General features: G+C 38.5%; 1 protein-coding gene across 4 annotated transcripts; it reads left to right on the top strand.

The window, feature by feature from the left end:
- Positions 1-52,251: 52,251 nt before the first annotated feature.
- Plaat1 (phospholipase A and acyltransferase 1) lies at positions 52,252-71,685 on the top strand. 4 transcript variants are annotated; one of them, XM_004834766.3, is made up of 4 exons: positions 52,252-52,587; positions 63,145-63,283; positions 65,362-65,627; positions 71,434-71,685. In XM_004834766.3, exons 2-4 carry the CDS (start codon positions 63,145-63,147, stop codon positions 71,533-71,535), a joined length of 507 nt encoding a protein of 168 aa, XP_004834823.1. In that variant the 5' UTR covers positions 52,252-52,587; the 3' UTR covers positions 71,536-71,685. The 4 variants fall into 4 exon arrangements, with proteins under 4 accessions (XP_004834823.1, XP_004834824.1, XP_021111238.1 ...); XM_004834767.4 differs by lacking the exon at positions 52,252-52,587 and adding an exon at positions 52,800-52,921; XM_021255579.2 differs by lacking the exon at positions 52,252-52,587 and adding an exon at positions 53,177-53,588.
- Positions 71,686-72,089: the final 404 nt, after the last annotated feature.

Here is a 72,089-nt window from a genome sequence, read left to right as displayed (position 1 = left end):
TATATGACAGTAAGAATAAGCAATATGGAAGAGAATGAGAAAACTGATATACTTTTTACTGGATTTACAGAAGAGCAGCAAAACACCAGGAGAGGGTCAATATGTAAGGGATTAATGTCCAAAAATGTTTCAAAAGTACTAAAAACAATTATTCTCATTTCAGAAACCCAAACAAATTCTGAATAATATAATAAGGAAATTCACAAGTAGACACAGTATAGAATACAAAGACAAAAAGAGAAGACAAATGTCCTATGTGAAAAAAGTTAGCCTTTCTACAAAGAATGAACATTACAATTGTGGTTAGTTTCTTAAGAAAAAATAAAAATAAAAGGCAGAAGAAATTAGAATACAATCTTTAATTTACTGAGAGAATAATAAATATCAGTTCAGAATAGTATAATTGGTAATAAATATATTCTAATAATAATGGTAAAATAAAACACTTTCAGAAAAAACTGAAAGAATGGGACAATGATCAGTCTCTCTAAAAGATTTTGTAAAACATGCAGTTTGTGACACAAGAGGGAAATAGAAAAGGATAAGAAAAAAGAAATAGATAAAAAGTATAAGAAAATCTAAATAAGGCTCCATACAACAAATTTACATAAAACATAAAAACAAATTTAATACTAATAATGTCTAATTTGTGGCAAATGTTTATTGTTTGGATCAAAAATGTTACTATCGATGGATTCATCCATTGGTGAGTTCATAGCTGAAACTGCTGTTGTGAGGTGGGTCCTGGTCAGAGGAGGCAAGACATTTGGGATATAACTTGGCAGGGTGCATTCTAGTACTTGAACCCTCCTTCCTTTTCTCCCTCCTGGCTGCCATGGTGTGAGCAGCTTTTCTCTATCATGCTCTTTCACCATGCTGTTTCTGCCTTGAAGCCAGCTGACCATGGACTGAACCCACTGAAACTCTCCTCCTTTAAGTTGCAGGTGTTAAGTATGTATATCAAAAACAAAGACAGATTTTGGTACTAGGAGTGAAGTCTTGAGGGTAACTAGACCTGACCATGTGGTGTAGAAGACTTTAGAGCTTGTTTTGGGGAGTAATTTAGAAAAGTTTGAAGAGGCAGACCAGAGAAGCCCTAGACTGCCATAAACAGAGATTAATGACAGATTTTGCTTAGAGCACAGAAGACCAAAATGCTGACAGGAATATAGCTGGTAAAGGGCAGGCTCAGAAGGTTTCAGTTGGGAACAAAGATTCCAAAGAGCACTTGTGTTACACTCTGGCAGAAAATTTGTCTTCATTGTGCCCATGTCTTGAGATTTTGCAGGAGACCAAGATTAAGGGCTGCTGAAAAGTTCTATATATTTTGTTTATGTTCTAATACTTTACTGGGGACTGAGATTAAGGACAACAGAAGAATTCATGTGGCTGAGGAAATTTCAAGGCACCCCAGTGTTCAGGCCATGGAATGAGTACTGCTGCCTGCTTTCAGCTGGATCTATGGTAAGAATCAGAGGAAAACTTTAGAGCAGAATGATTTGCAAAGTTTGCAATTCACCAGAAAGGATGACCTGCCATGTTGGGGCAAAGGAAAGCATGGTTGCTGAAAAGCTTACTATTAAAAAAAAAGGAAAGTACTTTGTAAAGGAATGAAAAGAAAGATGCCTTGAGGATATCTCAGCAAGAACCCACCCATCAAAAGCTCAAGCATGCAAAATTCTAAACCTTTTATTTGAGAAGTGAGTCCTGGAGCACCTGCTCTCTCAGGGCCACCTAGAGAAGCATACCCTGAGTTTAGCCATCAAGGCACACAAAGATGGTTGTATCCGTGTCCCAGGGGGCTGGGTAGTATCCTCCTCAAGCTGGTAGCACACTTGGTGTCATCCACGTCCTGTTGGTTTGTCAGACACGCAGAGTGTAAGAGTTCTGGAGGCTGCCACCCAGATTTCAGAAGAAGGTCTGGAAGTCCAGGAAAAGGTCAGAAGAACAGGTCACAATACCTGACAAGAGCCTGTGACAGAGCTGTAAGAGTGAAACTGAAGAGATGCCAGGAATGTGGAACGCCTGCTGAGGAAAACTTCAGGCGGTGAGCAGAGCTAGCCTAAGAGAGAGGCCATGTAGACTGGCAGCAAAGCTGTCCAGGTGGAGTTGCCCAAGCCTTTTGGACCACACGCCTTAGCACAACCCGACCTAGGTAGTGGACATGTAGCTATAGGGTTTAGTATGTTTCCTGCCAGGTTTCAGTCTTGCCATGTTTTAGCTTCCGTCTATTCCTCCATCGCCTCCCTTGAGTCTCAGAGGGGACTTTCATCTTGGACTTTTCAGCAATACTGAAACCATGAAGACTTTGCCAACTCTATGCGATGGACTAAATGCATTTTGCATAATGAGCTGGCCACAAGCATTTTGGGGGCCAGAGACAGAATGCATTGGTTTAGATCTAGAATATCTCCAAAAATCTTGTGTGTTTGAAAAGGGATTGGGTCATGAAGGTGGTATACTCACCAGTGGATTAAAACTTGTGCTGAGTGTATTTTTGGGAAGTGGGGCTTGGTAGAGGAGGCAGATCACTGGGGCTCCCTTGGAAAGTAGTTTTTTTTAACCTTTGCTCCTCCCTTCTGACTACACTTGCTGCCTGGCATGACTTGAGTAGATTTTGTCCACCATGCTATATCACTGTGCTGTTTCTGCCTTGGAGCCAGCTCAGCATAGACTGAGTCCACTGTCCTTCATTAAGTTCCAGGTGTCAGGTATTATGTCTCGGCAATAGGAAAGTGACTGAGACACACACACACACACACACACACACACACACACACACAGTAGAACCAAAATTCCATATAAAAATAGTCCATGTAATTGGGGAAGAGACTGATCAGGGTTGAAGTCATTTGCGGTTCTTGCATCGGTTATAAAGAAGGACAAGATAAGGATTAACTTTAGACTTTGAACACTACAAATTTAAGAAAAAACACTAACAGAATAAAAATAGAATGTGATAGAGAATATAAATTCCATTTCTAGAAGGAAAAATGAGATGAGGGGCGAAAAACTGAAGTGCTCTCTAAGCTGCTTAGTGAACTACTCTAAAACCTGTCTCATCAAACAACAATCATTTGTTATTCCTCATTAACTCATGGGTTAACCTGGGAGTTCTGCTAATTTGAGCTAAACTTAGCTGTTCTTGAACGAGTCACTGAAGTGATGCCATCAGTTGCATTAGCCTGGGAGTTAGCTGTATCATCTCCATATAACCTCTCCTCAGCCAACAGGTGAGCTTGCTCTTGATCACATGGCAACTGGACTCAGTCCAATAGAATGAGTACAGGCCCTCTTCAGTTCTAAACTAGCATTTGGCAAACATTTTCTGTAAAAGTCTAAATAGTAAATATTTTAGGCTTTCCAAACCATACAGTTACAACCACTCAACCCTGCTCTTTGGCAAGTACAGCTTTTAAACCCAATAAATAAATGAATGTGTGGCTGTATTCCAATATGTTTTTATTGATAAAACTAGACTATTGTCCAGATTTTTCCTGTAGGCTGTACATTTTTGACCCTTGCCCTAGACTTAGAAGTGGCATAGTTTCCCTTTTGCCTCTTGATAGAGAGAAACTGTCTTTTTATAAAAGAGATTCCTTTACAGGGAGAAAAATAATTGCATTCCCTTTGAAAACCTTTCAAAATTTCAATAAATCAAAAAGAAATCTAATGTAGTGCTTGATGGTGCACACTTGTAATCCCAGGATACTAGAGGCTGAGGCAGGAGGATTGTCATGAGTTTAAGGCCAGCCTGGGCTACATAGTGAGTTCAAGGCCAGCTTGAACCATGTAGCAAGACCTTATCTCAAAATAAAAACCCAAAACCCAAAATAAATAAACAAAAAAGGGAGGAAAGTCCACAGGGAAAATAATAATAGATATACAGTAATATAAATAACGTCAAAACATATTGTTGTTAAATTCACAGAAAATATGAAGGGAATAATCTCTCAATTTAAAATGGTGAAACCAAAATTATTAGAATGGCAAAGAGGAATTCAAAACTCCATCCTCACATGTGGGATTTTAGCTTATTTCTCTCAGTAATTGATTAAGCCAATTACATTACTAAATAGAGCTAAGTTTCTCGCACAACTCTGCAATTCTCATCCTGGATATGTATTCTGAAATTATTCTTATCCATTTGCACCAAGATTCGTGTACAAGATGATTTTCAGAAATATTGTATGTAAAGTAAGACTAGGAACAACTGAAATATCAGTCAAAAGGAGAATGAATAAAGAAAATGTGAACAAGGTCAGTCATATTATCCTATACAAAGAGAGAGAATAAACCCCAGCTATGCAGATGAATCTCAGGAGCAGAGAGCATTGTCTACAAAGCACATTGCAGAAGAACACCTACCATCTGATCTCATTTACCTGAAGTTCAAAACATGCAAACTAAGCAATACATTTTTAGGAACAAGTGTGTGCATGGTAAGACTATTAAGTTGGTGCTTATCTTTGTAGGTTAGGGATGGGAACGGGATGGGAGCAACACAGTGTGGGTTTTGAGACATCTCAAGAAGGGTGCACATTTCATGTCCTTCCTTTCCAGTATGTATCATGGAAAGTAGGCTTCTCTGGGTTTCCTCTCCTCTCATTCATTCATTTACATAATACATACCTGGTGAGGCTGAATTCATCCTAGTGGAGGAGAGGGAAAGAGGTTATGCAGCCTGTGACAGATGAGGCTATGAGGTCTCATATATAAAAATTTCACTTTTGCTTTGCAATTATGTTATACAGAAAGTGGAAATTGTATCTCATTCTACTAAGTAGAAGAAATTTAAATCCCATTTTAAAAATGCTTATTATAAATTATATACATGCTCAGTAGAATATAATCAAGATTTTTATTCTTTACTGACTCAAGTCTTTATACTTGATTTTAATAAATGTGCATTTAGCAATTTTGCAGAAGAGAAGGGGACCAAGAAATGGAGGAAGAGGGGAGGGAAGGAAGGAGAAGGAGATGAAAAAAAATGAAGACGTGGTATGTGCATTCACCACTCCCCAGTAAGGAATATAGTCATCATGTTCTGCAACATGTATTCATAAAACATAAAGCTTGCAAAAAATAACATTTCTGAAGTATCATGTAAACTCAAAGTCTGTAAACTATCTGTGATTACTTAATCTATGAAATGGAATGTGTTATTGCAAACTACACTCTGGTGTTGGTGTTTTCCCTAACTTGATTCCATTCAAACAAACAACTCATCTCTGAAATCTCATAAATTTCTACAAAAGACACTATTAATCCTTCAATTAAATAAAAAGAAGCAAACAAGTCACAGACAACCCTCCTATTACTTATCTGGAAAGCTAACTCAGCGGTTTTGAGTGGGTGGGAGGGAAGAAAAGAGGGAACATTTTCTGATCTCAGCTAAGGCTCCCTCCATAGATGTGATATTCAAGGTCCTTCTTTGAGAATCACAGGAGCAGGGAGCCACAGTGTTTAGAAGACCATGTCTCAGGAGGAATTGGGCCGAAGTGTGAGCTTCGTGCCTGTTCTTGCTCGGTCCTCCAGTCAGACATGTGCCCACATGGCTTTGGACTCTGTGTACTCAATCCTTCCTTATCCTGACTCATCCTTCCTGTGGGACTTGCTTCATGCTCAGCACTTTCTAGGCAGAGCGCACAGATACCCTTAGCTCCTCCCACCACAGGATAATTCAGGCCACCTCTCTGCCTGCCCCAGTCCATCAGCCAGGTAGAGCTGCTGTGATCCTCTGCAGGGAAAGTTTTCATAGGATCAGGGCCAAGTCTTCATTTATTTCTTCACACTTATCAAGTTACCACTGAAGGTTAAGAGTGTCGTCCGGAGAGAAAGTCTCCTTGGACTTCAACCCCAAGTCTGCCACTTACTAGCTAGGACAAGGCTTAATGTTCCTATTCCTTTATTTCTTTGTTGGAAAATGGATATAATTAAATTACTCATTTCATAGGTTTGTTTGAGAGGACTCAGTTGTTTAAAATGTTGGAAGTATCTCAGACATGCTTAGAATGTAGGAAACACTCAGTAAAGGTTAGTAATTCTTTTCACTGCTTTTTAGGAAAAGCAAGAGTATGAAAGGGGACTTTATATCAATAAACCAAATACAATTTTTTTAATTTGAGAGTGTCTTAATAATGCTAGAGCAGCATTCTCAAGCTTGTGACCTCAAGACACTTTACACACTTAAAAATTGTGAAGAACCCAAAGAATCTGTTTTTGTGTGTTATATATATTAACATTTACTTTATTCAAAGTAAATACTGTACTGACCAACTAAAATATGTATTTATTTAAAACAGCACTAAAAACCTTATTGATATAAATGACATATTATAAAAGTAATTCTTTTAGAAAATAAAAATAATAATGATAAGTGTGACATTGCTTTATGTTTTTTCACATCTCTGGCTTCACAGTAGACAGCTGGATTCTCATACTTCTGCACATTCAATCTATTGTAATATTTCATCTTGTAGCCTTTGAAAAACAGTATGCTCATGAGAGAATTCATACGAAATAAGCTTTGACTTTGTGGACAAAACTCAGAGAACTCTTGGGTCCACAGATCAACCATTATTCAGGAGCATGAAAGAGTTGAACAAAGCAGGCTTAAGTGTTGGGGAGAAGGTTGTTCACCTTCATTCTTCCAGTGACAAAACCAATGCCTTATCATACGAGAGATGCTCAGAGTTTGCTCAATAAATGCAAGAATGATCTAAGGAATGAATGATATTGAGAAAAAGGTTTTTAAAAAAATAACATCATTCTGTGTATATGTAGACTGTTATATTAATAAGAGGGGTTGTTCTCTTTTTGTAAACCAGACCTAAAACAGAGACAGTAGTGAATGAACATATCACATGAATGATAGTAGCAGCAACATTTCAAGTAATGGAGACTGAGGTAGAAAAAATATATTAGCTTGAAATTATTTCTGATATCAGTTATACAAGTGACTTGGGTAATCACTGTTAAACTATGGGTAGCATAGTACAATGATTCTTTTAGTTTTTGCTGTTATAAATTCTTACAAATTAAACTCCATCTCAAAATGGTTTGCTCATATATATATGCTCAAATATATATATGTATACATATATTTATATGTATTTATTATATACTTATATATAATAAACATAAATATATTATAAATATTCTATATAATATATTTTAAAATTTATTACATATTATATAATTATAATATATAATATAATGTATATAATTATATTATATATTTTTATATTTGAGCATATATATATATATATTTGAGGATACATATATTTTTTCCCAATTGAACTGACTGTATGACTTTCCTGCTCAAACCTGTGCAAAACTCTTTCAATACCCTAGATAGAAAATTCTGATAGATCTAATTTAATATAGTGTTTTATTGGAAATATATAATACTACTTCCTTACCAGCTGCTTCTGGTCTATCAAACATAAGGCCATTTCAGGAAAACATTTGTCATATTTTCTTTTATTCTTATGAAAGATAATTTTTTGATCATGGAAAACCTACTAACTCAGGAACAAGAGTTCATGTCCTAATTGTACAATTTGCTAGGCACATGAGCTTGATTATATAATCTCTCTGAACTATAATTTCTGCCTGAGAGGTTGTCTGAAACTCACAGAGCATACACAGGGTTTTCTTCATCAAGGCTATTGGATTTTTTTTTTCCTGAGGGCCCTACAGATTCCACCTGTAAGTTGGCATCCATCATTTGGGAAACTGTGTTTGTGCTTGTAGGAGGAGACCTCTGAGGTGCTGTGGTTCACCTGGCACCTAGAAAAGTACTTGGTTCATACAGGTTGTTTTTTAAAGAATTGTGATACAAAATGCGGAGAAACTATGCTCTTTTGCATTTCCATAGAGTATCAATTCCTAGCTTAACATACGGTGATTAAAAACAAATTGATTTATTTTAAATATAAAAAGTGTAATATTCAATGAAAAGTCAAAATAATGAGATTAGAATTGTGAATAATCATTTTTTAAAATACATGATTTTAAATGAATAGATAGTTACAAGAAATTTAACAATCATGGCTTCCACTCTGGTCTTCCCTTTGGAGTCCAGCCATGTGAATCTTGGTTCCTTGCCTTCATAAAAGGATATTTTTGCATGTAGAGGAACAGCACAGAGGAGCACCTAACAGAGCTCAGATTGGAAGATATCAGGAGATGGTTTCCATCACAGAATCAGTGAGGGAGCCATGGGCCACTCATTGCATCAATCAACAAGGAAGCACTCACACCAGCAGCCAAACACAATGACAACACTTATGGTGTGCTATTCTCCTCCCGAAGAGAGGGTTCAGTGGCACTGGTGAGGTCTTCTAGGGCTCAGTCCAAGCACAGCACTTCAGAGCCCTTTAGATAGACACAGCATAGCCTAGCAGTGATGGCAAACCTCTTAGTTTTCAATGATGACAAACAGCTGGCTGCAGCATGTGTGCCATAGGTTCGCCACTACTCTAGGGCATTGTGACCAGACTCACTAGTATGGCTTGGTTTCATGGACAAGCAATTTTCTCTGTGTATCTCAGCTTCTGACTATGACACATAAAAGATCTGTCTGTGTTATGGAAACACAGTTCCCCTAATGATGGCCTGTCAACTTGCAGATATAAATCAGGTGAAATCCCCGGGGACTTCCACACACACAAAAATTAATCTTACCAGAAGGAGAATTCCTTGTGCATGCTCTTGGGGTGGAGAATATCAAATTCATGAAAAAATAGCACATTTTAAAAAATATAAACACTATTTCTGTGTATCCAACTATTGCTTGTCATTGCTGGTCACTCCTCTCCAAGAAAGCTGTGCCAATTTCCCATCTGCAAGTGAAATTTCTGCTCCCTTAGAACAGTATCTGGTTTTCTCTGGTGACCTTGCAGAGTTCTCCCTTCCATTAGTCACTTGAACCTGTGTTTTCATCCTCCCAGTAGGCAGGAGCAGGCAACTGCTGTTTCTATTGCTGTTTCCCCAGCATAACCCACTGCCTGCCAAACAGATGTTTGGCAAGTAATAAGTAGTAAAAAAAAAAAAAAAAAAATTGGTGGAATAAATGAATGAAGAAAGCATCAATCTAATATTTTAGAATCAAGCAACATTTTCTCATTTGAATAAATTCTATTTGACTCAGGTTTAGGAACTGATTTATACAGAAGCCTTATGGCTCAGTAGATAGAGTCAAGTCTGGAAGCTGGGAGATGATTCTTCCTGCTCATTTATGAAAGACCCTTGAGGAAAAATATCTTACTTGTCTCATCTCTCTTGGAATATAAAAACTGAAAGAGTCCGGAAAGTTCACACAGAAGAAGGGGGATCATGCAGATTGGCACTGTAATGAATGGCCAGGATACAGCTGGACTTTGATTCCAGACACTAAATATGAGACAGGAGTCATAACAGTGGTTAGCTGAGTGGAGGAACTGGCTAGGAAGAGGAGCAAGGAAATTGGGTTGCAAGACAGAAATATTCTTTCTTTATCCCAATGGTGATTGCTGGGGTGTACATGCATGTAAAAATCCCTCTAGCTATACATCTAAGAGCTATACATTTTGCTGAATATAACATTATACCTCAGAAAACAACAAAAGCCCTAAATGCAATATTGTAATAAAATTACCTACTTCCTCATTCATTATTTTACTATTTGTATTCTTAGAGTTTGTAAGTTTTCTGACTACAAAATAATACATATTTAGTCTAAATTCCAACATACCAGAATAAAAGCCTAGAAAATGAATACATTTCAAAGTGCTATTCCCCAGAGAGAAAACATTATTGAAATTTATTACAGCCAGGTTGTGCTTTATTTGAAAAAGCATCTCCTTTGAGAGTATGGATGTGTTGCGTGTTGTCACCTGGTACACAATCTCTGATAATCAACACGGAGCCTTGGAAAAGTTGCCAAGTGCTGCCATTTGAGATGACACCATCCCCTGGTTCTTCAGGTCTCCTTTGGGCTCTGGTTAAGTTCTGCTTTTCACCCTCTTTCCCCCACATCCCATTCATCTGGGCTTGTTTATCTTTTAGGTGATTCCACCAGTCTACCTTCCATCCCATACCCACCCCCATGAACTGACTTTAGGAAAATATTGAAATGTTACTAGCTTTTCTGTTGAAGATCTTAAAACATATTCATGTTGCTGCTCTGTTTCACAAATTTGTCGCTAAGCACAATGATGACCTGAATATGAGAAGCCAACTGAGGGAACCAACAAAAGCTCAGGGAGCTGAAAAAACAAGTGTCCTCCCACTTCTTCCTGATAATAAGGTACAGCAAGGTGTTAAATCTCATACCACCGCTCACATGAGCAGAGGGTAAGCACTTTATTTTGCTTCCCTTTATGTCCTATGTATTAGGTAGAGAGGTAAGGAGGACAAATATTAGGGTTTTTTCTCATCTCTTCTACTTCCCTTCTCTTCCCTCCCTGCACCACTTGGTTCTGAAGCCGTAAGTGGAACAAAGCAAGGTAGGTTAGAGTCCCGAGCAGCTTGTTGTGCCAGAAAGCTAAGGAAGTGCTCAAAGATTTACAAAGAGGTATCAAAAGGACACCGAGCACCCCAAAAACAATGACAGCAAAGGATTGTAACCCACTGAGAAAAGGAGGAAACTAAGTTAATTGTTGACTGAACTGGAAGTAGTGGAAGAAACAGATTGTCACCCCACAAAATATCATAAACGAAAAGGGGAAGAAGAGAAACTTTACAATGGATAAGTCTGAGGGACTTTAATCGAGGGATCACAGTGGACATCAAAAGTAAAAGACCAAATTGAAAATCATATGCCACCGGGTTACATGCAAATAAAGAGCACACAGCATCACTTATGTGACGCTCCTGCCAGAGATGAATAACCTAGATCTAATTGTGAGGAAACATCAGAAAACCTAAACTGAGGAACATTCTACAAAATAACTAGCCTGTAATCTTCCAAAGATTCTGGGCCATGAAAGTATTGTAAATAGAAATAATTAAAGTGACACACACTATATGATTGTGAACTGCACTGTTACAAAGGACATTATTTTGACAATTGGTGGAATTTCCATGAAGCTAAAGGATGAGATGGCAGCAATTCATGAATACTAATTTCCTGTTTTTAATAGTTATAGTACAAGGAAGAAGTTTTTGATTTCCGGAAATATGACACATTAAATTATTCTGGGGTTAAAAAGTTACCCTCATTTTAGCAAGTTATTCTCAAATGGTTCTGAGAGTGTATGTTTTTTATAACTTACATGCAACTCATGCAACTCTTCCACAAGTTTGAGATTATTTCAAAATATAAAAACTTCTACTCTAAGGCAATGTTTTAAATAGTCCCTTTAGATAATGCTCTACTTTAAGGCAAAAATACTCTACTTGACTCTCTCTTCCTTCTGCTCCCTTTCCTAAGATTTTTTGAGAATTTGAAATGCTTGGGGATATGGAAGGAAGGCGATTATGTAATGTCATGATTTTGAGGAAGGCAGGAGAATTATCAGATCCATTTTGGTTTCTTGAACCATCTGTTGGTGTTACCCAACCAGACCCAGTTTGCCTGCCACCCCAATAGCCAATCACTGAAACAGCAAGTTTTGTAAAAGAGAAAAAGTTTATTTGCAAGGTAACCAAGCTTGGAGGTGGGACACTCATGTCTCAAATCTGCCTCCGGAGAATAGGGTTAGCGTTATCTATGGGATAAAGAAGCAGAGTGCAAGGTGATTGGAGGTGAAGTAACCAGTGCTCTGCATATGCATAGTTACAACCTTTCTAGCTCTTTATGAGATGAAATTCATGGCTTTAGCAAGATCTGGGATAGAGTTTTTGGCTCTCTGATGTCGAATAGTCACCCACTGGGAACTTACACAGACCCAAGGAAAGGTCAGTGATTTCAACAAAAACAGCCTGCAAGTCTTAGAACAGTAACCTAGGCAATCATTGTCATCATAACCCACATATCACAGATGATGTCATCTACCACGATGCTAGTGGCGGACTAATAAAATGTTGCTCCATTCCAGGACCTCCAGGCCCTGTCCTTCTACCTTCCCATTGCTGCCACACTAAGGCTATACCTATAAAAGAGACACTCCAAGGTTGCTTGCTAGGTCTTTTGTCTTAATACAGAGCTCAGTTTCCTGTCCTGTGGACATAAATTGAAGGTTGACCTAACAGATGGAAAACAGCACCCACACATACCTGTAACTCCAGCTCTCTGGGAAGTTGAGGCAGGAGATTCACAAGTTTAACTCTAGTCTGGGCAGTTTATCAATTTAACAAGACCCTGGCTCAAGATAAAAAAAAAAATAGAAATGGTGCTGGGAATGTAGCTTAATGTGATGGCCCTGGGTTCAGTCCCTAGTATCGCCAAAAAATGGTGGAAGACAAAGGTGAACAGATCTAATTATCTTTTATAATGTTTGTTGTACGACTTTCTTGTTCCTGTGTGCAGTTTTCTTTCAATGGGACTTATAGAAATTGATTGTTCCCTTAAAGTACAGAGACCAGTTTCAAGAAGGAATGAAGTACAAGACCTGTCTACTGTTCCCTGTTCTGACACCAAATCACCTACCTGGTTAATATTGCAAAACTTTGGCTTTCCTATTGGTTAAATGGAAATGTCAAACATAAAAATAGAAACTTGCAGATACTTTTCTGGACTGTTTCTTATTAAAATATATAATTGACAAGTAGAAGTAGAAATGATACAACATACTTCAGCTAAAAGAAAACCAAGTTAGGTAATAAAAGGGTGAGGTCTAATAAACTTTTTGACTCTAGACAATTCAGTATCTGGGCCTTAGCTTCATCATGGGGCAGATGTAAATGATAGTATCTATTTGTATCTGTAATGACACAATAGCAAATGAAATTTGACTTTAAAACTTATTTAGTAGCCATAGAAATTTTATTGCATTAAGATTAGCAGATTTTTCTATAATATTATCTGTAGAGTTTATACATGGGAAAATTTATCTGTGAAGGACAATTAAAAGCAAGTCCATAAATACTTGTTTTTCATAAAAACTAAAGCCCCTGGGATAAACTCCTTCTCTTAATGAAATCTGCTATACAGCAAAGACTGTAAGAACATTGTTGTATTGGTCAGTTTTACCTGATGTGCACCATTTAAAAGAGAAGTGGTATATTTTGGCTCATGGTTTCAGAAGTTTCAGTCCATGGTCAGCTGGCTCTAAGGCAGAAATGGCATGGCTGACAGGCAAGGTGGAGGAAAGCTGCTTACCCCATGGGGGCTGGAAGCAGAGCACCAGGGAATCCCTCTAGAGAGAGATATAAGCTCCAAAGTCACACCCCCAGTGCCACACCTCTAGCTGAGCCCCACCTCCCAGTAGCACAGTCAGCTATCAAGAGCAGTTGGATTAATCCACTCATTAGTACAGTGCCCCATGATCCTATCACCTCTCCAGGAGTCTCTTAATCCAGTCAAGTTAACAATTAAGATTAATCGGCCCAGTTATTCCAACTAAGTGTTTAATGCCTGATTTAATTGCAGATGGCTTATGAGGGCAAGGAGGAAAATTTTCAGTAGCAGTGCACATGGGAAGGGAAGGGAGCAGTTGAAGTACCCCCACCTTGAGAATTTTAAAGCAACATTAAAACCAGCCAGAAGCTTATCTGCTTTTTCACAACTACGTGCTGGTAATTATATAGTAAGTCAGTGATAAAATACATTCCCATTCAGGAGGGCCACAATTCTGACCTTCCCAGGAGTGCTGGGCACTGGAGTAGGTTTGCAACAGACCCAAGAAAATACTCAGTCAGCTTTTGTGAGAGATAAGGTTTTCTAAGGCTAAAAACCAGCCATCACTAGGGAAGCACAGGTTTCATTGCAACTTACTAGCAAGGGAGGGTCCACAAGAAGTGAGTATGGGTCCAACTGTTCTTCCTGATCAGAACTCCATGGGATGTGCATTTAGTCAACAGGACCACTTAGCAAAATCCATGAGATACATACTAGTCAACAGTGTCACCCAGCGGTTTAGTGGCAGCAGGTTTGATGAATCACTCAGCAGCAGCTCTGCCCTAGGTTCCTCCAAGGAGGGGGTTTATAGATGAACCTACATGAAAGTGACATCACTAGCCCTCTTCGTATGGCCAGCATTCCAAGGAATGGCTAACTCAGTATATGGAATGGAAGGCAGCTCCTACTAATACTAATCCCCAGTTCTTGGCATCCTTCAGATAGTGTGTAACTGGACACTTCAGTCCCTGTCCACATGGAGTGCCCCCTTGATGTGGCCAGGCTTGGGAAAAGAAAAGAGATGTTCCAGGGACATGGTGCCAAATGTCCTAGTGTTTTATTGGAGACATACAGTTTGTCACATCACCATGCTCAGAAACAGTCATCAGCAGGCTCCAGGATCAAACTCTGCTTTGCACCCACACACCCCAGTAAACAGTACCTGGCCTAACACCCAGATACTCTTAAAAGATTTCTGGCAGAAGATGTTCTACAAAACTTGTGCTCTGCATTCTAGCTTGCAGCAAAATATGGAAAGATAAATTCAAGGCAGGCAAATGTCTCCCGAAGATATGAAATATGGCTTTGATTGAGTACAAAATTATATGAAGCTCTTTTTCTGTGGGTGACCATATTTATCTATGACTTGACTTTGCTTCACATTTTGATTTTGAAATATTTTCTTTCATTGCTTCTCACTAAGAAACCTATTTTTCTTGACTCCTCACAGTTAAAACAGCTAATGAATCATTTATAACTTGCTATTAACAGCCAAGTTCTAATTTTTATATCTAGATATAATTTCTATGTCTTTTTTAGTCACAGTGTAATAGAAATTTTCAATGCTCTGGGGCTTCTTTTAAATTCTCAGAATCTGAAATATTCAAGTATAGACTCTCCATGAAACTGAAAATTTTATTGTAAGTAGCAATTAATAACTAGATATTTTCAAAGCACTTGTTGAAAGGAATAGCATGCATTGACAAAATTATTTTTTGTTTTTATTTTAAGTATCATAGTTTTAGGTTTGAGAACTTGCTCACTAATGTCCATCGTTTAAATCTGTACATATTCAGATAAAAGCTATATTAAACTCTTATTTTCTAACTCTAGAACATTTGTCACTTTAGGGTTTATTTCTGTTGACTCCTACCACCCACTACTGTCTCCTCAGAGACCCTGTCTTTTAGCTTTTATTTTTTAATGATCAATATCTAGTAATATTTTTATTGTGTTCTGGACCTTCAACAGATTCTTTTTTTTTAAGATTCTGGATATTTTTCTTGCTGGAAGATGTGTTAAATTAGTTATGGTAGGGAGCAATGTAGTGGTTGTAGGCTGGATCCCTTTGGGGGTTGTTTTGAAGAACTGAAAGGTGGGGTCAGGTATAACACTGATTACAGAGTTAGAATCTTTCTAGGCTTCCAATTGAAAGCCTATTCTGTTTAGGAGGTCTCCTTGCTCTGGTCAGATCTTTGTAGCTTCTCACTGATGTGGCTCGAAAAGATTCCCTTGAGGAGTTTGCTTAGCTGGCCTCAGACCAACCCAGTAACTCCTTTCTCCAGGCCTCTCTGTGTCTCCTCTATGGATAAGTAACATTGTATTTAGCCAAAGACAAGAAGACCTCTAGACAGATTTCTGAAGCCCCTTCTCTGTGCAATTCCACCTTTTTGGGACCCAGCCCTCTGAGTTCAGGCTGCCTCAGCACCCCAGACTCAGATCTGTGATCCTCAGCAGAAGGAAGCTGCTCCACTTTCTGCACCCATCAGACAGGTCCTCCAGCTAAAGCCCCTTATCTTGGGGTTCACTGAATGTGCTTGATTCCCCCTGAGGAATCAACCATGGCTGTTTCCCAATGTTGTAGAGTTGGACAACAAATTACTTTATATATCTATTTTTAAAATGTATTTAAAGTAGAATTCTGGCCTTTTCAATACTAGAAACTCAAGACTTCCACTTTTACTCCACTGATTTTAATGTATTGATAAATTGAAAAATACTACTTGTTGATCTTTTAAGAATTGTTTTCAGAAGCATTGTTTTAAAAAATGTGTTCCATGAAAAAGTAAAATGGGTCTGATAAAGTAGCTTGGGAAATATACTTTTCTTGACAGCATGACACCACAGAGTCTGACAGAGCTAACAGGGTTGCCTATTTTCAAGGGACTACATTACCTGCAGTTTGCAAATCTCTACCACAAAATCCATTTTTAACAACTTGTCTTGTGGAATTAGTAGAGCGTGGACCGCTTTTTGGAAATGGTGCTCAGTGCTTACTATGTATAACTTTTATTAAAAATTTATATGCCTAATTAAGAAGCAAGCATGGTTACAACTATCTTTTAAATTAATTTTAGATGGGCAGTAAGCTTAGCATCTCCTTTTTTTCTCTAATACTCTTCCACTCCAAATTATTACAGAAAATTCTTCAGAAGCGTTGGAAGATTTATGTGTACATATGCATAGATTCTCAATTGTAAGTTTGCAGTGGGGTCCATTAAAGATTTTATGTGTAATGAGGAAAAGACAGTTTTAAAAGGAAAAGTGCAATTTTACATTATGAAAACATATATTTCATTTTAACATTGTTTTCCAAAAAAAAAAAAAGCATTTTTAGGCACTATAAAAGCCAGCAGTTTTCATTCTGTGAAGTTATCATCTCATCACACTGCTTGATAAATGACAGGTCACCAAAGACAAGGGAATGGCAGGTCTTTTGCAGCAGTGGGAACAGCTGGATTTCTTTTTCATCATGAATAATTAAGTTCTTTTAAGTGTTTCTTACAGAGCAATCCTCCTCCAATACACTCACACAAAGATCTGGGTAGAACTGAGTGGGGGACGCCGCTTTGCTGTCATGTGTCTAAGAATTATTTATAAACAGCAGGGAGGTAGCAGACAGGAGGATATTTGACCGAGAGTTGGGACCCAGGCACCACTTGGTTTTCCAATTACCCTCCGCCAAACAGCTCTTTTCTCCAAACCTCAGTTTCTTAAGTAGGAAAAGGAGTTCTTTCAATTGGATAATTTTAGAGTTTCCTTCCAGCTAGCTCTTCTGCTCTATAAATCTTGTTGTAAAACACTACCTTGACTACAAAGTGGTAAGACTGTCATTTCTATAAAACATTGCCTTTCTGGCTGGAAGTAGGAAAGAAATGTTCTAAAAAAAAAAAAAAGGAAAATATGGCTGCCGAGAAATTTGTAGTTTTATTTCAGCCTTACACCTGTAAACAGAAAAGAACTCTACTTTTCAAGGTTGGCCTTCAGCTCTTAAATAATTCCCCTAATTACAATTTGTCATCTGTCAAAACCCCCCATTTTAGATCTTGCCAAGTGACAAAGGTGATGGCTTTTCTCTTTTCTCTTGTAACTTTATTTTGACTTAACTTCCTACTGATATTAGAAGATTATAAGGCAAGAGAGAGACTTTTCCCCAGAAAGATACAATGAGATTTTGCAGAGAACCAGAACAAAAGGTTTCTGAATCCCTAAATGAAACCAAGAGGGGAAAAAAACCATTCTGATTTCAGTTGCTAACAAAGGGAGAGAAAAAAAAAACCCAGTTGCTATGTTACTTCTCCATAAGCCAAGCTCAGCACAAAGCAAAAAAGGATTTCCTGATACAGCTCTACATTACCTCCAATTGTGTTATTGGTTTAGATTATACCAGACAGGAAGAATCAAAGATCAAAGCTGTTGTTTTCCCTGGAGCCTCAGATGCACCCCTACTGTATCTATCTGTATGAACATTATATATGGATATACATAGGTCCTGTTTGTGCCCTGCCTGGGGGCCAGGTGAGAGCCTGCAGGCTTCTCAGGTGAACCTGGACTAGTACTCTCCTAGGCAAGGGGTTTTCCAGGATGTAAGGGGGTGCCCTGGGGGGGGGGTGCAGCAGGGCCAGGCCTGAGGGATGAAGAGAATTGAGATCTAAAGCAAGGAAGCTGAAAAACAGATTAAAAAGTGGGACATGGAACAGGTCTGACCAAGCACTTCAGAAAGAAAACCACGAGGAAGGTGCATGGATTTGGTGCCTGATTTTCTATATAACCCTGGCTTACTAGTCATGGGGCTAGGTGGAATCCACCCACCATTCCTTCCAATTCTCACCCACTTAACCCTCACTCTTAAAAGAGGAGACAGGTATGTTTTCTCCTTACTGGAAGTTTGGTTTCAGCTTTCTCATTTTGAAAATTTCAACAGCGTAGTTGCTAAGCACACAGATTTTGGCAAAACTGCCACTTATTATTGATATGGTCTGGGGCAAGATGTTGAATTCCTCCAAACTTCAGTTTTCTCCTCTTCACAGTGAGGAAAATAAATTTAATAAAAATGAAACAGGTGAGGGTAAAACCTTCATCTTAAGGTGGTCATGAGTATTAAATGAATGATGACAAGTAAGCACTTAGTACTTGGTACATCAAAATTAAGTGTTAGGAATACTATGATTACACTCTCCTCTTCTCTAATTCTCCATTTCTCCAGTACAGATCTTAGTAGCTAATGGAATAAAAGCTCCATGAAGGGCTTGATCATATCCTTCAGTTTCACTATTTTATAGCTCCTCCTAGTAGGGAGCCTGATATATGTTAGCTCTTTATAAATATTTGTTGCATGAATAAATGAATACATAGATAAAAGGCAAAGCAGATATAACTCCTGGACAGCCTGCTAAGTATTGATGAGGCAGTGTTATTCAGTCACAAAGCACCAGGACACCCCAAAGTGAAATACTTTGACCCGCCTGGTTTGGCCTAGGCCTCTGACACATATTTGAGCATTCATTTGGTATGGTTCTGTTTATACAGGCAAGTGGATTTTCTTTTCATTACTGTTTCCAGCACTTTTGCCCAAGTCTCTTTTATATGTGTGTGGGAGTGTAGCATGTGTCCCTTTTTAGTATTTTCACACAAACATTTTTAAATTCATGGTGCTGGGCCAATAGAGTAGCAATATCAGTTTGTCCTATCTCATATTTATTCCCCAAAGAGAGCAATTACAGCAGCCGTTTCACTTCCTCTGCTCTTCTACGGAAGATAATACGTGTACACAAACAAATCATTATCCCAACGCAAATTTTCCACGCTGAGTTCAGACTCTCAAAATCTCTCTCTCTCTCTCTCTCTCTCTCTCTCTCTCTCTCTCTCTCTGTGTCTCTCTCTCTCTCATTCAAAATCTTAAGTCTTTCCCATGGAATGCCTGACACATTTTCAGATATCTCAGGGGCTTCATTTTAAATGCAAGGAAAAGAGAAAAAATATGGGAAAGTAGAAGGAGGCACATCAGAGGTGGTGCGAACAGCAGGCTCAGAAATGAACAAGTGTGCTGGTGGAGGAACAGGCAGATGTTGGAGAGGAGTCGTGGAGGTGGAGCAGGTGGGCAAGAGGCAGCTAGTCACTGTCATGCTCCCACAACATGCTGCCCATATTCCTTATTATAGCATGCACCACTTGTTATGAATTTTTTAAAAAGTTGCTCTCTACCATTACATCATAGACTCAATGATGATGAGATCTTGTTTTATCCTAAGGGTCTGACATAACTTTTACTGAACAGAAAATGTTTAAAATTTTTGAATGGAGGATTGGATAAGCTAATGGATGGGTGGATGGGTAGATGAATGGATGATTAAAACACACAAAAAAGGACAGAAGACCAGAAGCTATTAAATACGAGCTGACTAAGTACCTAATTTCCTCAGAATCTTCTAAGACTGAGCCCAGATACAGGGTCTGCTGGGGTTCTTGGGCTGAGGAAGCCTTTCCCTGAGAAGGAAAAGATGGGAGAGGCATACCATTTGGTCAGAAGAGTGAGTTTAGAGTGATAGGTACAGAACACCAAATATATCACCAACTGGGAGTCCAAGTCAATATCTAAATTTAGGGCTGGAGAGAGAAGCTTGAATGAAAGCATACAACAGACAAAAATAAGTCTCTCTATACATATTCATCATGTTGGTCTTCTTTCTAGAGAACCATGGCTAATGCACTGTCCCCAGAATAATTAGGACAGGAGGATAGTGTAGAAGTCTGCAGGATGAGAGCTCCCTCAGGAGGTGGTTGGGTGTGGGCTCTTGATTGGTTGGTTAGCTCTTGAAACACTGTTGACATTCTCTAGGAATTGACCAATCTTGGGAGCTACAGGTCCTCCCGAGTCACCAAGGGCCCAAATGTCAAAATGCAGAAAATCAAACAACATAGTTAATTCAAGTGAAAATGGGGAAATCTGTAGAGACTGACTGGAGCCAAACAAAAATGCTTTGGTATCTGTGACTGAGGATCTTCCAGGATGTGCTCAGACCTACAGAGTCCTTTCTCTTAATGCTCTTACATTAGAATGAAACCCTGGAGATGTGGATCAGGTATTTTCAAGTCTTAAAATGCAGTAAAAAATAATGTGTGTGATGAACCATGTACCAAGGCTGGTAACTGAAGTAGGAGGATGCTTGGCTAGCGGAATATAAGGTCTAAAGAACTCAGAGCAGACCCCTTTAGAACAGATGGAGTCAAGGGCAATCTTGAGTGACTCCCTCAATATCAGGGATATCCAGACTGACCCTGACTTCTAAATGAGCAAGAGGCACTCAGCGCAGAAAGGACTGACCTCTAGTTCTACTACCAGAAGTCTTGCCTGGTTCTAATTCTAAAAGGAATGAACCAAGTGATCTGGAGGCTGCTCCAGCAATTTGAAAAGTGAAACATTTTAAACATCACTACCTCTGAGTTTACTCATCTACAGGTCCTATGATCTTGCTTTCATACTGTTCTCTCTAATTTCTTATGGTAGATAGGTATGACTAACTGTTAACCATATTAATTTTCTGACAATCAATTTTCCTGGGCAGAGTTGGACTATATTTCCCAGCCTCCTTTGTGGTAAATATGGCCAGATAACTGAGTCAGTAGGATGGGAGCACAGGTGAAGGGCACCTTTTCCAGGCTAAGGCTTTTAAGAGAATTCCCTCCTCCCTGCTTTTTCCCCTCCATGGTTACATTGGAAGGCAACCCCCAGCATGATCTTATAAACCACAGGATGAAGACAGCAAAGTATTGTCAGCCTGTGTATCTGGATGACTGGGTGGAGGAGACCTGCAAACTAGGAACATCTACTTTGGACTGTTTTGTGAATAAGAAACAAATTATCATAGTTTGGAACCATTCTTTATGTTGTCTATTCGCTATCATGACCCTAACTAATGTAAGGGTAAATGAAATTGATTTTCTCAACATACAAAAGGCAAAGAAACCATTCCCCCCTTTTTTTTCTTAGAGTATTTCCTTGGAGCCATAACAAATCTGACTTTCACTCTTAATTTTTGGAATACAGATAAATCTTTCTGGAGGTTACTCCAGTCTCCAATTCTTATAATATACAAATACTTCCAAGGTCATAAGTCAAATAATATCCATTTATATAAAATTGGCTCAGAAGTCCCTCAAAATGGAGACTGTTGCAAGCTTTAGGCCCTTTGTCTTTTGAGGAGATAAGGGACATTTTAATTGCTCTTTCTACCACTTTGCTGTATAAATGTGTGTGAGATTCTGTTCAGAGTTTGTTATCACTTTTCTACTATTTTATATACATGTAAATCTATCAATACTTACCCAATAATAGAGTTCTCTCTCTCTCTTTTTATATTGATATGGAATGGTCTTTTTGTTTCCATAATTGCTTTATTTCCCCAACAACGAGTCAGAAACTGAATGCAGTATAAGACTTTAAAGTAACAAAAACTTAAAATATGTGGATCTGGCTTAACAATCAAACATCTGCTGGGGAAGAAACATGCAGAAATGGGAAAGATGACAACCTGTACTATATACAGTAGCAAAACATTTGGTAATATAGTCATCTTCAGTAACTTGAAAGGTAGTACAATGCTTTCTAAATCTGTAGCTATAGAGGGGCCGGGGATTTAGCTCAGTGGTGCCGCCGCCTGCCTCCGAAGCACAAGGTCCTGAGTTCAATCCCCAGTACCAAAAAAAATAAAAAACAATCTGTAGTTATAGAGAATAGGTAAGAAAAAGCCAGTATGTCTGTGTGTGCATTGGGTGTGTTCATGTCTTTAGGAAGATATTATAAAGAAGAAATAAGTACCTGCAAAGATTGATGGTTTGGAAGCAGAAATAAAATGTAATAGGAATCTAGAAACTTATATCTGAAAATCCCACTGCAAGTAGACTCCAAACAGCAAGAAATAGAAAGACTTTGAGCAAAAAAGTTCTGAAAGGACTTATTAATTTAATGAAGAAACTCTCTTGCAGCATAAATCAAAGTCAAGGTGCTTCCTTCCTGTCCAACCTGATTGTTTTAGGTACGCTTCAGTGTGCTAAGCCGAGAGTTCAGCATAAGGGTGTGAGAGCAAAGAACGATAACATTCTTGAACACTAAGCTTGGAAAAGAATTTTGAGTATGTTAGTTGCCACACGGAATTCACCAGAAGCAAATAGATCAAAAGTCCACTCTGTCTTTTGAGAGAAATGCATTGCTAAGAAGAAACAATAAGCATAGCCTTAAAAAGTCATGACTGTAGGGGCTGGGGATTTAGCTCAGTGGTTTCGCCGCCTGCTGCACAAGCGCAAGGACTTGAGTTCGATCCCTGGTACCAAAAAAAAAAAAAAAAAGTCATGACTGTAATCAGTAAACTAAAAGGTTCAATTCCTACCAAATAGTTTCTAATGTGGAAGAAAAACTTGGCACAAAATTTCTTCAGTTTATTATATCTGTAAATTAATTGTACAGTTTGCTTTTTGAAAGTTTTAATATCATCTTCCTTTTTAATAACTTATTTTATATATATTGTGCAAATGTACATTTTATAATCAATGGTCAAAATGTACAGAAAGGGATTGATAGTCTAAAGTTGCACCAAAAAAAAGTTATAGAACTGTTTTGTCTATGTTTTATTGGACCAAAGTTGTAGTTTGTATGGTGTATAGCAGGCGTGTGTTCAGGTAACAACACTTCTCTAAGGCATGCGAGAGTCTGCCTTTGTGTGTTTTTTCCATCACCATCCCTGTAAAGCATGTAACTGAGTTGTACTGCTTGCTGCCTGTGATCTAACTCTGTCCATAGTTGGTGCCTGGAGCAGTGTGAGGGCTTCCATACCAGTCTCCTATGATGGGTCCGGTGGCTTCCTGTGTGGGCACCTTGCTTAGAATTAATCATGCAAAGAAGCAGCTCTTTCTCATGGCAGAATAAAAAGCCTATTTCCCCTGGAACAAAAACAAACAAAAAATGCCTTTGAATGAAAATTCTGAAATTGAAAATGTCTATTTTAATACTCAACTATGAAAGAATTTGTGAATATATGTAAATATGTTTAATAAATTTTATTGGTCATGGTAAATCATTGTAAAACTTTTTTACATTCCTTAAATTTAATGTTTTAAGCTTAATAGCCTTTGGACTTTTAATATAAAAACTGAGTACTTAAAAAAGATATTTGGGGGCGTGAAGGGAGGGCTAGGAATGGGGAAAAAATAAGAACCAAGATGCATTATGTAAAGGTACAATTCCCAATGAGAAATGTAATTGTGTTGTATACCTACAATGTACCAATAAAAGAATTTAATTAAAAAAAAAGATATTTGGTAGTCAAAATAGGTAAAAAAAACTTATGAATATTCCAATCAGTCTCTGAAATGTTTATGAAAAAATGATTAATATGTTGCATTTTTTCCTTGTATCAAGATGCAAATCATATAATTTGCAAAATTTTATAATTAAAATAAGATTTGGCATTGTTTTATAATGAAATAATTAGCAATAAAAAAATCATGAGTGTAAAACCTGATCTTGAGCCTCCAATTTCCCAGATGGCAAGAGTAGGGGCTATAGAAAATAATAAAATAGAGAATTCTTCCCAAAAAACCAAGTCCAAGCTTTGCTAAGATTTTCCTCCACTATATAGCCAGTCTTCAAAACACCCACCCACTGGTTTTTCATCCTTGTCATGGACCAGCGACTCCTTACCTTTCCATACCTATCCTGAATGAGGTATCCTATCTTGGTTGGGGCTGGGGTAGGAGCCAGGGTGATAAAAAGTGTCTTTTCTATGCAGTTGAGTCTCCGTATCCACATACTCCACACCTTCAGATTCAACCAATCGTGGAGCAAAAATACTTTTAAAAAATTTGCATCTGTACAAAATATAGACATCCTTTTTGTCATCATTATCCCTAAACAATACAATATAAAAAGTATTTACTTAGCATTTGCAGTGTAATAAATAATCTAGAGATAACCTAATGTCTAGTAGAGGATATGCACAGGTTATATGTAAATCCTGAACCACACTGTATATGGGACTTGTGCATCCAAGGCGGCTGGTATCCTTGGGAGCAAGGATGGATACTAGAACCAGTCTCTCGTTAATACCAAGGAACAACTCTATTGGCAAACTCCAAGTTGCCCCAGACAGACTAGATGGAAGTGACCACAGACATCAAGAGACTCTGGTGTTGGAGATGTTGCTGAAAACCAAATAAAATTTTGAGTTGTCTCTTGTTCAGAGGAATGTGACTAAAACTTTGGAGAAGAGATGAGTAAAGATGTTAGGATCTTTGGTTTTAGATCGTATTGAACTATATTCAGTTCTTCTTTTTGTCATCCTCAGAAAACACTCAGAACATTTTTCAGGAATTTCAGTCATTGATTTTTTTTCCAGGCAGAGGTATATACTTTAAGGCAGGAGCAAAAGATTGAGATCTAGCTGGGCTAAACACATCTCTCATTTATTTGGCTAGATAAGCTTAGCATGAGGAAGACACCGCTAGTAAAGTCTTTTCAAATGACCGGTATGCTTTCATGTCTTACAGTTAAGACTCTGAATCCAGACAGTAATTTATTATTTATTTATTTATTTATTTATTTCCTCCACGATCCTTCCGTGAAGGAGTCCAATTCACTCAGTATATATTTGGTTGTAATAGTTCCTTATTTTTAAACTCTAGGGCATTTATGTCATAAGCTGTGAGGCTGAAGAAAGCTACAGTGTCCTCATGGAAAACGTACGCTTTGCTTCTCGCATTGTGGGGATGGGGTGGCTCGCAGTGGCACTGGCTTGCTCACAACTTGCACCTTGGCAATTGATCATCACTCTTCTCGAGGCTGCATCCCATTAGGCATCAGCGCAGAAACGACTCCTGCCAAGTAGAAACAGGGGCAGAAAATGCAATTTTGGTCCCTGACAGTGATTGCACATAGATGATGCCAAACCTTTGCCTGCTGTCCCTGGATGTGAAACATACTCAGAAAAAGTCACAGGATGAGTGGCTTGAGCTTCCTTCAGAACAAAGCAACCACTCTTTTATTTTCATTACATAATTTATCCATAGCATCCACAAAAGCTAAAGCTCTGTGTTCTCTGGATAAAGTGTAATGCAATATGAGAGGTACACTCCAAAGTTCAGTGATAAAGGACCGGAACATGGGGCTGGAGGTGAACCCTGGATGGAACCCTGTCATGCTTGAAGGCCTGGGTTCAATCTTCAGCACTGAAAACAAAACCTCTGGTTCATGAATTCCCACAGATCATGTATGAGACTTTTGTAAAGGGAGAACACTCAGCATATTTAACCATCTCCCCTGGACCTTACTCCCTCACCTGCACATCTTTTTGTGCTCCTTCCCCAAGTGTACGTTAAAATCCAGGTCTAGTTTAAATCAATCCTTTCTGGAATCACCAAAATCACAGAATATTGGTACAAGAAACCCTATGAGCACTTTTGTCTTCTGTCTTGTTTTAAGGACTAGAAAATGAAGCTGAAGAATGATGATGTAATTTTCCAAGGTTTCAATAGTAAGCTGTAGATTCAGGATTAGAACTCAAGGTTCCTATCTTCCAGTCTGCAGTTTTTCTCTTATTTATAGTTCCCTTTCCTTTTCCATCCAGATCCCTGGATATTGGCAAGCACTTTATCACCAGAATCCAGTAGGTATTAAACAACCATTGCAAATTTTAATGCTTCTGAAAAGGCACATAACAGGCTGTCTTGATGCCATATTTGAAAAGAAATAAATAATAGCCCTTGGATTTTTTTCTTATGAATTACATCTTTTGTACTCACAGATCTTCTTTAAAGATTTGTTGTTTGATAATCTGCAGTGAGATGTATTGGACTGTCAAAAGGTAATCTTATCCTGGAGACATGTATGTTAGCAATAGTAGAGCTACACCTAAACAACATTGTGAAGACTGTTACTATAAATAATTATTCAATTAATTTGTTAATTGGTTCTTTACTCATTCTATATGTATAATTTTGTGCCTGCAAGATACTCTGCTAAGGTTCATGGGGAGCAAAGCTAAATGTCTGCCCCAAGGAGCTAGCTCTTAGACTCCAAAGACAAACGAAGGGATAGGCATTTAGTAGGATTTTTTGATTCAGTAGGAAAGGGTGCAGAATTCAGATGAATTTGGAGAAAAAAAGTTAAGTGACACATTTTCTCTCTGCATCTGTTTGGTAAAACTGCTTCACCAAGGTGTGGCTAATAGAACAGACCACAGATATTTAAAGGGAAAAATGTGATAAAACATTCTTGTGTGAATTGGGTGGGTGGATACTAGGGCTTGAACCCAGAGCCTTTGGGCTGAGCTATATTCCTAGCCCTTTCTAATTTAAATTTTTTTTTTAAATTTTAAGATGGTCTCACTAAGACACTGAGCTGTCCAGGCTGGGTTCAAATGGAGGATTCTCCCAGAGTGCTGGGATTACAGGTGTGCACCATTGCACTTGGTTTATAAATTTTGACATCCATAGATACCCAGGAAGCCATCACCGCAGTAAAGACAAACATATCCACCAACCCACAAAAGTGGATAGTGCCTTTAGTAATCCCTCCCTCTCATCCATCTCAGAACTAACTCCCCAGTCCCCAGGAAAAAAATGATCTGGGAGTGGTGGCTCCCCAGCACCACCTAGCTTAGGCAATGATACTGGTGTCGGTGGATACAGAGCTCCAGCTCCAAGTGACACCACTGAGGAACTGCTGTGGCTCAGGCCAGTGGAGGGGATAATTTCTTAAACAACCAGAAAGGGAGCCATAGTCATTGGTATTTGACAGAATAGATGAGACTTCATCTATAGCCACTGGCTGCTGAAGGCTGAATCATTCAGGTAACAGACACACATAGCTATGAATCCAGGTATAATTTTAAAAGGCTATAAGAGATGGATATGATAGGAGACATTTGTTGAAAGTTAAAGATGTAGAAAACAGTATTCTAAGTGCTTTGAATGGATGAATTCACTTAGGCCCATAACACAGGGCATTTTATGTCACGAGTTGCAAAGCTCATGTTGAAAAGCTAATGTCCTCATCAAAAATGCGTATTTTTCTTAAACTATGAATCTACAGCAACACAGAGATACATTTTCTTTATTATAGCTGTACCTTGACCTATTGTCAAAATTGTAATTTCCACTTTTCAGGTGAAAAAACAGAATCACTGCTCCTGTGTGTTGTGGCCAAGGTGACACTGCTGAGAAGTGGAAGAGCCACGACCAGAATCAAGGTGGTCTAGCTCCAGAGCTCATGCTCTTAACTGTCCTGGGGTATTAATTCTAGAGAGAAACACAGGATATTTTCAAATTCAGACAGAAGGCACATTATTTTTTATTGAGGGAATGGGAAGAGCTTTGTGCAAGATGTAACATTTTAAGATGTGTCATTGCAGAATCATGAGAGCAGGTTTGCAAGGACTAGGACAGGATAGAGGGTATTTCTAATTGATGTATCAATTATGCTGATGATTTTGTATACATTTTTATTCACTCTAAATTTGACCACAATCACAGTAGGGGCAGTTTATATCTAACATAGCTGGATTGACTTACTAAAGGTTACATATGTGTTCCATTATGACACATATAGTTGAGTGTTACTTCCCTGTCTTCTGTCTGTTTGGAGCCATAATTTCTTTCAATATAGTGTGATGAATGAGACATACATGAACTATGAAATGTAACTACCTGAGCTCATCCAAATCCTGAGTCCAGTATTGTTTAGCTGAATGGCCTTGGGCAACTTGCATATCTTCTTGTCAGAACTGCCAAACTCATAATTTCATGGATGCCGGCAGAAAATATGAGGCTCTGGCCTCAGACAGAGGACTTTATTACTCATGGCAAGAGCAGAAGTCAAAGTGTCAGCCCTTGTGCCAGTTCTGATCTGACTCCTACAGTGTGATGCAGAGAGGGCAGGAAATGTCTGCATGTACAGTGGGCTGTTACAGGAGGGAACCCTCAGTATAGGGACCCTGCGCCTTTTATAATGGGCCATAATCCTGCCTGGCCTTTGCCCCAAAGGGAAACATTCCTTTATTCGATTGGACAATAAGCATACCTGCCTTTTGCACCTAAAAGAAACATTATTTTTATTTTGCAAGTCTATTTGTTATAGAAGCAATACCTTTCCTCATGAGATGAGAACCACTGTCTCTCAGTGCTTCCTTGTGCACAGTTCACTCACCTATGAAGCAGAGATCATGATAACAGGGTTGCTGTGAGAATTCAGTGAGATAAAAGTTGAAAGAAATTAGAAAAGTTTCTGCCACTTTTCAAGTAGTCAATAAATGTTACGTATTCTTGTGTCTTTTGAAAATTGTGGTAAATTATTCAAAATTTTAATATGTGAAACATTTTGAAATGTAAATAACAGTGCCATTAAATACACTCATGCCTCTTTTCTTCATAAATTACCAAATCTTGAGCATTCTGTTATAACTACAAAAAACAGACTAAGATATATACATATGTATGTATAAAAACATATTTTATTTATCCTTTCATTTATTGATGGTTGTTTGTGGATTTTTCCACATTTTGGCTATGATGAATTAAAATACAGTTAAAACATGTGTAAAATTCAATTAAAGTGTGTGTACAATGATCTATTTAAGTCTCTGCTTTCAATCTTTTCAATACCCAGAAGTGAAATTTCTAGATCACATGGCTGTTCCATTTTCCTTTTGAGTTCCTGGCATGACTGTTACTGTAGTTCCTGTTACTCTTCATCATCAGCAGCAGCAGCAACCACTACACCAGCCTTTGCCCCAAAATAAGAATACTTGAGCTCAATCCCATTTAACTTCAGGAAATTTTGCAAAAGATCTGCCTGAGGTTTATCTATGGCTTATTACTCCAAACTCTTGTTCCTAATTAAATTCTCCATTACCTCAGTGTTTCCTTTCAGAATCCAGCCCTCTCTGGACTTCATTTCTTCCCCCCAAAGGCAACTACAGTTCTGTCTTCACCCTTCAAAGAACAACGAATGGAAAATTCTTCTGGGTAATTTCCATTGAAGTTTGGCTAGAGTGGCTCCTGCTAGAATTTGACTATTGGTCATTGTTCTGATGTCTCTCAGCTGTGCCATAGAATAAGAGACCTCTTTTCCCCAGGCCCACTACCACCACTGGGAAAAAAACTTTGCTGACTTTTATTTTGTTATGCAGAGTAATTTACTGCCAAATTTCCAAGACTCACCTGGGGCCTTCCTTCTTTGTAACTAAAGGCCCATTAATGTGTTTTTCATAAATGAAAGAGTAATTTTTCCCCTGAAATAAATTCTGCAATTTGCCCAGAATATAGATGTGGTTGAGGTCAGATTTAGAAAAAAATTACATTATTTTCTTCTAGCTCCAAAATAAACTACTTGGAAGTGTTAGTGATTTTTTAAACAATACGGAGAGATTGTTCAACATTTTATTCTCTGCCTTTTAGAGATAAACCCAGAGTATAGAACATTTCATTGATTTTCAAGAAAAAGTAACAAATCCAAAGTCAAGTCAAAATAAAACAATACCTGGATGGTCTGTAATTTAGCACTTTATTCAGGGTAAGTAAAAGAACATAATTTCTAGTTCCATGTTTAATTAAGCAAGATATCTAAATAAGGTATAATAATATCACGTCTTTGACTTCTTATACCACAGTCAAGGGGAAAAATGCTAACATTTGGAAACAATTTTAAGAAGTAAAAATTACTGCTCATGTGAGGTATTTGTTTGCTGTTGCTCTTCCATTACAACTAATTGTTATTTCTCTTTAGTTCACTCTTTATACTTGTAAAATACAGCATGTGGTGCTCTAACAAAGGAATGCTTCCCTTTTGCTTCTTTTTATAAAAGAAAACAATATTTCTAAGATAGAAGTATTTAGTATGGGACATTATGGTTGGTTGGCTTTTTAAAACATATTGTCATACTATAGTCTCTTGAATATTTGAATGGATAATTTTAATTTTTGTTACTATTTTAAAGCAATCAAAACACTACATATTTTACATCAGCGTTTTAATGATCTTTGCTTTAATGACTGATTTAATGTAAAAATAGTCACCATTTAATTGCATTACAAAAATAGAAAAAAAATTATTCAGGTACAATGTTAGTCAAGTACAGCAAAATCTTGCTTAATCAGACTCATCTAAAGAAAACTTTCAACTATGGTTTCTTCTGCCAGTCTGCTTTGTAGAAACAGAAGGAGGTAGAGGGAAGGAAGCCATATTATCTGGTGAGACAAAGCATAACAATTTCAACCCTTATTCTTTGTTCTGAGAAATTCTGGCCCTTCCTTAGCTGGTAAATTTTTTTAAAAAATCATTTGATATTCAGGTAGGTCACAAACACTGACACAGTTCCCCTACTCCAAAACAGGCAATTCTAACTTACTTATGTTATATATCTGATAGGAAGAAATACACATTTTCCACATTTTTTCTCTTAACAGGGAGCTGCAAATCATTTCAAGGGCTGCCAGGGACACCTAATGCAATTATTGGGGAATAAAAGAAGCACAAAGCCGGACATTCAGAGCTTGGACTCTTGACAGCTATAAAGTGTAAGAGCACTATTGAGCTCCTCAGTAAAGTCATTAGTGAATAAATAATAGTCTTTAATCAGATTATTTAATGACAGTTTAACAACTTCTTTGAAGAATCTGGAAATTTTCCGATCCACACAAAAACATACATGCAAGCACAAATACAGGTGCACATACAGACACTGTGGGACAATTAAAACTAAACTTAAAGGCCCAGAAACCAAGCAGAAGGGGCAGGCAGATGAGATGTTGAGAACCCGTGGTATGTTGGAGGTGGGGACAGTGTTGCTCCAGTGATGATGGCAGCCGCTATTTATCGGTTGTTTACAATGACTAGTCGTGATGCCAGGGACTTGGCCAATGGCTCACTGCATTTGAACATTATGTTCATTTAGCTCTAAGATTCTTCTATCCAGGTCAAAAGGAGGAAATGTAATAAATGAAAGGTGAATACAATTTAGGAATTCGACAGAATTGGGATTTGTGGCAGCAGCAATCTTTTTCAATTTTTATTTTTATCAGCACATGATTGCACTGCACAATGATTCCATTCTTTGTGGGGAGTTGGTACATGTCCATAACACATCTCAGTTCTGTTTGTATCCTCTTCCCCTGCCTCCTTCTCTCTTCCTCCATATCTTGGTCCCTTCATTTTTGCAAAAGATGTATCTCCCTGTTCCCTATTATCATCTTTTCTTCTGCTCTTTTTTTTTTGTTTTGCTTAAATTCTTTTATTGGTACATTTTAGGTATAAAATACATTTACATTTATCATTGGGTGCTTGTACCTGTACATGATGTATCTTGGTTCTTATTTTTTTCCCCAGTCCCTATACACCCTTCACCCCCTCCACCCTTCCTTATTTACATACACTGTTTCCATTTTTTTCTTTTCTCATAATTTTTCCTTTTCCTTCCTTCCTTTGCCCTTCCCCTCCCACTTCTCCTACCCTTTGGACCTTTTCTTCCTATTTCAAATTATCAATTATTCATTTTAATCATTTTAATCCTTATTTACACTTTCAGTTTCTCACACTAAAGAAACTATCCAGTATTTACACATGGGTGTGCTATTTATTTCACTTAAGAGTATGGCCTCAATATGCATCCATTTAGCTATAAATGTCTCTAGTTTCTCACTCTTTATGGCTGAGTAGTACTCCATTTTATAAAAAAAAAAGCCACATCTTCTTTATCCAGTTTCCAGTTGATGGGCACTTGGGCTGTTTCCAAGCTTTAGCTATTACAAACTGTGCCACTATAAACATGGGTGCACATATATTGCTGTGGTAGGATTCTTTTAATTCTTTTGGGAAGATACCCAGTAGGGGAATAGCTGGGTCAAATGGGACCTCTAGTCCTAGTCCTCTGAGGTATCTCCATACTAATTTCCACAGTGGTTGCACCAGTCTGCACTCCCACCAACAATGGAGAAGGGTTCCTTTTCTCCCCACAGCCCTGCCACCATTTATTATTGGTTGATTTCTTAATAGCGGCCATTCTTTCTGGGGGGAGGTGGAATCTCAGTGTTGTTTTCATCTGTATTACTCAAATGACCAGTAATGTTGAACATCTTTTCATATATTTATTTGCTGCTTTTACTTCTTTGTCTAAGAAATGTCTGTTCATTTCAGATGCTCATTTTTGAATTGGGTTTTGAAATGTGGGGGGGTCTGATTTTTTTCAGTTCTTTATATATTCTAGGTAGTAGTCCTTTGTCTGAGGTACAGCTGCTAAAATTTTTTTTCCCAGATTGTGGTTTGTCTCTTAGCTCTGTTGGTGGTTTCTCTTGCAGTGCAGAAGCTTTTTAATAAGATGAGATCCCAGTTGTTGATAGTTTGTGCTAGTTCCCGTGCTACTGAGGTTTTGTTCATAAAGTCTTTTCCTATACCAATGTCTTCAAGAGTTCTACCTAACTTATCTTCCAGCAAGTTTAGTGTTTCTGTTTTAATATTTAGATCTTTAATCCACTTTGATCTTAGTTTAGTGCATGGTGAAAGGTAGGGGTCTAGTTTTAATCTTTGGCAAGTTGAAATCCAGTTTTTCCAACATCATTTATTAAAGAGGCTATCTTTCCTCTAATGAGGGTAGTTGGCTCCTTTGTCAATGATGAGGTAGCTGAGTATGTCTGGAGTTGTTTCTGCATCTTTTACTCTGTTCCACTGATCCTCCCATCTGTTTCTTTGCCAGTACTATGCTGTTTTTATCACAGTAGCTTTGTATTATAGTTTCAAGTTGGGGATGGTGATATCCCCTGCCATGTCTCTGTTGCCTAGAATTGCTTTTGCTATTCTAGGTCTCTTCTGGTTCCAAATGAATTTTTGGATTGTTTTCTCTAGTTCTGTGAAGTATGTTGTTGGAATTTCAATCAGCATTGCATTAAATCTATATAGCAGTTTTGGAAGTATGGCCATTTTCACTACATTGGTTCTTCTTACCCAGGAACAAGGAATGTCTTTCCATTTTCTTATATCATCTTTGATCTCTTTTTTCAGAGTGCTGAAGTTTTAAGTGTAGAGGTCCTTTGCGTCCTTTGCTAGATTGATTCCTAGATATTTCATTTTTTTGGACACTATTATAAAAGGAATTGTTTCACTAATTTCTCTCTCAGTGAGTCTGTTATCTGTGTATAAGAAGGCCATTGTTTTTGAGTATTGTCTTCTGCTCTTTAATTTATTTATGCTTTGGGTTTCTCATATAAGAGAAACAATGAAATATTTAAGCTTATGTGTTCCGATTTCTTTCACTTAGTATTGTGGTTTCAAATATTTTCCAGTGCTAATATTGTATTACACATATATAAGTGATAAATGACTATATTGTTCTTCAAAATCTATCATCTATTCATTTCCCTTGAAGAAAAACAGAAAATAATTAATTGAAAGAAACTTTTAAAAACTTTATTGTAATATAGTTTAGACATACAACTCATTCATTTAAAATTTACCATTCAATGGTTCCTATACATGTGTAGCTATTGTCACAGTCCAGTTTAGAACATTTGATTCTCAAAAAGAAACCTCAAATTTCTCCAAAGCCCTCATTTCTCTCACTCTTTCTGTCCCTAAGCAACCATTAATCTACTTTGCCTATAAATATCTTTATTCTATACTTTCATATGCATAGAATTATAACATTTATGACCTTTTATATGGGGTTTCTTCCATTTAGCATAATATTTTCAAGATTTACATGTGTTATACCAAGTCTCAGTACTTAATTCCTTTTGATACCTAAATAATGTTCCATTTTATGAATATACCATTTTGTTTATCCATTTTTGATTGATAAACACTTGGGTTGTTTCTACATTTCAGCTTAACATTCATGTACAAATGTTGTGTGGATATATATTTTCATTCCTCTTAGATCTGTACCTAGGAATAGAATTTCTGGGTTATAATCATTGAAAGAAGCACTAGATCATTCTCCAAAGGGGCTGTACCATTTTAGACTCCCAACAACAGGGTATGAGAGTTCTGTGTTCACCACATCTTTGCAAAACTTATTTGACTTTTCAATTCCAGCCATCCTAGCAAGTGTGTGGGGTGGGGGGGATGTTGCATTGTGGTTTTATTTGCACATCAATACATCATATCAAAGAAATGTCATTAATTTCCACTCTAGTCCTTTTTTTTTTTTTTTTTTTTTTTTGGTTTAGTTCGGTTTTACTTTTTTTTTGGTACCAGGGATCAAACTGAGGGCCTTGTGCTTGTGAGGCAGGCGCAGTGCCACTGAGCTAAATCCCTGGCCATGGTTTTACTTTTTAGTGTCTGAGGCGGTCAACAATTTGGGATAGTCTTCCTTCTAATGTAGGCACTCACACTTAGGCACTACATTAGCTATAAGCTAGTAAGCTTTGGTGCATCTACTCCTCATTTTCATTCATCTCCAAGTATTCTGATTTCTCTGTTAACTTTGACACACTGCTTACTCCAGCTTTCTTGCATTTGTTGTTGCATGATGCATCTTTCCCTTTCCTTTCACATTCAACAGTTTTGTCTTTGAATAAAAAGTGTGTCATCCTTCAGATGACGTGGGTGGTTCATCTTTTTCCATCCAGTTTGACAATATATGTCTTTTGATTGAGTTGTTCATTCATTCGCGTTTAATCTTCAGCCTGCCACATTCAAGGTAAAAAAAAAATCTGTTTTATGAGAGGTGGTGAATGGAGTAAGAAAGCCCTCACTCCTGATCACATTTAGCGGTGTCACATCTGGCTCCTGGTCAGGAAAAGAAAGATGTCACATCTGGGGGATGAGCACTACCTCTCTGCTGTTCAAACACTCTGCGGGATCCTAAATGCAGGCCCAATAAAAAATTAGAGGGACGACGTTTTAATGAAAGGAAGACACTTTATATGTGAGGAGGAAAAGAAAGATGAAGAAAGGAGAAGGTAGATGGCTACCCTGATAAGAAAGAATCAGGGTAGGGGCTCCGGAAAGATGGAGGACCCCTGGGCCCTTTGTTCCCAGCTGCTTTTATAGGGGGGTCAGGGGCTCTCCCTGCAACACAGAACTGGCCATAGCTGGATTGGCTTCCGGGCACGTCTAACGTCATGTCCTCGGGGGGTCTTCGTGCAGCTCCTTTCTGTCTGTTTACTTGTCCTTGACCTACCTTTCAAGGCCTTATCTTTGGGCCGGGCAGCTGGTCAGCAAGGGGGTTTCTCATTCGTGGTTAGCTTGGAGTTCGTCAGGGGCTGTGTGGGTATCTATTGTACCCTGTAATGGCCCTAGAGTGAGTAATACGGTGACTCTAGAGTGAATACACATGTATATTTACGTATATATTATATATATGTATATGTTAGTGCCTAAGTGTGAGTATACACGGCCTCAAAGCTAGTCACCCCCTCCCTTGCTTTTGTATGCCATTGGAGGTGGGGATAGCTTATTGTTTGTGGACTTGGTTCTCTGTGTCCTGCCTGTCAGCCTTTTTTCTGGTCTCTTGGTGCAACTCCCAAGGTCATTTGGTGCCATTCTTTATCTGGTTTTTCTCTTTCTCCACCCTCATCCTTGACCTATTTCACAGGAGAATTTCTTTAGTAAAATTTGTTTTTAATTCTTTCTAGTCAGAATTAGTTAGAAGTCCTAATGAGGCCCCTATTCTATTTCTTCCCTGTCTACAGACCACTGACCCTACAGTGGCAGCTGGGGGCAGGATGCAAAACTCTAACACTCTGTTCTTTCCAAGGAAACAGCCCGCTTTCTAAGTGAGAGCCAAGGGAAGAAGGGCCCCTATATTCTTGCCTAGAATGCAGTCTCCACCTCGCTTTTCCAGCACAGGAGAGGAATGGAGACCACACAGCACTCACCATTCTTATCAGGTATTCATAGATTGTGTGGAATAGATGTATCTTCATCTGCTATTTGTCCTTATGACCATTTCCAGAGGCTTTCAAGGTGTGTGTGGGGAGGTGGGTGTTTAAATAATTTTACAAGTGGATTCTGGATCTCCTCACACCATCATATCAGAAATCAATCTTTTCAAAGTATTTGTTGGTGGATATGTTTCACAGTGTTCTGCAACATATAAAACTTGGAGATATCTCAGAACTGCACTTGGATTTCATACACTTCGTAACTTATCCTAGACTCATACAAATCCCACTTGAATATTGGGCTGGCATAATTGATTTACATTACTAGATGCAATATGTGTGCTTTGTGTCATTTATTACAAAATAGCACAGAAAATGAATTTGACCCTCAATCTAAGGAGGAAAAAACCTCTTGCCATATGCCTATCTTGAAGATAACAGGAGGCCGTATTTCTCTCTTTGTTGGATTCAAATCCAATTAATTCTCAACTAGTCATTTAAATTAGGGCTAGGAAAATAATTGAAGCTTCAGATTTCATCTTACTCAATAAACTCAGCTTTTTCCAATTTAAATTTATTTTTTAGATTTATTAAAAGCAAACACAATGAATAAAATTAATTATATGATTTCTGTATGTGAGGTGTTGATCCACAATGAAATGTCTATAAAATAAAGGCAAAGCCAGAAAATTTCCAAGTAATTTTCATGTCAATTAAGATTAGTTTTGGTCGCATATAAAAGGAAAACTAAAGTAGCATCTACTTAAATATTCAGAATTTATTTTTTAATATTAAAAGAGAGTCACCAGCTCAGTACTGACATGAATTTAGGCTCCTTGATTTTCTATGCTGATGGCTTCCATCCTCTCGGTCCAACACAATATCAAAGCTTCAGCTATCATGTTTGTATCTCATAACAGAAATGAAGAAGCAGGAGGAAAGAAAGGTATACCTCCCAGCTGTGTCAACTCTGGAAATAATACAAAGCTGTTCTATGGTATCACTTCCATCTTTATCTCTTTGCATATAAAGTAACTTATATAGCCACACATAGCATGGGGGGGCAGGTAAATATAAATTTTAGATGCATGCATTGCCAGGTCCATTAAAAGGGGACCCATGTCTGAGAGGGAAATGGACAAAGCCTTTCAGATAGCCAAGTGGCCACTGCAGGCCAACCTGAAAAATAATCATCCTTAGCCCTGTTTCTTCCCATCTCAATTTACTGAGGCTGACTATCTAGAGAAACAACATAGAATAAAAGTATACATGACACTCTGTAGCTGGATTATTCTCTCAACAGTCCTGAGAGAAATGTTAGCTTCTAGTAGAGGTTGTACAGGGCAGGACTTGACACAAGATTAAGCATCCCAGCTGTGTGTTAGACAGAGTTGGGTCCAAATCCCATTCTGTACACTCAAGCTGTATGACTTCATTTTCCTTAACTACAAAATAGAGCTCTCAAGAGAAACCACTCAAGGATCATTGCTGCTTAAGAGAATATAGAAGAAACCTCTAAGAATGTACGAAGTACCTAGTGACTCCTTGGCAAGAGTTAGCTATTATTATCATGATTCTCTACAGCAGTTTTCCTTGTCAAATGTCAAAAGACTTTTAATGTCTTTAACCAAAATACACTTATCATCATGTTCTAAGCTGAATAGGACTACTAACCTTATTGGCTATCTAATGACACAAAACCGCCTCATTGCTGAAGTGATGTAACCAGGAATGTCCATTCAGTCAACTAGTCAGGTCTCTAATAGGTGCACAGTTGTTTCTAGAATTTGGATTTTATTGAGCTGTATTCAATGCCCAACAAATCCCGAGTGGGTAAACTTGAGTCTGGACACATGGACACATATATATTGGTACTTTGAAAGAGGAATATGTAGGAAAGGTCCCAGGTTCTTAGTAGTAGACTTTAGTCTTTTGCTTGGGTAATAAAATATGTCTCAGACATTGTGCTTAACTTAATCTTCCTAAAGAAGTGCCTGTATATCCGTCATTGTATTTAATTTGACCTTCTTGAAGAAAACAGTCAGGGAAAAACCTCAGACAGCTGGGCCTAAGGTATAAATAAAGCTGTATTACAGCCTTCTATGCCCCTGGTACACTTTCTGTGCTGTAAAGTGATTTCAAATTCTTTATAACCTCTGAATTTCACATGAATCCACTAAGGTCAGCAAGGGAGGGGGAAGGATTGTTTCCCTTATTTTGCACACAAGAAAGCAGAGACTTCTACATGAAGTCATATGGATTTCATGCTGCAGAGCCAAAACCAGAATTCAGGCCTTCTGATTACAGACGGGTACCTTTTCAGCTCTGCCAGAAAGCAAATCAGCAGGGAGGCTGCTGAAAAGCTTTGGAGTTGTCAGAAAGCCGAATTTGCAAGCAGCTTCTGGAAGATCACTGATGACAGCAGGTGAGGCAGGGCAGCTGTTTTATCAGCTTATAATTTTGTGCTTGGAGCTCTCATAGATCATCCTTCATTTACCCTCAGGGAGTCAGGGACCTACACCTTCCTTTCATCATATCTGAGGTCTTTCAGGGATGAGACATCAGACCACCTAGAACTGGCACTTGTGATTAGCAAAATAGCTCCCTGGTGGGAATGACAGTAAAAGGAGGAGGCAGAAAATAAAAGGAAGGCTGGCTTGTTCCTTTTTTCATTCCTTTACTGGGTATTGAACCACCTTCTACTTGAAGTCCTGAGTTACAGATTAGGAGCAAAAACTGTGAAGTGAATCCAGTGTTGGGACTGGGGAGTCCAAAGTCTACTAGAGGAGAATGGAAATACACATGAGAAGCATTGTTTTAGAAAATCTGAAAGCAGTGCAGTGAGAGGGAAGAAGAGAGAAATGCTGCTTCATTTGTGGAGTGGTCTGGACCAGGCTTTGAAATACATGGAGTGACTACCTCTGAAACAGGTGGTGTAAGATCACGATGGACATGGAGCAAAGATGCCATCTGTCATGGTCAGAGAATTGTAAATGGTTCAATGTGGCTAGAACACATGGCATAGGGACTGGGGGTGGTTGGGTCAGAGTGGAAGGTAACAGTGGGAGATGAGTCTGAAAGGTATAGTGCAATCTGATGTCTAGGCCAGTGGAATTTATAGTTGATCTTGCAGGTAGGTGGTAGGAAAGGGTTGAATCAGGAGAGTAACATGATCAGGTCATCTTTGGAGACTGTTGATGACCCACTGGAGGTTGAATTGGTATGGGATGGGTGGTGCAGGGTGGGCAGAAAAAATTAACAGCAAACAAAAAAAGGTATACTTTGCTGGTAGTAGAACATAATGCATGTTTCCTTTCACTTAAACTTGTTTCTGATCTTTTATGTATTTGTTTCAGGCATTTTTCAGGCACTCTGGAGATAGCAGTGCCATTCCGTCTAGAGCAGGTATTATCTCCATGGCCCACCTGCATATGTGTATGAGACACCATGATCAGACTATTAAGAGGTCAGTAGCCAGAAGTCCAAAGAATAGGGGGGCACACACTGCAAAGCCCTTCAAATAAACCCTGGGAGGCTGCTGTGCTGCTGCCAGGCCACAGAGCTGGCCACTGACACGTATGTCTTTGCACTGGGCCCATCACAATTCAGTTTAGCTCAGATGGCTTCGTTGAACAGTATTTTCAGTACAAAGTCCCAGGCTCTCGCCTGTGAGCTGACAATGTTAGCTGGATAAGACCGATGCTGAGAGTCAGTAGCCAAAGGATATTTGACATTTCTTACAGCAATAAGCCAGACAGAATCACTGCTCAAAGTTCACCATTAAGGAGCTGAGCTTCAGGCAGCTCTGGGAAGACTAGGGATTAGTTATCTGCTTAAAAACCAGGGGACAGCCTTGAAGACACCTGTTTAACAGGCTCTCTGGTCCTAATGGCATCAATCAGTTTGGGCAGAGGGAAAAAAAATTGCTTTTTCACTGATTTAGTTCCAGGAGGATGGAATGACTTGTTCCTGGTTAAATTTTCCAGCCAGTTCAGTGAAGAGTCACATTCTACTGTCTAAAGCAGGAGATTTGGGCCACTGTGATCCCATTTTACACAGGGCACTGTCTTTAAAATCTCTTGAAATAAGTATCCTGCTGTACAGTAATTTCTTATGAATGAGTTTAGCATTTTTTACCTAGAAATAAAATATTTTCCCTATGTCTTTTAATCAACTTTGTCATGGATCTATTTCTGTCATGTTCTGCTCATTTACAAACAGCATGTGTACTTGCATAGCAACATTTCCCAGGCATTATTCTAAGTATTTATAATGTATTAATTTACTTAATCTTCACATTAACCCAAACAGGTAGGTCTTCATAGCAGATGGCAACATTGGAAAACAGAGAGGTTAAGTAACCTGCTGCGGTCACACTGCTCTGTGTGACAAAGTTGGAACAACACCCAGCAGAGCAATCGATCCTTCTTAATCTCAGGGCACAGCTGGTCATGAATTCATCCCTGGCAAGTACAATAATTTAGTTGAGAATCACAGTATCTCAAGGGCAATGTGTTCATTTTCATGGCCAATCTCTTCTTATTTTCTCTTTTGATCATTTAACAGAAAGAATGAAAGTCATTTCTAATAGCTTGGCGACCCTGCCAGTTTGATATTAAAATGCAGGGCATGTGAGCTGGTAGCTGCAGGCCTATGTCCTCATCCTAGATGCCACATTTCACAAAAGATTTCACAGTGATTTTAGTTACTTCTTTTTCACCTGTTTCTCATTATGGTTTTGTTTTTGTTTTTGTTTTGTTTTGTTTTTGCAAAGGGTAATTGAATGACTGGGCATTCAGATGCCATTCATTGAAAAATGGCTGCCCAGCTTTTGGTAAATGTGAGAAGCTCCCCTTCCACTCTCAGGGGTTATAAGAGAAAACGTAGGGTTATATGCTGCCTGTGTGCTCACATGATGCAGGGTGTACCTGCCCAGCTGGTAGGCCCGAGACCTGTAACTTGAGGCCCAAGCCTTTGCATCCTGATTCTGGGGCTCTGGGATTATGAACTCATGCTTTTCTTTGTGCTGGAGAATCAGAGGCCTGGGACACAGAGTGCTTAAGATGAACAGGCTGAAGGTGCCAAAGGTGTCTCTTTGCTTCCTCTCTCCCTTCTCTAGAGTGCTACGCAGGTTGCTTTCTTGACTCTTGCCCAATATGTGAGACCCTAATATTTCTCTTCACTCTGGTTTGTATGTTAATCCATTGCTAGCTCATGGAAGATTTAGAGATGGGAGTCTATTCAGAGCACCTAAATCTTAGTGTGTTTTCCAGGGTGCTTTAGAACTTGGAGGACAGAGATGGGCTACAGCATCTACCTGCCAAGACCAAGCTTTTATAAATTTTTCAAAAGGAAAGCTACTATGTTGCCATGTAGCATTCTTACTGTTTGATTTCCAGACATTAATAAAAGCTCAGGTCTGGTTCTTTTGCAACACACATTGTGGATCTGAAATAAGGTAGGAAGGTATCACCTCTGATTCCTGCCCCACCCCAGCACATTAGCGGGTCCAAAGATTCTCTTTCACAGACCTTCTCAGTTTTCTTCTTTCTGCTCTGATGGATGCCTCCTTCGTTTAATCTGTCCCCTTGATATACCCTTCTACCTCCCCTAATTATAGAATTATATAAGCAATTTTTCTATCTAATTATTTGAAACTGTTTTCGTTTTATAAAAAGTTATATAATTGGAAAGATTAGTCATATAAATGACTACATTTTCAAGATATGAAGGGTGAAAAAAATTAGAAGCATTAGAGGACAAAATCACTTTATTGTGTGCTCAGGATCTCACAGTTTACCAAATCTCCAATCAGCCATGTGATAGAGAAAATTAGGATGTTCTAATCTTGGCATTTTATTGGTATTATAGTTTTATCAATCATACTATTTTTCCCTTGCATATCTCCCTCTCCAAATGCTTGAAAAAACAAGTACTGACAGGTCCCCCAAGTCAGACCCCTGCCCAACTAGAAGGAAACCCTCCTCCAAGCAGACCCACTACCCACATCCACAGGAACACAGAGATAACAAGAAGCCAGCAGCCACCCTGCTGCTCCTACCACCGCCCTGTTTATCAGCCAGCCCCAGGCCCATCACCCATGGGATGCTAACATTTTCCACACTCTTGACTAGTGCCCCCTGCCCTACCTAAACTGCCCCATATCAACCATGCACACCTGCCTCTCAGTGCCAACGGCCTTCTCGCCCTTAGCCAGTTTGCACCCAGACAGCAACAAACTTATCACATGTTGCTTGAACTTTGCCTGCCTCGGTGGTCTCAGTTGTGCTGCGTTCTGAATTTACAAGTACTTCTAAACCTTTCTTATAGCTAGGGCTAATCTTTGGCCTGGTTCTGGTCAATAAAATGTAAAGGGAAGTCTGATGGAGAATTCCAGGAGAGGCATTTGTGTCCATTAAGAGAATTATTGGAGATAAAAGGCTTGTCCCCACTGCTTCTTATTTCTAAAAGTGTTTATATGAAGACATGATGGTGGGAGCTCCAACAGCCATCCTGTGTCAAAGAGGAGAAGGCTAAGGGAATTACAGGAAACTAACAAAGGGACTTGCTATCCTTGTGCTACTTAAATATTCATTCAACAACCATTTATTAGCTATGGACCACATATAAGACTCTACCAGTGTATATAAAAAAGAAAACAATGTTTCCGTTTATAGAAGGCTTCATTCTAATAGGGAGCACAGCAGCCAATAGTAAGTATATCTCAGGTAGAGTTTAGAGCTATGGTAAAAAATTAAACAAGTTAAAGGGCGATGTGATGATATTTTATTCAGATTGATAGAAGCAAGTCCCTCTGAAGGAAATGAAGGAGCAAGTTGTGCAGATGTGGGGTGTGAAAGAAGGAGAAGAGGGAGAAAAGGGAACGGCATGTGCAAAGCCTGTGGGAAAACATCCACAGCATATTAGGGAGGAGGAAGCCCAGAGAGGCTCAAGTGAAGGAGCAACAGGTGAAAAGAACAAAATGAGGTAAGAGAGATTCTTGAGGCCCAGATCTTTTAGAGGCTATAATAAGGATTTTTAGATTTCATTGTGAATGACATAAGAAATCATTGGAAGAGTTTGTGGAGGGGAACAACAAGGTACTTCAATTTTAACAGCACCTTCTTGGCAGACATAGAAAACATTAAAGGAGAGCAAAGGAAGAAATAGACAAGTTAGAAAAAATTGCAAGAATATCAGTGGCCAGATGAATGTGGAAGCAATCGGAGCTGGAGATTGGAGTCTAGTTATATTGTGAAAGTCAAATCATCCATATTTGTCAATAGATTTGGTAGATGTAGGACATTATTCCAGTAATGGGTTACATTCAGATTTCTTAAAATATGAGAAAAAACAAACTCTTATTTTTTTATGCCAAGATTAATGTTGCCTTTTCTTCCATGCAGCTGAAAGCATTCAGTTATTATTTCTTCATGTGTTTGTCTTCCCCCAGTCCTCCAAATTCAAACTGAATCACTAGAATCTTGGGCCATTAAAAGCTCTTGGACAAGGGTTTGCTTGTAATATTTATTAAACACCACTAATATATGAATCATAATTAAAATAAAATTGAGATCAAGCAGCTAAAAATATTCAACACGTGTCACAAAGGCCAGCTGAGCATGGTGGTGTGCATTTGTAGTCTCAACTACTTTGGAGGCTAAGGTGGGAGAATCAGTTAAGCCCATGGGTTTGAGGCCAGTTTGGGCAAAACAGCAAAACCTGGCTCAAAAATAAAAAATAAATACAAATTAGAATATTGCACTGACCACTGATAAGTATTCAGACTATGACTCAGGCTGTCACCTGAATTCAGACTACAATGATAATCCAAAGTGATAATAACAAAATAGTCTCAGCTACTTTCTCATGACAGCAGGACATGGCTGAGCCCACTTCCACCCAGGACAGCATTTCCTTCCTAGTGCTTGTCATGCTTTGTCTCACACTCCTGGCAAACTGGGAGTCCTGTGTGGGAAGGGCTTCCTGAGTTTCACAGGGATAGCAGAGGAGAAGAGCATTCATTGTCTTGCTGACTGAGATTTTGCCGTGGGGAACTGCACAAGAGAAAAGAGAAACACGATCCACAAAGAGGATAATTGAAAGCACTTTAGATGAAAGTAATCAATGTGACAAATTTTATTCTGGTGAAAAGTGTGGCAAGTCAAATGCAAGAGTGTATAGACTGGCATATACCAAATGAGAAGGAGAAGGAGAAGACAAAGATGAAGGAGGAGAAGAGGAAGACGAGAAGAGGAAGAAGAAGAGGAAGGAGAGGTGGAGGAAGGGGAGGTGGAGGAAGGGGAAGAGGATGAGGAGGAAGGGGTGGAGGATGAATTCACTAATGAGTACAGCACTTCCATGATCCAATCACCTTCCAAACATGTGAGATTTTGGGGGACATTTTAGATCTAAACCATAGCAAACCCTCTTTGGAAAGCTCTAGAAGGTTTCATCAGAGAAAAGCCATCCAATGCTAGCCCATACATATTTTAAAGTATTTTAGCAACCACATTAGAAATCATTAAACAGATCCAATGAAACCAATATGCTTGAAACTATATCATTGCATGACTTCTGGTTTTTCTCTATCCTACTTGCATCTCCTCTTTAAAGGTTTCTCCTGAGACAAGGTGAGCCAGTCCCAGCACCCAGAAGGAGGCTCCCCCACCGCCATTCCACGCTCCTAGGGCAGAGAAGGTGAGCAGCGTGGGTGCCAGAAGCAACCCCCCCAGCCCACCGTGGAAATGAGAAGACATGTAAACAAGTCTCAAAAACAGATGTCCAGGTCACCTGCAGCAATGCCAAAGGGAAACGAAATGGAGCAATCTGATACTCAACCACCTGGATTCTCTGAACTGGCAACAAAAGAGGATCTGGGAAAAATGAAATAAGAAATAATTACTCAGATAACAGCAAAGATTGTGCTCATGGTGCAAGACATGATTAATAAATCTAGAGAGGACAGAGATAAAAAAATAGAGGATCTAAGGAACATGATGGAATCCCAACATAGGAAACAAATGGAATCCAAAAAACCAATGCAAACAGATTTCCAGGAGATTAAAAACTCACAGCAGAATGAACCAATGTGAGGACAGAATTTCAGATATAGAAGATAAGATGGCAATTAGTGACCAGGAAAAGAAAATTGCTTTAAAATTGTAAAGGAACACGAGAAATCAATACAGCAGCAGCTAGATGATGCAAAGAAGAATAACCTAAGACTGATTGGAGTCAGTGAAGAAACAGGAGAGAGTGGAGATGACATAATAAATCTGTTCACAGAAGTGATGGTGGAAAACTTCCCAAGGAGGGGAAAAGAACTTGACATACAGATAAGGGAGGCATATAGGACTCCAGCTAGCCTTAAACAAAAAAAATCTACACATAGGCATATAATAGTTAGGATTCCAGAAATCCAACAGAACAACAAAATTCTATAAGCAGTGAGAGAAAAGAAACAAATCACATACAAAGGAAAGCCCATCAGAATCACAGCAGACTTCTCAATGCAAACTCTCAAGTCAAGAAGAGCTTGGAGTGATGTATTCCAAGCCCTAAAGGAAAACAGCCTCCAACCCAGATGATGTACCCTGTAAAACTATCTTTCAAAATTGATGGAGAAATAAGACACTTTCATGACAAAGACCACTGCAGGAACTTCATGAATACCAAACTGGCACTCCAAAAAATTTTAGACAATACACTAGGAAAAGACAATGAGGATCACAACCCCAGGAAACCCAGCAGAATGAATCCATTGGGTGTGACAAATTAAACGCAAAGGGGGAGAATCCAACAAAAAGAAAAAGTCATGACAGGGCTTTTAAAACTTTTAACTTCATCTCCCTAATGATTGCATAATTCAATCTTGTTATTGTGCTGATTAGTATTTTTCTGATTCTAGAGTTGCACACCATTCCTTGTGCTATACTGGCTATTTATCATCTTCTTATGTCTACTTTCTAATTGGGTTGTTGATTAATGAGCTGTAAGAGTTCTTTACATATTCTGGTCATAAGGTTATATGCATTGTAAATATGGTCTGTTTAAGGACTACTTTTCATTTTAATGATGTCATTTAAAATTCTAAATTTTGATGGAATCTCATTTATCAATTTTTTTCTTTTATACATCATGTTTTCTGTATCTTAGGTAGCTCTTGCCTACCCTGAATTCATAAACATTTTCTCTTATAATTTCTTCTTAAAGTTTTATACTTTTAGGCTTTCATATTTTGGTTCATAGATCCCTTCAAGTTATTTTCATGTATGGAAACAAAGGGTTGAGGTTAATTTTTTATATACAGATACCAGGTGTTCTAGTGCTGTTCGCTGAAAACACTATCTCTTCCTCGGCTCTTGAATTGAGTTTATATTCTATAAAATGCTAATGTTAAATAATCTTTCAAAACTCAGTGGACCATAAATGTGTGGTTGTAATTCTAGATTCTCTGTTTAATTCAAATGATCTATATGTCTTTCCTTATACCAACACTGCCTTGATTACTGTAGCTTGAGAAGAAGTCTTAAAATTAGGTACTAAACATCTTCCAACACTGTTTTTGTTTTTAACTTTTCTAGGTCCTTTGTACTCCTACATAACTTTTAAATTTCAATATCCAATTCTTCATTTATAGCAAGTATACATAGACCTGAATTTTTATATATACCTTGTGTTTTCTAATCCTGCTAAATTCAAATACAAGTTCTAGGGGCTCCTAGAGATTTCTTAGTATTTTCTCTGTAGATGATCATTTCATCTACATATAAAGATTTTGCTTCTACCTTGCCAGTCCTACCCTAATTGTGTCATTTTATTGCCAGATTATTTTGGTGGGGCCTAGGTTTCAAATTTAATGAACAGATAAAGAGTAAGCATATCTGCCCTTGTTCCCCACCTTAAGGAGAAAGCATTGTATCTTCTCCATTCATATAAGGCATTCTCACTGGAAGTATGGAGTACATGTCTTTAATCTGTTGAGAAGGTTCTGTTCTACTTCTAGTCTCCTGATAGCTTTTACCATGAACAGCTATAGAATTTAGTCCAATACTTTTTCTCCAACTAGTGACAGGATCATATGGCTTTTTCCTTTCCTCTGTTAAAACGATGACTTTTGGGAGTGGATCGTCCAGTGTTGAACCAACACTGCCATCCCTATAACAAAACTACTTTCTACATACTACCAGATCTGACTTCTAATACTTTGTTTTGTTAAACAAATTTCTATCTATATTCATACTATTTTCTTCTATTTTCTTTATCCAGTTTTAGGATTAGCACAATGTTGATTTCTTAAAATGAGGGGAGAAATGTTCCTTCTTTTTTTTGCTTTAATTGTTTGATATAATTTATCAGTTAAAATGTATATGAGCCTGCTGTTGTCATATAGGTAGGTTTTCAAGCTAGGAATATACTTTCTTTAATAGGTGCTATTCCAATTTTATATTTCCTCCAGAGTTAGTTTCATTAATTTGTCTTCCAAGATACTTAGAACTTGTCAAATTTATTTCAAAAAAGATTTTTGTAATATGCTTTCTATATCCTTTTAAATTCTGTAAAATCTGTGGTAATGTCTCCTAGATCTTGATATTGTAATTTTAAAAAATTTATAATTGATATTGTGTAATAGGAAGAAAAGGTCTAAAGGAGCAGGGGAAGTGGGAGGGGTAGGGGAAAGGAAAAAAAGGGAAAAGAAAAAAATATGAGAAAAGAAAAAAAATGGAAACAAAGTCTTTGCAAATAGGGAAGGGTGGAGGGGGTGAAGGGAGGGAAGGAGAAGGGGAAAAAAATAAGAACCAAGATACTCATGTAATGGTACAAGATCCCAATGATGAATGTAACTGTATTTTATATCTAAAATGTACCAATAAACTTAATGGGAAAAAAAATAAAGAAAAATAAAGGTTTCTCCTGAGAGAAGAAAAAAAAAAAAGAAGGAAGCAATATGCTTGATTAAATCCAATATATTCAAATATTATTTCACATGTGGTAGCAGCCATAGTTGTGATCAGTTGCCACATGTGGCAAGTTTCCACCATGCAGATCAGTGCATTGTTAGAAGACAAAACATAAGAAAATTCAATAGAACATTTCTGAGAACAAAACACAGTGTATTTTTAAGGACTTACTAATAAGTTTACGTTTGTTTCCATGTACAGATCATTTGCAAGTTATCACCATCTACAATAATATTGGAGAAAGAATTCAAGACTTGGAAACGGAGGTGAAAGGAGGTTAATAATACTTAACAAGATTGTAAGGACCAAAGGAGATGATACCCAGGTTTTAAGAGAACAGTAGATTGTGTGGCTATGCCTTTACAAATAGCATTACTCCTTATTTTAATTAGAATATTGGTCTTTGGTTATAAACACTTCAGATACATGTAGGTGATTTTTCTGCTGTTTTGAAAGCAATTCTACATTAGGAAAGACTGACCAGGGACACATTTAAATTCCCGGTAGTAATCAGTTAGATAAGACATGTGGCATTTCATCCCAGCATCCATGAAATATATGCATCTTCACACATGAAAAATCTAGAGAGTTTTTGAACATAGTTACAGATGTGTGGGGAGAGGGAAATGGTGATGGCTTATCAAGCATTTTCTGATTAAAAATCTGATTTAAGAATACTGTCTTCAGAAAGACCCAAGTACACATACATAAGCAGGCTTCTTTCCAGTGACGTCTGAGATCTCTGAATTTCCTTGTAATTACATTCACCAGAGGAAATCAGCCTGCTCCAGGCCTGGGCAGTCTCTCTCAGCAATGCCAGCATTTCACGGCATTGCAAACCACTGATCACTGCCACAGCCCTCTGATAAATGCTGTAGGCTGCGAGCATGTGTGCTCACTGAACTTCACACGTTTCCATGGATACATGAATTTCAGGGCTAAAGCACACATTTACTGTCGCTTTTCTTGTCACCAAGAGTCCTGTAAACACTTGTGCTTTAAGATTTTGTGCAGAAATTTAGCATTTTATAGAGAAAAAGTCAGAATTACTTTTTCCCAAATGCACTGTATGATTTTCCCATAGGGCAAAGTGCCTGAAATCATTTATATTTGTGGCCTCCTTTAATAAAAGTGATGCACTTTTATTTATTAGACCAATAAAAGGCCATAAAGCCTTGACTACATTGTGAAGTATCGCTTTTAAGTGACAATATATAGATAGAATATGTAAATGTTATAATTAATAAATAAGAAATTTAAGTGTCACTTTTAAAGATACCCTTGTGTTATATTTAAATTTGTAGTTTAAGATTATTCTTTGTAATATATTAGGATACATACATTGACTATTCACACATCTGTAGAGATGGTATACATTGCATCTCATGCACTATAAGCTGAGGCTCAGAAGTTCATAAAGAATGTGTACCATGGTGTCATGCAGCTAGTAGGTAGTAGACCTGAGATGAAAACCTAAGACTCCCATCTTACCACCCAGGACTTTTTCTTTGTCTTTTTTTCTGCAGCATGCAGGCTACTTCTAAAGAAAACCCACAGATGCCCTTCTTTGCCATATACTGATAGGCTTTTTCTATGCCTCTGGTCTGGATTCCATCAAATTGTTCTCTTCCAGGTCGATCTCCCTGCCTACCTGGAGACTTAGCTCAGCCTAATTCAGCAAGCACAGTCATTCCAAAGGAGTGAGAGCCCCCAGAAGCATTACTGAGCCTCAGTGTGTGCTGTTTACAGCACCTGTAAGGAAGCAGATCTCTAGGTGCAATCCTATTGACTAAGGATGAACAAGAAGCTTCAGTAATTTGTAAAAAAGAAAAAGAAAGGGCCAGGGATTTAGCCCAGTGGTTTTGCTGCCTGCTGCACAAGCACAAGGACCCGAGTTCAATCCCCAGTACCAAAAAAAGAAAAAAAGAAAAAAAAAAAAAAAAAAGGAATCCAATCTAAGTAGACTTGTTTCAAAAAGATTGTACTTTAATACTATGGATTTTGGAGGCCAAAGTTTGAATGCTTTGATTGACTGTCTCCACTCTCACTTGTCATGCTGACGTAGCCAACAGTCCCTGTGACACCTGGACAGACGTCTCCAGGAAAGCCCTGAGATCTTCACAAAGACCCTTTCCACACCAGACTGTCTCCCTGAACTTGGGCAGGTCTTTTATTTTTGTGCAGCTTTTTTATTTGACAATGTTATTCATTTTAACCTTAAAATAATTATTGGGATACTTGAGTTTATATGCACTTCTTGCTCTGTTTGCATTTTTTAGTGCTGTTTTTAATAAACAGAGAATAGTTGTATGTAGTTATGCAGTATGGTGTGAGGCTTTAGTGCACCTAAAATAATACATAATGATCAGTGTATTTAACATAACCACCCCCCATACACTGATTATTTCTCTGTGGTAAAAGCATTCTGAAAATATCCAATAAAAGATTGTTAGTGTGTGTGTGCGTGTGTGTGTGTGTGTGTGTGTGTGTGTTTTAATCTAAAAGGGTTTTAGGGTTGAGGCTGCAACTCAGTGGAAGAGTGTGCACTTAGTATTCAGGAGGCTGTTGGTTCAATCCTCAGTACCATAAAACAATCAAACGAATAAATATAAATGCACGACTTTCTGAGGCCTGACCTCAGTTCTCCCCCAGGAGGCTGTGGGCGCACAACTTCATGTCTGAGGCTTCCCAGCAACTGCCAGGACCTTAGTACACACGAGTTGGCTGTGAGGATCAACTAATACAGAAGACATGAAAGCGCTTTGCTGATTATAAGATATCCACACATGCACAAGGTCTATAGGGGATCATTTTGAGGCTTTGGTCTAATATCACACAGTGTCAACTGGTTGTCATTTCCATGTGTTAAAAAGGCAAATAACAGCTCTTGTTCCCTCATAATGCTTTTGAGAGAATGTGAAATTTAAAAACAAACATGACTGAATACCCTCTACTATGGTTATTTCAATATGTTTCAACCTTTACAACTCAACTAGGCAGCAACCAAGTGTACTACCTGCATGCTGCTTTCACTGGCTGTAAAAGCCAAAATAATGAGGACTGGTTATCTGGCTGTAATCTAACATCTGCTCCAGCCACAAACCATGCACAACCCTGGAGCTCACAGCTGGAGATTATAGATTCAAATAAACCTTACCTATCACTGCCCTGGGCTAATTCCTCATTCTTTCGGAATGTAAATGTTGATTCTGTGCTATTCATCCATAGAGTACCTTGGAGTGCTCAATCATCTCTCCCATCTACAAAAAGGAAGGAAGAATTCAGCTCTCTTGTATTACAAAGCTTTCTGTTTCTTCTATAAATTCCATGTAGGCACTGAATTGGATTTGCTCTTAAATGAATGCATTTTATCTATACCTGGCAGGAATCTAGAACTAAAATTACAAAATTTATTCCATTTTAATTCTATTATGAGGCATTTAACCACAAATACCCCCAAAATGAAAAGATAATTTATCATTTTGTCCTGACTGAGCAACCCTCTTCAATTCAAATTCATGAATCTCTAATGCAGGGAAGAGACTGGATGATTAAGTGTCCGATTAGAGAAAACAGATTAACCTGGCAAACGTAATAAATTTAGCTCATAAGCAGGATGGCTTTATAAATGCTCACAATAACTCTCCTGTATAAAATTATCAACTACTTCCTTCAATGATGACTCAATTGGAATAGTTGAGCCACATAAAGGATATACATGTTTATGGCTTTCTGTCTGAGACGTTAAAGAGGTATTTAAGTGCATAAGTGATTCAGTTCATAACTCTTCACATATACTAAATAGGGAAACTGTGAGAAAAATGGTAACATAAAAAAAAATAAAGCTACAACCTCTCAAATGTTCTGGTTTCCACTTTGCTAATAATTACATCTGGATTCCAAATGCTTTCAGTTTCCTTCTCTGGACTTTGTTTCCACAGGTTCCAAAGTCAGACCTCACATTTCAGATCATGTACCCTCAACTTTCACACAGGACTCGATGATTCCTTTAGAGAAACAGCTCTTATGCCATTGTGACCAGCACATAAAATTATCGAGCTACTAGCTGCGATTCTGTCTGCATCAGAGTAAAAATCTAGGTTATGATTGGTTTGAAGAAAAGTCCTTTGCAGTGCCCCCAAAAGTTCACTTGACAGGTGGCCAGGCTTTCTTAATAGCTGGTTAGCATTCCCTCTCTCTTCTTCTCTCCCCTCTCTCTCCCCTCCTCCTCCCCCTCCCCTCTCTCTCCTCTCTCTCCCTCCCTCCCTCCCCCCCCCCCGAGAAAGAGGATACTCACCTCTCCTCTCCAGGTTTATTTTTAAACCCACAAGGCTGTATTCCTGGTCGAGCCCAACTTTGTCACATGCTGGAGTCATGCTGAATAAGGGACGTAATGGATCCCACTGTCTGGAGACCAACATGGTTTTGGGAACAAGGCAGGGTTTCGGGGAGTCTTGGCTTTAGTGAAAACCCCATCCTATCCTGAGCCAGGTAAATTTCCCACTGGGGGAATCTGGAGGCAGTAGGACCCTTCTTTAACCCTTCTGCGTTTCCTCTGTGTGTGTGTGTGTGTGTGTGTGTGTGTGTGTGTGTGTGTGTAATGAGAGGTTTTTGTTTTTGTCTTTGCTTTTTATAAGGGCACTTTGTCCAAAGACCCAGCCCTCTTCTTGGGGTGCAGTGACCGGGACCTCTTTCTTCCTAAGGGACTTTGTGTAGAGCCAAATCATGACGTAATGCGTATTCCTGATACGTGTGCACCAACTCTTCTGGTTTTAACGACCACAGCGCCTAACACAACGCCTGGTACCCTAAAAGTTTGTCGGAGGCAAGTCCCGGAGGCCGGGCTGGGTGGGCCAGCCTAGGTGGGCGCCGGGTAGCGCGCGTGCGTAGGGCAGAGCCGCGTCAGTGCTGCTGGCGAGGCCGGGGCGGCGTGCGCGGGGACAGGAGTGCGAGGGCACGCGAAGGTGAACGCACGCACAGGCGAGCGGCAGGGGCCGAGGACGGCGCAGGCTGAGCCTGGCGTCCGTGCGCACTCAGGCGGAGCGAGGCCGCGCGCATCCCGGGCTGGCGTTGGCGCCTGAGGCCGCTCTGGCCGGGGCGATCGCTGTGGCTCTGGCCTCTCCGGCGCGACGGAGACGTCCTGTGGCCGCTAGCAGGAGAGTGAGCAGAGCGAGGCCAGGGAGCCCCGGACTCTCTTGGCTGGGCTGTGCCGGGTGCGGGAAGGCGCCCTGGGCCCAGGGAGGGCGGACCTCTACTCCCCTGGGGAACCATGCTTGAACCAACTGTGAAAACAGGAACAGCAGCAGGTCCAATTCAACCTCCTCTTAGTTACAAATTGGAGCACTGAGTCCACGGGGAAGGAGATTTACTTTCCCAAGTCACGAAGCTATGAAGGGGCAGAGCTGACACGAGCAACCCAGCCTGCTTCTGGAGGCTTTGTACACCTGCTGTCCCCTCTGAAGTGAAGACTAAGAATAATACAAGTAATTGAGGTAACCTTAGTTACTGGAAATGCGGGTGCTGGTGCCACTTTGGCATTCAGCACCATGGAAACAAGTCCTACGGTGGAAAAACTCAGCCCCGTGTCCTCCCTGAGCTTAAGTTCCACGTTTCTTCATTCATTAAACATTTGCTCTGCAGTTACCTGTGCCAGGTGCTCGCTCTGCTAGAAGCAGAAAGTCTAGAGATAAACAAGCACCACCCCTCCATAGCGGGGCAGAAACGTTCCCAGGCAGCAGTTATGACGAGGGTGTAGGCAGGGGGATGCCTCCAGGGAGCATGTGCTGTGGACACTCAGCAGCTGTCACCCTGGGTGACTGGGGAGAGGCCTTGGTGAAAACATGACATCTGACCTGGATTGGGTTTGGGGTGTTGGGACTTGAACCCAGGACCTTCACCCTGAGCTACAACCGCCCTCTGCATTTTTTTTTTTTTAAATCTTCTATTACAGGGCCTAACTCTGACCTGAATCTTTAAGAGTGGACCATTTGGAGGTATTTGGAAGCGGGCATTTCAGGTAGAAGAGTCATTGTTAGCAAAAATAACAAAAAGCCCAAAGCAACTGCAGCAGCAATAGCAACAACAGCCTCCAGATGAGTGTGAATCACAGTGACTAGTTTAGTTTGCCTAGAATGTAGGGATGAACAGAGGCCAAGATTATAGAAAGGGCAAGATGAGTAGTAGTTTACTCATTGTCTTGTTGCTGGGACAAAATACCTGACACAATTTAAAGGAGGAGAAGTTTATTTTGGCTTACGGTTTCAGAGATTTCAGTCCATGGTCTGATGGCTTCAAGGCAGAAACAGCATGGTGGAAGGCATGGAGAGGATGGTGGAGAGCAGCTGCTCAACCTGTGGTGACCAGGAAGCAGAGAGAGGAGGCTGGGATAAGAATCCCCCTTCCAGTTTACACCCCCAGTGACCCACCTCTTTCCACCAGGCTCTACCTCCTGACAGCATAATCAGCCATGAAATCAGCAATGGATAAATCCACTGATGAGTACAGCATCCCATGATCCAATCACTATTCAGAAGCCCCACCTCTGAACACGTGAGACTTTGGGGAACATGTAAATCTAAACGATAACAAGCAGTCAGTGGTGGGCCTTGGAAGACTCAAAACAGACCATGACAAGGCTGTGGCTGGGGACAGTTAATTTGGCCCAGAATGTGACTCTGAGCTGTACAATCAGTGTTGGACCCAGGGCCTGTGCAGCCCTGAGAGTCTGGGGCTTGGCCAGTCTTGGAACACAGGGCTTCGTGGAAGCAGTATTGTGGATGAAAGAAGCAGCTGAAATAGGAAAGGGTGTGTATAAAATTGGGAGGCTGTTGGACAAGGAGTAGGATGGGATTGCTCGTTTTGGTATTTCAGACTTCCAGTAGTGATCTTAAGAGTACCTGTACCATGTGCTCCTAGATACTCCGTAACACAGGTGGCCTCTTGGACACGAGCGGCAGTTAGCTTGCTCCTGTTTGTGTAGGGAGCATTTATTTCTTTGGATGCATTCTGAGGGCCCAAGATGGAGCTGCAATCAGAATAATCTGTTCTGGCAATTGAAATGGGAAATTTCTTGTACAAAGATTCAAGCCTTACCTTCATACTACTGTATTGTAAGTGATTCATCCAATACTGTGCAAGTGAACTATAAAAATGAAGTATCTTTACCTCAGAGATGACACACAGAGTTTGTAGTGGAGGACTTTATAAATGTATCTTTAACTGATTCTGTGTTATCTCCTACATTAACTATCTGTGCCTCAACGAACTCGGTCCAGGTAAACCAACTTAGTCAAGTTGATCTGTAACGACCATTTGCCTAAGGTCTCAGTCTGGGCACCTTACAGATGCTTAGCCCCAGCTTGACATGCACTGGGCAGGAGAAAAGCAGGGGTCTCCCAGCAAGGCTCCACTTCCCATTATTCCCTGGTTCTCCATGTGAATGTTTATATGAAATATGTATTTGTGTGCTTTTGGACCTCCTCCACCTAATGGATAATTGAGAGGTGGGAAAAGGTGAAATGTTTAGAAGCAATTCCTTTGATGATTTTTAATCTATGGTATCAAGAAGGGCCATGAATTCTGGAGTAAGAAGATAGACCTGAAATTGACTACCAGGCTTGTCACTGACACCTTTATGACTTTAGGTCTGCGACCAAACTCATCTGAGTAAAACAGCGATCATAATAATCAGCTCTTGACTGTTGACAAAAGTCCCACGTGTTATCCTTTTATAGGCACATCCCTCGCGTCCCTTCCTTATCTCCTGACAATCCCCATTTGTTTTTCAGTTTTATGACTTTGTCATTTCAAGAATGTTACACAGTGGAATCACAGACCATGCAACCTTTTGACTTTGTTTTTCTTCCACTCAGTATATTCCTCTTGAGATTCATTCAGGTTTTGCATTTAATAGTTTGTTCCCCTTTTATTCCATGGTATACCTCAGGCAGTGTTTTAATAAACATGTATTAATTGTTCTTATTAATAGGGTTCGGTGTGATATTTCCAGACATGCATACAATTCACCCTGATCAAATCCAACTGCTAATCACCCCCGCCCCCCCCCCCCTTCACAAGTGCTTCCTTCCTCATCTCTAGCAATCACTAGTTTACTTTCATGTTTACCCTTTGAAATTTACACATAGGGGAGAAAACATGCAGTGCGCTGTACTTGTCTTTCTGTGTCTTGCTAATCTTACTTTTTTGCTATTGTTTTATATGTTCTAGATATCAACCCCTTGTCATATGCATAGGGTGCAAATATTTTCTCACATTCTGTACATTGTCTCTTCACTGTGTTGTTTCCTTTCCTTTGCCAAAGCTTTTGAGTTTGATGCAGTTTTTATTGGCCTAGTTTTACTTTTGTTTCCTGTGCTTTTGGTTCTTATGTGTTAGACATCCCATACAGAAAACCATTGCCTGGAGTAGGGAGATGGACCTCAAATTGAATTCAAAGCTTGTCGCCGACTACCTATATGATAGGTATACCTTTAGTCTGCCACTTACCTCATCAGAGTGTCTCAAGGTGTTTTTCCAATGTTTTATTATACTAGATTCGAAATTTCAGGCCTTACATTTGGGTATTTGATTCACTTGCAGTTGACTTTTCATAGGTGAGAGATCAGGGTCAAGTTTCAGTCATCTGCATGTTTTCCCAGCCATGTTTATTGAAAAGGATGTGCTTTGTTTCTCTTCTGAGGATTGCATTGGCTATTCAGGGGTCCTTTGTGTGTCCATGTAAATATTAGCATTTTTTTTCTGGTTCTGAGAAGAATGTCATGCGTATGTTGATAGTGATTGTATTGTATCTGTAAATCACTTTGGGAAGTATGGACATTTTAATGTAACAGTTCTTCCAATCCACTAATATGGGAAGTCTTTCTGGCATTTTGTTTCTTGTCCAATTTCTCTCATCAGTGTTCTGTAATTTTTAGTATACTGGCCTTTTACTTCCTCGGTAAAAACATCTAGTATTTCTGGATATTTTGTGGGTATTGTGAATGAGATTGCTTTCTCAGTTGGTTTGTTACTGGCATATAGAAAAGCTACTGACTTTTATATACTTACTGAATTTATTGTAAGTCCTAATGGTATTTTGCTGGTCTTTCTATATATACAAACATTATCTGCTAATAGGGATAGTTTGACTTCTTCCCTCACTATTTGCATCCCTTTTATTTCTTTCTGTTGCCTGATTGTTCTCTACTAGTACTACATTGAATGAAAGTGGTAAGACTGGACATGCCTTGTTTCATTCCTGATCTAAGAAAACATGCTTTCAGCTTTTTCTCATTCAGTGCCTATGGGTTTGTCATAAATAGCATTTATTAAGCTGAGGTATGGTCCTTCTATATCTAATTTTTTCAGGGCTTTCATCATGAAGAGATGTTGAAATTTACCACATGAGTTTTTTCTACATCTATTCAGATCATTTATGATGATTACCCCCTATTTTGATGTGGTATATTACATCTGTTGATTTGCGTGTGTTGAACCATCCTTGTATCCCTAAAGCGAAACCAACTTGATCATGGTGTGTTAGTTACTTTTCTTGTTACTGAGACAAAATACCCCACATCCAAAGATAAAGGGGAAAAGGTTCATTTGGTTCACAGTTCCTAGAGCTCTCAATCCTTAATCAGCTGGCTCCAAGGCAGGCTGGCAGAGTGGCAACAGTTCATGGCGGATAGACAGTAGTAAAGCAACAAGAAACCTTAAAAAGGGGTCTTTCTACCCCTTTTGTCTTCTTCAGACTACTTAGGATGGGTAGCACTCACACCCTTACTCCTAGTGCCCTCAGGCCTAGCCCCACCATGAATCAGTCACACACTCTACATTCAGCCACCTCTGAAAAAGCATGAGGCGGGGGGGGGGGGCATCTAAACACAAACCATTACACACAGTGGTTGATATTTTAAATTTTCTGTTGAATTCCACTTGTTAGCATTTTGTTGATAAATTTTGTATCTATGGTTATCAAAGATATCAGTGTATACTTTGTTCTAGTTGTGTCTTTATCTGGTTTTGGTAACGGGGTGATCCTAGCATCATAAAGTGAGATTGTAAAAGTTTTTCTCCCTTCAATTCTGCAGATTAGTTTGAGAATTGATATTCATTTTCTTCAGAAGTTTGGTACTATTTGACAGTGAAGCCATCTGGTCCTGAGCTTTTCAATGATGAGAAATGTTTCACTATGACCAATCTTTTCTTGTTATTAGTCTATTCAGGTTTTTTATATCTTCATGTTTCAATTTTGGTAGGTCTTATGTGTGCTAATATTTCTCCATTTTTTTCTAAATTTTATAATTTGCTAATATATAAGTATTCATAATAATCCCTAATGGTCCTTTACATTTCTGTGATATTAGTTGTAATGCCTCCTTTTTCAACTCTAATTTTATTTATTTAGATCTTCTTTTTTTCTTTCTTTTTTTGGGGGGGTTAGTTGAGCTAGAGGCCTATCAATTTTATTTTTTCAAAGAACTGTTTCATTTATTTCTGTTCTTATCTTTGGTACATTTTTCCTTCTAATATTTTGCATTTGGTTCATTCTTGCTTTGTTCAGTCCTTGAAATGCATCTTTAGGTTGGTTATTTGAAATCAGTCTTTCTTTCATTTTTGTTTTTGTTTGAATGTAGACAACTTCCCTTTAAAATTCTCTCTTAGTCCACAAGTTTTGGTATATTATTTCCATTTTCATTTGTTTTGAGAAATTTTTCAATTTCCCTGTGGCTTCCTCTGTTATGCACTGTTCATTCAAAAGTATGTTCTTTAGTTTCCATGTACTTATATACTTATTGTCTTTTTGTTGGCTTCTAGATTTATTCTATTGTCATCAGAAAACATACAGAATATGGTTTTAACTTTTTTAATTTGTTAAGACTTGTCACTTAATCTACAGTGTATTCTAGAGAAAGTTTCATGCACTGATAAAAAGAATATGTTGTTCAGCTGTTGGATGGAATATTGTATAATGGCCATCAAGTCCGTTTGATATACAGCATAGTTTAAATTGATATTTCTTTGTTACTTTTGTGTAAATGACCTATTCATCAATGAAAGTGGGGTGCTTTTGATGTTTTCCAGTGTTCTCTTTAGTCACTCACCTCAAAATGCAACTGCACACCTATTACATTGGGCCCTCTTTGTGGATGAAGAGGTGAGTTCTCCATATCACTAGTCATTTTAATCTTGAGAACACACTGTTTTTCAGTCATCCACCATTGAAGTTCAGCTGAATTGTTTCTAGTTTGAGGATATTATGAAAGAAATAAAGCTACTATAAAAATGTGTGTACAAGCTTCTGGGTGAGCAAGTTTTCACTGCCTTCATTCTCTATGATCAGAAACCTAGGAGTGCAATTATAGAATCCTGTAGTAACTACAAGGTAAATTTTAAAAGAAATTATCAAATCATTTCCAGAGTGGCTATACCATTTTACATTCCCACCAGCAATGAATGTGTAATGCAATTACTGCACATCCTTGTTAACATTTGACATTTCCACTATTTTTTATTTCTAGTAGGTCTGTAGTAGCATCTCATTGTAGTTTTAATTTGCATCTACCTAATGTCTGATGGTGTTGAACATGGTTTACCTGACATCTGTGTGTTATTTTTGGTGAAATGCGTGTTCATATCTTTTGCCTACAGTATGATTGTAATGTTTACTTTTTTCCCTGTTGAGCTTTGAGACTCCTTTATATGTCCCAGATAATGGTGCTAGCTTTTGGAATTCAAATGTTTTCAATATTGAAGACAATTTATCATGTTTTTCTGTTGTGGAGTGTACTTTTGGTATCAAGTCTAAGAACTTTTTGTCTGCCCTAAATCCTGAGAATTTTCTCCTCTGTTCTTTTCTCCTCCATTTTGTAGCTTTACATTTTTTTATTAGGTACAGTATTTCAGTGGATGTCTATTGGTGTTGGTGGTTTTTGTTTTATGTAGGTTTTTAGGTTTGTTTCATTTTTACCTATAGATGTTCAATTACTCCAGCACTAATTGTTGAAAATCATTTGCACAATATCATATGATTTTTGCTGGTTAAAATTACCTGCCTAATTCTATTTCCCTTGTTTTAAAAGTAAGATATTTGGATTACAACCAGATGGCTGTTACTCAAGCTGTATTACCAGAAAGGCTTGATAGCAGCAGAGACCACAGTAGGAGCAGCTGGTGCTATTCTTGCCTTTCTGAAGTCCTCTGGTGCTACTTTTACATTTTGTGGATTTGAGGATCTGACAGGTAGCTGGATACAAGGTTCTCACTGCTGAAACAAATTTTGAGACCAGTTGATCTGAAGTCTCTTTGTGCAGCGATTTGCTGTGATTCTAAATTGTCCATGTCAGAATTCACTTTCCCATTATACATCGGCTTTCAGGCTCCTCCTTTACTTTCTGGTGGGTGTACTCATATGAAATGTTTCCCTTGTTATCCTATCATCTCTTTTTATAAATATGATGGGCTTTGTGCAATCAATTATCTTACACTTCATAAATCAGTTGATGATTATATGTCAAAAATTGAAAATGTGTTAAATATAGTAAAATTTTGCAGTGGAACCATCTGTTTCCTAGAGCTATGATGACAGGAAGAAAGGATAAGGTAGCAAAATCACACATAAGCCATGAACCAACCTCAAGCTTTACAGATAACCAGTTTTCTCTCACCATCACCTGTCCGGCTTTACTAGTTTTCACAAAGCATTTGCATTGACTTTTAGGCAGTTTGCAAAGGGTTACTTTCAACAGTTTTTTGAGATATCAAATAACCCTATATTTTTATGCCTATCATCGAAACAAGGGCCTTACCCAAAGGTACAGCACTGACACGTATCAAGTAGAAGACTGAGAGAAGAGCTCACATATTAATGCCTGCCCAATTATTTTCCATTTCTATTTTAGGATATAGGGGCTTAGGAGTATATTTTCTAAAAGATGGCATACCATAGCTTTTTATCTGTAAAATGGGATAATAAACTCAAAAAGTTGTGAGGGTCTTTATTTCTTTAGTTAAATAGGGTTAATTGAGATAGTACATCTGAAAAAATGATAAATTTCAAAGTGTTGCCTGTTCAGAAGTTGGTTATTTTTATATGCATGACTATAATAGGTCTCAGATCCCAGTAGACAGCTGTGTGTTCTTGTTGGTTCCGATTCATGGAAAATGTGTTTGTTTACATCACAGTGTATTATCTCTTTTTCCTTTGAGTACTCATGTGGCCAAATTGTGAGCTGCCGTATTAGTATGACTCAGACATCTTTGAGAGGGTGGTTAGAGTTAATGGTTTCCATAAAGTTGTTTTAATAGTTATTTTTCAACAGATGGACAGCTTACATTTGGCCACGATTCTGTGACAGTGTGATGATTGAAGCTTTTCAACAGATGGCATACAAATACTTGGGAAAACACCCTTCCATTATGAAATGTTGCAAAAAAAAGACTTTTAAAGTGCCAGAAAAATAAAAGTTGTATTCCCAAGTCCTTAGCCTATGCTATTATAATCATAATTTAGATAATTTGAAAGATTCCATTTCTGGCACTTGGATTTATTTTGTAAATGAGCATGCATATCTGCATCACAGTGAGATGATGAGAACTACCCTGTTGTCAATTAGCAATTCAGCACGCACATAACATTAAACCTCCCTTTGATTGTGGATAAATGTATATAACTTTCACTGGGTGAATTATTCTACTTCTATTCCACATGTAGAAAGTGTAATCTCATAAAAATCAACTGTCAAGGACTTATATGTTCTTTCTGAAGAGTGTTGGTTTAGGAGGGAAGAAGATCTCACCAACTTTGAATGTTCCAACATACTCATCCATGTGACGGACTCCCCCAACTCCAAATTATCCCAGTTCTACCAATGACTACCTTGAAATATTCTAGAATCAGTAAGTGAGGAATCAGAAAATAAATGAGGCAGAAAGTGGAATGGTGAAAGTCCAAGGTGGCATTTGTGATTGTTACAACGGCAAAGGGTATCTACTGATATTTAGTGGATGGAAGCCAGAATATTTAGACATGCTACAATACACAGCACATTGCTGAACAAGAGAGAAATGTCCCATATCCAACATTTGCCTGAATATCTGGCTGGATATCCATCTGTGCTTGGAACCTATCTCTGTTTAAAATTAAACTACAAAGTAAGTTTTATAATACAAGATATGTTTTTGAAGAATCTTCATGTTCACATAATATTAGCATCTACCCATACCTCTACTCCTTGATTTTACTAAGTAGCCTATGAGCTCATGTTCTTGAATCCTGGCATTTTTATGCTAATTAAGTGTAAGCATATAGACATAGTATGATATCTTTTAGTTAGACCTGTACTGAGCATTTATGTAATAAAACAGAAGTATCTTACACATTTACTTTCCTTTCATTTTCCCTCTATGATAAACAGGACATATTTTAATATTTAATATTTTTGAAATTTTATGTATGTTAGATTAACCATGAATTTTGAGATTTAAATAATTATAAAATGCTTGATCTGCTGAAAATGATGAGGATGAGAAAAGCACTACTACAGAGAATTAATGAAAAGGTGACAAATTTGTTTTGGATTTGTCTAATTGTGCACACATAATTCAGTGTTGGAATCATTCAAAGAGAAGAAAAGTGACATGAGCCTAAGTAATATGGAAGGTGGTCTCAATCAAGTTCATATCCCTCTGATTCTGTATAAGTCTTGTTAAGTGAATTATCAGACACACAAGCTTTAATATCACATGCTTTCCCTTATAGGAGAAACCCAAATTATAAATGAGCAAAATAAAAGATAAATAATAGGAGATAGGGAGAGAGACCTTTCTCAAAGGGTAAAGGAATCAAGAGAAGGAGGGAATGGAGAGGAAAGAGGGGGAAAGGGGATGAAAAAAGGAATTTCTACGTGTTGTGTACATGTACCAACTCCACACAAGGAATGCAAATATCACGCGCTACAAGCATATACTAATAAAGAAAATGATCTGAATAAAACCTGATTCTCTTACAGCCAGTTGTACAGCTGATTGTTGTGTCTGTCACTGCAGATGGCATTTAATGACTGCTTCACTTTGACTTACCCTGGAAACCCCTACCCAGGGGACTTGATTGAAGTGTTCCGTCCTGGCTATCAGCACTGGGCCCTGTACTTGGGTGATGGTTATGTAATCAACGTGGCTCCTACAGGTAAGGCCTGTTGCCAGTTGCTCCTGGAAGTTTAAAGTTTTCTCAAAATAAGAAGAAATAACGGACAAAATAAAACAAAAATAAAATGTGGAAAGTAGATAGATCAAGTGAATCTAGGTTTAGAGGAGATAAGACTGAAGTATCATCCAAGAAATCACAAAGGCCAATTAATGTTAAAATTTAAAATCTTTATACTTAAAAATCACAATTAAAATAAAAACTAATGTCCTGCTGGAGAAGATATTTGCCACATACATGAGTAAGTTTGATATCCTTATAGATTACTCAGATGATGATTTGATTCATTCAATACCTTTTGATATGTTACCTAGGATGTACTGAACACTCTTTTAGGACTAGGGGTTCATAGAAATTTCCTTCCATAGTGAAATTTATATTTTAGTATAGAGAGAGAACCAAGAAAAAATTACCAAAGTGAGTGTTAAAAGGGAGATAAGCAATGTGGAAAAAATAAATCACCATGTCCTTCTGCCATGATGTTCCTGCCCTGCAGTCAGCCAACCATGAACTGAACCTTCTGAAACTCTGGACCACAACAAACCATTCTACCTTTAAACTGTGGGTATCTGATATTTTGTCTAGCAATAAGAAAGCTGACTAATACAAAAAATTGGTACTAGACAAGTTGATGTGCCTATAGCTAACTATATGGTTCAGAAGCCTTTGGAACTGGCTTGTGGGAAAAGTTTGGAGAAGTTTAGAGAATCAGCCTAGAGAAAGCTTAGAAGGTTGTAATAGGTAGGCACTGTCCTTGAAATCTTGAAATTAAGTATTCAGTAAAAATTCAAAAGAAAGTAACATTTGAGAAAGCACTTGTTCATCTACATTGTGCCTGCAGTTTTTACAACTGGAAGATAGTGCTATCTTCCTAGTTCCCACTGTGAAACTCCATATTCCTGCTTCCTCCTCCTCTATGAGTGAGTTTCAAGTTTTGAGCTTTGATCCTGTAGATTGAAATTTAATTTCTCTCTATTGTTAATCACTGTGATATTTTTCAAGCCAGTTTACTTCTCTGTGGTCAATTCCTTCATGTTTCCTCCTAGTTTTATATAATTTTTTAAAAGGTTTAGCAATTCTGACTAGGATAGATATGTTTGGAATGCATAAGAACTTTCCATCTGTGATGCTAACTGGAAAACTCTGCTCCATTGGAAAGATGATACACAAAAGAGTAACAAAAACCTTTGCTTTTAGTCATTACTGTTATGGTTTAGAGCTGGGGTGTCCCCAAAAAGGTTCTTAAGTTTGGAAGGTGACTGGATCACGGGGTACTATCCTCATCAGTAGGTGAGTCCACTGATGAATCTATAGCCGAATGTCAGGAAGTTGGGCCCATTTTGAGGCAAGTCACTGGGGTGTGACCTGGAAGTGTTTATCTCCCTCTCCTGTCCCTGACTGCAACGACATGAGCAGCCTTCTTCTGCATGGGCTTGGAGTCTTTTGCATGCTGCTTCTGCCTTGGAGTCAGCTGACTGTAGACTGAAAACCTGAGCCAAAATGAACCTCTCCTTTAAGTTGTGGCTGGTGGATATTGTGTCCCATTGACAAGAAAGTGACTAAGATAGTTACTAAAAGAAAAAATATTTTTAAATGCTGGTTATGTAGAGACTTTTCCTCGCATGAGTCACCTAACTGTGAGATGCTGTTCACATGCATCTTGGTCAGATGCTAAGAAAGAACTGCATCATAGAAAAAGAGAGCAGTAATCCTATCTGCAATGTGCTAGAAACACATACAAAAGATCTCTTATACTCACACTAATCTACAGACAACTTGTTTCCCAAGAACAGGTCGAAGGTTCTCGCCCAGTTTATTCTATGAGACGATCACAAAGTTTTAGAGCTTTTCCCAAATTCACACTTATACATTGTTGAATAGTACTGATAACATTTGCAGAATGAGTGCTTATGAATAATGAGATTAAGTGGGCTTCCTTTTGAGGATACATAAAGACCAGAGCTAGATTTAAGCATCCCAGCGTCTCAGAAGTCTTTCAATGGCATTGGAGCTCACTGGGCTGGGACACTAACCCTCGCTGACCAGAATTCTCCCTGTAGATGGCATCCCTTCAACTTTCACAAGCGCCAAGTCTGTGTTCAGCACAAAGGCCCTGGTGAAGATGCAGCTGTTGAAGGATGTTGTGGGAAATGACACATACAGAATAAATAATAAATACGATGACATGTACCCCCCTCTTCCGGTGGAGGAAGTCATTCAGCGGTCAGAGTTTGTCATCGGATGGGAGGTGCCGTATGACATCCTAGATAACAACTGTGAGCATTTTGTGACTTTGCTTCGCTATGGAGAAGGAGTCTCGGAACAGGTCAGTTTGCTTTAGGGGGCACAGTATTCTCTTACCTTGAGGCGGCCGTAACTGTAAGCTATAGTAAGGTTTTCTGGACTCAAACAAAATGAAAGTAACACGAAAATATGAAAAACTGAAGGATAAAGAAGGAGATTGAGTTGTTCAAGTTTGTACAGCAAGTGACTGACCAATGTGGATACACTTAGTTTGGGGCTAGAAATTCACCTTGGGGATTTGAAATAGAACCAAGGCACAGCTTTCTGGCAGTTTTATTGCCTTCTCTTCTTGAAAATGTTCCTGTTACCCTGCCATACAGCAAACTCAAATCAGTAACCACAGGTACTGAAGAGAATAAGCTAAAAAGGATGTTGACTTTTTTGAATGGGAGTTCATTTGCCAGTAACATAGACTGTCAACCTGAGATTCTTTTCTAGTAGTGGACAGAGGCCAAATGATGGCATATCCTGCTGGGTTTGTATATATTTTCTGTTTCCTTGCAATGAAATGTTTTCAATGCAATGTTGTGTTTTTAAGTAGATCTTTTCATTAATTGTGCTTTTGGATGAATTTGAATGGATTAATTGACTTTATAGTGCATCACAAATGTACTATACAACTGTTCTTATCAGCATTTTGCAGTAGACCAGATTCTCAACTAACTGCATGCTTACTTCACTTGCCCTTACCTTACCTGTTGTTCCACCAATCCAATTCCATCATTGATGTTTTAAGCTGCAGATTTATCAAGGTGATATAACAGAATGAATATATAAAACTACTATCTGACGAAATCCTCTTCATCCAAAATACATAGAACATGTTAATTTTTAAAATTAAAATATCAAAAGTAATTTCATAGCTAATAAAATTTTTATAGCTAATAAAATTAATGGAATTGTTAACCTATAAATTTTTTTTAAATTAGGAGAATAACACCATAAAATTTTAATAATATTTTGAAAACTCAAATTTATTCAAGACTTCCAGAATTTTTGAAATGTGGATCTAGTATATAAACTTTTAGTCTCAGCAGTGAGGTTCAGTACTTCTCAAAAAAGCTTGAGGAAATGGGAGCTAATACATAGTGAAAGAAAGTATACATTTGGTGCTATCACTAGGAAATAATTTAACTGGAAATTCATTGTCACTAAGAAACACATTAATGTAATGAATGTTTTACTCATACATAACAATAAATTGCTTCTGACCTAGAACACAGAGGCTACACAAAAATTTCTCCTTACCTTTGCATTGGAAACTAGTGATACAGCCAGGAAGTAGGCACCATCCCACTTCTTTTCTAATGACAAAGTTTTTCACTGCACCCAGCAGTGTTTTATTATTTATTTATTTAAGGATTATAAAATGGAGAGGTATTGGTCAAAGGTATAAACATCAGTTACACAAGATAAATCAGTTTGGAGATCTAGCATGTCAACAATATTGTGGTATGTACCTTAAATTTTGCTGAAAGAATACATATTAGATGAAGTGTCCGTAACACAAAAGGAAAAGAAAAAAAGCACAGAAAACAAAACAAAATTACTACAAAAGAAAAAAAACCCAACAGAAGTGGTGGGAGGAAACTTTTGGAGGTGATGAATAAGTTTTTGAACACTTATTGTGATGAGGATTGTATGGGTGTATGCCTATCCCCAAACACACCAAGTTGTTTATATTAAATGTCTGCAGCCTTTTGCATGTTATTCATACTTCAATAAAAAACATTTGCTAAATTAAAAATAGGTTAAATTTATCTTCTTGCTTTGACTCTAACTTGTTATTCACTATCTTTCACCTTCTAAATCCAGACTCCAGATCCAGGAAAGATAATCATGGTAGAACTTGTACCATACTTGTACGAACCACAAGGTAGAACTTGCCTCCTACCTCTTCTGATGATGATGTTGTTGCAACAGCCTTAAGAACCTACCTAAGCCCCAGATTTTGTTGACATTAGCTTCACTACTTACCTGCTGAGTGATCTTGGGCACACTATTTTTCTGTGTTCTACTCTGTACATTGAGGTTGTTTTAAAGGTTATAGAAGACATTTGAGGTCTCCTTCAGCATACTGCTTTATAATTTCCTCATTTTCATATGCAGCATGCCTACAATGGATATTTTTTCAATTACAGTATATTTGGAATTTTATGAATCTTCATTAGGCTCAAAAAAAACAAACAACAGAACTAAGGTTACTTATCAGTAAACTAATGTATTACTACTAATTAATAGCTAGTATTGGATTCATTCATTTTGGGAGGTTCCCTTAAGGCTTTGGGAAATTAGGCTTGAAAATGTTTTCTTGAGAAATGGCTATGTATATCTCCAATTTAAAAAGTTATAAATGCATAGAAATGATTAGAAGGATGGAAAGATTTGGTTCCATCTTTTAATTTCTTGGTGCTTTTCTGTATTTTTAGAAGTTAAAAGATAACTTGTAAAGCAAGTTTTAGGATCACAGCAAAATGGAGGAGATAGTACAGTTTTCTCCCCTCCATATAAGCATATAATATCCTCTACCATCAATATAACATCAGTGTGCTATATTTCTTAAAATTGATGAACTAACTTCGACAAATCATCATCAAAGTCCATGGTTTTACATTATGATTCACTCTGTGTGTTGTATATTCCGTGAGTTTGGACAAATTTAAAATGATATATATTCACCATTATAGTATCATAGTCTCCATGCACTCAAATTTTATCCTCCTTATATCTATCCTTTCCTTACTCCATATCCTGGCAACCACTGAGTTTTTGTTTGTTTGTTTGGGGTTTTGGGGGGGGGCGGGGGTTGCTATCTCTATAGTTTAGCCTTTTCTACAATGTCATAGAATTGAAATCAGGTAGTATGTAGCCTTTGGATGCCGTAACATTATGCCTTCCTATGGGTAACAAATGAGAGTTTCTGCTGGTCCACATACTAGCCAGCATTTGATGCTGTCCATATTTTGGATATAAGCTATTTTGATAGGCATATTGAGATGTCTTATTGTTTTAGTTTGCAGTTACCTAGTTATATGTGGTATTGGGCATCTTCTTATATGCTTATTTGTCCTCTGCATATCATCTTTCTTTCATTAATTTATTGGTACATTTTAGGTATTCAATATGCTGACATTCATTATTGGGAATTTGTATCTTTACATGTTGTATCTTGGTTCTTATTTTCTTTCCCCATTCCCCTGCCCTCCCTTCAACCCCTGCACCTCTCCCTATTCACAAAGACTTTGTTTCCATTTTTTCCTTTTCTTATATCATCTTTAGTGATGTTGTCTCTTGATTTTTTTTCCTTCTTTCTATTGCATTTTTCATCTTCCTGTTGAATTTTTTAGAGTTCTTTGCATCTTGTGGATAACAGTCCTTTATCCGATTTATCTTCCACAAATGTTTTCTTCCAGTTCGTGGCTTATCCTTTCTGTACTTTTCGAAATATATAAAAATAATGTTTTCTTATTGTTAGAGTACAGACAAGTCATCAAGATGTGTCTAGGTTTGTATGAGATGGTAACAATTTTGAATATGCCTGAACAAGCCAACACACGAATACACCCTGCCTGTGCTTCCATGCACCACAGCTGCCTTCAAGCCTAAGGGAAAAAGTTTTTGATCAACCCTGCAGGTATCTGTACACAGGCTCTCCAGATTCAGCTAATGTTTTGCTGGGCATGAACAGAGCCTCGGAATGAAGCCTTTATTGCGCTCCATAGACATAAAATCATCCAAAAGTTAAAGAATGCAGAGTCAGATTTGGGGGACTTTATCATCTTAAGTAAGTCACCTGCTAAAAGCTCCTGTGTCTACTGGCTCACCGAGAACATCCTGGCCTGTCACAGTCCTGCAAGTCAGATCTCATTACAGGGGACTCGGAGGGATTGTCCCAGTTACATGGGATTTTGTGATCTAGAATGAGACTTGAATTAAATGAGTAGTTGGGGTTTGGGACAGTTCAATGCTCTGCTGGAATGATGTCTGCTCTGCAATCCCAGGTACTTCGGGCTTGGGATCGAGCTGCTCATCCCCTCCTCCCAAGCCTCCTCTACTTATGACATTTCTGTAATTTTTCTAGAGGCTGAAAAATACCTACTCAGTACACCTTGCACCTAGCTGGGGCCATCCTACCCCCACCGTCCTGAAATTCCCCTAGGCCTCTACTCTGCCAGCACGTGACACTTCTGTTTAAAGACACTTATTGAATTTCCGGGTTTTTGTTGCCTGCCCCATTGTTTGCCTGTATGGGCCCACTTGTGGATCTCAGCAGCTACCTGGAATTGTACTAGAGTTGGGCTTGGTTTAGAATCCTGGTCCCCATGAAGTATCAACTTAGCCCCCTCTTTGGAATCTTGTCCAACATTCCGCACCTCTGTACCTCTGTACCTCCTTTTCTCTCCCCAGTATGCTTTGTCGGTAGCTCCATGCTACCTTGAATTCTGATTCTCCCCTTGGGGAATAATTTAGATAGTGGATTAATTAAAATTAATAAATCAAATAAATACAAAAGTAAAATTATAAACTAAAGTAGGCTTTGTCAGGGCTGAGGCCAGGTTGTTCAGTAATAGCATTCCCCCCAGCAGCTGGTGGCTGGAGCAGAGGCAGGCAGTCTCAGTGTGGACCTTTTTCCTGTGGGCTGCAAAATCATGTAAGGCAGTGAATCCAAGCTGCAAATGCTCCTCCCATGTGTCTGTTTCCTGGCCCTGTTTTTTTCCTATCTCCACCTTCCAGGCAAGCAGCAGTTAGACAGGGAGCACTGCACTGCCATCACGTGTGGTGCCAGGCTCCGGGGCGGAAGTCTGTGCCACAGACTGAGGGCATGCTCAGATGTAGCAGGGGTCAGGTGCCAGCTATTGGACTGGTCCCCAGCCATCTGAGGAAAATGTTTTGCTGTATTTGAAAGCCCCGATCCTTGAGTCCCAGAGAAGCAGTGCTGTTTTCAGAATACCTGATGATTCTGAAATATCTGAATGTGACCTTTGGGTCATAAAATTGCACTCAAACCCATGTGGTGGAAGGCAATATCAGGTTGAGGGCTGTGAAAACCATGAATATTCATTAGCTCCCTCATTGTGGTGATTAATCCCCTTAAAGCTATAACTCTCTGAACTCCTTTACGGACAATTGAGTTTGAGAGTGGTTTATTTTATGTTGTCTCTATGAGAAATTAATTTGACGTGATAGTTAACATCAGCATTGACGTTTTGTAAAGTTTGTTTATTAGAATGGAAATTGTGTCAACCAAATAAGAGTGTATGGGTATTTAGCCCAGATCTCCTCCCTGAACTATTTTACTTCTTTAGTAAAACACAAAAGCACATACCACACACACACACACACACACACACACACACACACTCACACATACTCACAATGAGCACCTTGGTATAGACCCAACGAAAGTGCATTTTCAGGACCCGAGGGGGACATAGGAACAAGATGAGTTTCAGAGGACTCAGCTTATCTCTAACCATTTTGGCGGTACATCCTCCAGCAAATCCTTTCTAACCTTCAAATGCTGCAAAGCAGGAGTCCTGCTACCTCTCTCACTGATATCCTGTGATGATTAGTAACTGCATAGCTTTCAGGAGCTTTAAAAATATGAGGAATACAAGCTTATCTGTATTTATCTGTATCTTGCATATAATTATAAAAATTATAATTTAATTTCTTTATCTTCATACAGAATTTTGATTTGGCATTGAACTTTAAATAGTGAATATATTAAGACAAATCTTCAGTTTAGGAAACAAAATAGTACTTCATTTAAGACACTGAGATGTTTTAAGAATAAAATGTGGTTTTTGCTTCTTGTTTCCTTTTAGGCCAACCGAGCAGTAAGTACTATTGGACTGGTGACAGCTGTTGTTAGTACCTTCCCCTCCCTGGGCTTTTTTCCAAAAGGACAAAGAACAAAATACTGTTAACAATTTATCGAAGAGATATTGGAACTGAAGGAATTTGCAAAGAGGAAAAAAAAACCCTGGAATGATTACTTATTTTCAATGCATCATTATTGTTCCACTTTCTGATGATGGATGGCATGATCTTTAATAAATTGCTTACTGATATTATCATTGAGCCAAAGAACTTTTTTTTCCCTACTTGCATAGATTTGCTGTGGCAGCTTGAATAAAAAGAAGCAGTAGCCTTTTTAGCAAACCAGCAGAGGATCTTAACAAAATTGCATCACATTTTGTCTTCTACTATAAATATTGTTTTCATTTTCCCTAAGGGTGGTTATTTGCCAAAGGAGTGGAGAATCATTTATATATGGTTTTGAAAGGAATGTTAAGAGCTCTGAATTGTTAGAGTTGACACCTAAATTCATATTCCTTTTCTTGTCAAAAATGAAACTGAAGTAGAGTGTTTAGTTAGACAGCTGAAAGAACCTGAGTTACAAACCATGGGATGGGTACCTCCTCTTCCTGCACCTGCATAGATGGGGGATGGCAGAGGAGGGAAAGAGGTACTTTGTTCT

Source organism: Heterocephalus glaber, unplaced genomic scaffold, assembly GCF_053883595.1.
Source record: "Heterocephalus glaber isolate CG9 unplaced genomic scaffold, H.glaber_assembly_v1.0 deba00001504, whole genome shotgun sequence".
Lineage (NCBI taxonomy): Eukaryota > Metazoa > Chordata > Mammalia > Rodentia > Bathyergidae > Heterocephalus > Heterocephalus glaber.
The sequence above is the reverse complement of the archived record's forward strand: the minus strand, read 5'-3'. Positions and strand labels throughout refer to the sequence as shown.

What these genes read in the sequence shown, in the direction of transcription:
- Plaat1 (XM_004834766.3), top strand. Translation starts at nt 63,145, where the DNA reads ATGGCATTTAATGACTGCTTCACTTTGACTTACCCTGGAAACCCCTAC. An exon ending in AATCAACGTGGCTCCTACAG is followed by an intron (nt 63,284 to 65,361) that starts GTAAGGCCTGTT and finishes TTCTCCCTGTAG; the next exon opens with ATGGCATCCCTTCAACTTTC. An exon ending in GAGAAGGAGTCTCGGAACAG is followed by an intron (nt 65,628 to 71,433) that starts GTCAGTTTGCTT and finishes GTTTCCTTTTAG; the next exon opens with GCCAACCGAGCAGTAAGTAC.